This window comes from Populus trichocarpa, chromosome 14 (genome assembly GCF_000002775.5).
Source record: "Populus trichocarpa isolate Nisqually-1 chromosome 14, P.trichocarpa_v4.1, whole genome shotgun sequence".
Classification (NCBI taxonomy): domain Eukaryota; kingdom Viridiplantae; phylum Streptophyta; class Magnoliopsida; order Malpighiales; family Salicaceae; genus Populus; species Populus trichocarpa.
In genome coordinates, this window is record NC_037298.2 from 1681615 (window position 1) to 1738791 (window position 57177).

The 57177-nt window shown below is 34.4% G+C and overlaps 5 protein-coding genes across 6 annotated transcripts; all 5 read left to right on the forward strand.

Moving 5' to 3' along the window:
* The first annotated feature begins 3198 nt into the window (after positions 1-3198).
* Positions 3199-5111, forward strand: LOC18104874 (heat stress transcription factor B-4). Its single transcript, XM_006374855.3, has 2 exons — positions 3199-3800; positions 3924-5111. Exons 1-2 carry the CDS (start codon positions 3552-3554, stop codon positions 4779-4781), a joined length of 1107 nt encoding a protein of 368 aa, XP_006374917.1. The 5' UTR covers positions 3199-3551; the 3' UTR covers positions 4782-5111.
* A 4245-nt stretch (positions 5112-9356) lies between these two features.
* On the forward strand, positions 9357-12986 carry LOC18104875 (protein ROOT INITIATION DEFECTIVE 3). 2 transcript variants are annotated; one of them, XM_052447002.1, is made up of 8 exons: positions 9357-9634; positions 9728-9841; positions 9963-10096; positions 10180-10327; positions 11137-11336; positions 11878-12005; positions 12133-12377; positions 12484-12808. In XM_052447002.1, exons 1-8 carry the CDS (start codon positions 9416-9418, stop codon positions 12571-12573), a joined length of 1278 nt encoding a protein of 425 aa, XP_052302962.1. In that variant the 5' UTR covers positions 9357-9415; the 3' UTR covers positions 12574-12808. The 2 variants fall into 2 exon arrangements, with proteins under 2 accessions (XP_052302962.1, XP_006374918.2); XM_006374856.3 differs by having other exon boundaries at positions 9358-9634; positions 12548-12986.
* Positions 12987-19210: 6224 nt separating this feature from the next.
* Positions 19211-20479, forward strand: LOC18104876 (transcription factor HEC2). Its single transcript, XM_006374857.3, has one exon. The coding sequence runs from the start codon at positions 19480-19482 to the stop codon at positions 20275-20277; it is 798 nt and encodes a 265-aa protein (XP_006374919.2). The 5' UTR covers positions 19211-19479; the 3' UTR covers positions 20278-20479.
* A 9220-nt stretch (positions 20480-29699) lies between these two features.
* On the forward strand, positions 29700-33482 carry LOC18104877 (triacylglycerol lipase OBL1). The gene is made up of 5 exons (XM_024584764.2): positions 29700-30080; positions 30298-30491; positions 30838-30871; positions 32220-32827; positions 32981-33482. Exons 1-5 carry the CDS (start codon positions 29768-29770, stop codon positions 33248-33250), a joined length of 1419 nt encoding a protein of 472 aa, XP_024440532.1. The 5' UTR covers positions 29700-29767; the 3' UTR covers positions 33251-33482.
* A 4583-nt stretch (positions 33483-38065) lies between these two features.
* Positions 38066-41825, forward strand: LOC112324057 (triacylglycerol lipase OBL1). The gene is made up of 5 exons (XM_024584782.2): positions 38066-38445; positions 38663-38856; positions 39203-39236; positions 40588-41195; positions 41350-41825. The coding sequence occupies exons 1-5, from the start codon at positions 38133-38135 to the stop codon at positions 41617-41619; spliced, it is 1419 nt and encodes a 472-aa protein (XP_024440550.1). The 5' UTR covers positions 38066-38132; the 3' UTR covers positions 41620-41825.
* Positions 41826-57177: the final 15352 nt, after the last annotated feature.

Below are 57177 nucleotides of genomic sequence, written 5' to 3' on the forward strand. Positions count from 1 at the left end.
ATTTTATATGGTGTGTTTGGCTTTGTAATAGCTTCTGCGGAAATACTCTTTAAAAAAATTCACATATGGTAACTTTTCTTGATTATATAATTTAAGATGATCAAAAGACAAGTTTAAACAGCAAGAATCACATACCAAGCCGATTTCAGTAACTGATCATCCATCGTATGTAAATTGCAAAAGAGATTATTAGTTTGTGGGAAAAATCTATGGGATCATATTAGGAAATATTCCCAGAAGTATGCATGTAACATGAATAAGGGAATGGAGGGGTGGTAATAAATATATCTTGTATAAGATAAAAACAAAACATGTATCACGAGAATGGCATACACACACACACACACAGAACTATCAAAAATACAAGGACAGTTTCCATGTCAGCCGCTGTAACCTTGCAGAGAGCAGAAGGGTAAAGGTTTGAGCCTGAGAATCAAGAAAAGAAAGATAAGAACACAAACACACAAACAGACACAGAAAGAGAGAGAGAGAGAGAGAGAGAGAGAGAGAGTAGAGTACATGAAATTTCTTAGACTATGTTCTTCTTGGACCAAGGAGAGAATATTTCCCATTTTAATTGAGTATCGGGACTCGAAACTGACATTTCTTCTTAACAATTTCTAGTTAATTTCTTCACAATCTGTGCAAAGAGGGATAAAAATAATTAATACCACATGCAACCTTTCTATTCAATAATATTTGTTCGTGTCACTACTAGCTATTCATCATGTGATAGATTAATTGTTCTGGAACTCGACAACTTGAACTAGGTAATGATCTTTCATGTGACAGAGTTAAATTTCCTTTGGCACCACACATTGGCTGTCATGTTCATGAAGTTTCCTGATTTCTCGATCGTTCCACATTTTGAGTCATTTAAATTGTGTTTGTTTATTACATATTTCTGATATCAACTATAGCAGTGGAAATGATGCTAAAAAAAACTCATGCATTACTTATTTACGAAAAAAATTACCCTTTTATTTTATAGTTTAGTTGTTTTTATATTTTTGAAAATTACAATTTGTATCATAAACTTTGCTGCTGCATTCGTAGCAATTTATATGTTAGTTTTAGCATTAATTGTTCTAAGTTTTATTGCTATATATTACGGTACTTAGGTACTAGATAGAATTTGAAATATTTATTTATTTTACAATATTTCTCATGACATTAGACAAGAAGTAGGATCCTAGCTAGTCAAAAGGGAATAAAATATGAAGGATGTGGGGGGATAAGATGGTGATGGGGAAGGAATGCAAGATGTGTCTTGTTCAGTAAGATTAGATTGAATTTCAAAAACTTTGTGAGGTAGTTAACAATATAAGGCTTGAATTTTCCAAAAAGAATTGTAAAGGGGGAGGGGATTTTACTTGGTGGGGAACAATGACAGTTTAACTTTGTTTTTCCAATAATGAGAATCACAGACATGATCAAGATAATCAGCTGAGTATCTATGTGAAATAATTAGTCTCCATTTTCCTATTGCTTTGCTTGGGACCTCCCTGTGTCCCTACCCTTATTGCCACTCATCATGAAATGAATCCATTTCTCACTTTTATATGTTGGATCCTTCGGTTCCCACTCATTGCTATATATGGTTTTCTTGCAATCTTGTTCATATTTTGACACTTGTAGCTGTAAAACTCGAGCTCCTTTTCCTTTCCTGAATATATTTTTCGTTCATTTTGTGGTACATATAGCCAAGCTCTCGCAGATGTCATTATTTAATCTCAAGGGCATGAATGTTGGTTCTCTCTGTCTGATCTCTAGCTAGCTAGCAAGGGAGGGTGCATATAAAAACAAATATTTCTCGGGCCATTACAAAAAAGAAAGAGAAAAAAAAAGCTGTTGATTTTCCATGGAAACTTTTGGGGCCAATAATTCAATCACCTGAGACACGTCACCAAGGAAGCCGAGCCACGAAAGAGCCAAAGTTGGAGGCTCCAAGCACATATAAAGTACTAGTAATCTACTATACTATAGAAGGCTAAAAGGGGCAGTATAGTATGTACTGAGGGAAAAGAGCCATGAACATAATTGTAAGTTAGTCAGTAAAGGTAGTAGTGGCCAGAGAGCATGTCTATCATGTTATCGATATTGAAGTTTGGAGTATAATGAGAAAGAAAGTGCTCCAAGAGAAGCAATGGAAGAGGAGGGGAAGAAGAAGAAGAAGGAGAAGAAGAAATGTCGTCACCAAGAAACAGGCTTTAAATCCCATCACGTAGATCGATGTATCCTTAACCTCACATATCTTCAGCTAGCTAGCTAGAGTATTAGAAAATGATGGGATTCGAAATTGGAGAGTGTGTTTTTGGGTGTTGGGTTGGTAATATTAAACAACAAAAGGAAAGCTACAAAACGAAAAAGAGACGATCGGTTTGACATGGGGTGAAAATTTGAAACCACCTTCGTCTCCATTTCTTTTCTAATATTTTTATCTGCATCGAATCCTCTCAAATTGTTGATGCCCACAATACCCTTTCAACGATGCTTGTAATATATATAGTTCATATCATCGTTTCTTAGTTATAAAATCTAGTGTCTTGTCAATTTTAAATTTAGTGTGGATGACTTAATTTACTAAAATAATATTATTTTAAATTTTGTTTTTTTTTCCAAAGAATTATAACTTAATTGATTTCCAGATTAACTCGTTAAACACAGGTATTCATGCAATTTGGTTCTTAGGATCTCATCCTCGAATTACTTGCCACTTGACCCATATCTATCAATCAAAAAACTTGAATCCAGATGAAAAGAATAAAATAAACACACACTGTCTATTAGATTGGTTAGAGAAAACTAAAATCTATCGAGCACCTCTTCCTTCCCGTCCACTTGGCCAACTTCTTAGAAATGTGTCTAGTAAGCTCATCAAAAGAAGGTCTATAGCCGAGGCAAAAACCTCAGTTAAATCTACCACAAGACGAGGCAAAAACCTTCAATTAAGGAAATGTACTGTGTAATTAAGTAACACTACCAAAAGAAGGTCTGTTCAAAAAGATCAAGAGATAAAGAATCATGAGACAAGTATGGAATAGTAGTCATGAAGAGTTTGACTATACCATCAATTGCGAGTAGTAAAAATGGAGAGAGAGGGAGGGAAAAGGAGAAGGGAAGGGTGGCATTGTCAATTCAAAAAGGGCAGGCCTGCACCATCCTCCTGTGCCTGATTTTAAGTGGCTGTGCAAGGGATCAATGTCAGAGATAGAGAAAGAGAGGTCACGGGTTTGTCTTGAAAGGCCCTTATTTCACAGTCCTAGACAGACAGACACATATTCTCTCTCACTACACAACCGAGGAGGGAAACAAATTACTATACAATGTCAATTCACCCCCCCTAGTTTTCACTGTATCACACAGCACATAAAAGGTTAAAAACACAAGCTCCTCACCAACATTTTTATCCATACCCTTGCCCAAGTTTTCACATTACCACATCCACTCTCCTCCTTAGTCTCTATCCATCAGAGCCAAAACCCTCACTGTTTTTCTCTTACACATCTCTCTCTTTGTCTCTGAAAAATACAAGTTGCTTTTGATCTCCAATGGCTCTTATGTTGGATAATTGTGAAGGGATATTACTCTCATTGGACTCCCACAAGTCAGTCCCAGCTCCCTTCCTTACCAAAACCTATCAACTGGTAGATGATCCAGCCACTGACCATATAGTTTCTTGGGGTGAAGATGACACTACTTTCGTTGTTTGGAGACCACCTGAGTTTGCTCGTGATCTCCTTCCTAACTATTTCAAGCACAACAACTTCTCTAGCTTTGTCAGGCAACTCAATACATATGTAATAATAACTGAAATCTCGATTGTTATATGTCATGTGCTGAAGAGTTTGTGTCTATGCTTTTGCTTTATTTTTTTGGGGGTAATACTGATTTGGTTTTGTTTTGATTGTTTGGTGCATTAGGGTTTTAGGAAGATTGTACCTGACCGATGGGAGTTTGCTAATGAGTTTTTCAAGAAGGGAGAGAAGCATTTGCTTTGTGAAATCCATAGAAGGAAAACAGCTCAGCCACAAGTAGCTATCAATCAGCACCACCATCATCAGCACCACCCACATTCTCCCTTTGGTGTTAACGGACCCAGTTTCTTTCCCTTTTCAAGCAGAACCAGCATCTCTCCGTCTGATTCAGATGAGCAAGCCAACAACAACTGGTGTGATTCGCCTCCTCTCACTTCACCACCAAGAGGGGTTGCTAGCGCCACAGTTATTGGTGGTGGAGGTGGATATAATAGCTCAGTTTTTGCCTTATCTGAAGATAATGAGAGACTGAGGAGAAGCAACAATATGCTAATGTCTGAGCTTGCACACATGAAAAAGCTTTACAATGATATTATTTACTTTGTCCAAAATCATGTCAAGCCTGTTGCTCCCAGCAATTCCTACTCTTCTTCTTTGCTTCTTTGTGGCCCGGCACCATATGCTACTGCTAATCCTGTTACTTCTAATGGTTCTTTGGCACAAAAGCCTTTAAACCAGCTTCTTGGGTATTATCCTACTACTGCTCCAAACAACCCTAAGCAAGCTCCTCAAGTTCATGTTTTGAACTCTCCAACAACTACTTCGCAGAGCTCTTTGACCTTTCTTGAAGAAGCCAACAACAACGGTTGCAAGACAAAGTTGTTTGGTGTCCCTTTACATTCCAAGAAAAGATTGCACCCAGAGTATGGCTCTAATCCAGGAAATATGGAGACAAACAAGGCTCGTATGGTGTTGGACAAGGATGATTTAGGATTAAACCTCATGCCTCCTTCAAGATGTTAGTATCTTCAAATCCATTCAAAGATCTGAGTTTTTTTGGTTTTTATAATTGATATCTTTACTTAGATTTTCTTGTTTGATTGTCATGTTCTTTTTATAGTCCTAAGAGATTCTGAGATGATAGTAGCTAGCTAGTAGCTAGTGTTGATGATGAAACATGTGTGTGCGTGCGTGTGGGTTTTTGTGACCTTGTATATAACTTTAGTGCCTGGTATTATCTTTGTTCCCCCACAGCCATGAATGCAGGTGGGTTTTGGTTAGAGTGAAGATCAAATCAAATCAAGTTTAAAAAATCACAACTCCATCGTTTCTAAGGAGATGTCTTTTCATTTTGATTGCTTGCAATTTATTGCTCTCTCCTTCCTCTTCTTCTGCTTATCCTCTCTCTGAATTCAACGTCTGTATGTTTCAGTTTCAGTTTCATTAATTAATGCAAGGGAAAGGAGAGTCTGATGGCTTTCCTTTTAGGTTCTTCTGTGAAAAAAAGCTGAAAGGTTTCAGCCTGGCTCATTGACACGCTCTCTCTAGGGCTTTCTCTGATTACTCTCATTAATGTATGATACGTACAACTATGTCTTGCAAAATACTTCCAAAACATTCAAAGGCTGATGGATAGATGGGATAAAAATAAAAGCAAGAAAAAGGCAGCTGAGGACAATATGGTTGTGATCATTCATCTTTTCTCAAAATCTAATTAGCCTTATCATTACAACTATTATCATCGTCCCTATAACTATTCATCAAGGAAGCCATATATAATATGATTAATTTAGAAAAGAAGGTCATCATTTCTCTTTAGATATGGAGGTTATAGTCTCCATTTCTCGTTTATATGAACTGTCAGTACTCAATAAAATTACAAATCAATAGATCGATGCAATGCAGGAAGGAATATGGGGATTAAAAAATAAGAAAAAACAAAAACAAAAAACAAAATGAGCGGCCTATTCGATGAAAGCGAAATGTAAGAGAGACTGACTAAAAATGAGGTTTGAAATGTTTCTATCAAGGCTTCTATATACTTCTTCTGAGGACCAGAAACCTTTGCTTTTTCCTACTTTAAGTATCTGATCAACTTCTCCAAACCTCCCTTTAGAGATCCCATCTTCTCTCTCTTTACAATACATGCATCCCAGTTTTCACTAATTCCAGTACTCCATCTTAATTCTTCAGTAGTCTTCTAGCCATATAACCCCATAAAGATAGAGCCTTGACTGGTAGCTATAAACGAACCCATGCACATTTACTTAAAAACACCATGCCTTTTTATGCTTTTGCTTGTCCAGTATAAAGTTTAACTTCAAAAGTTTGACTACACATTTCTACTGGGTTTTCTCTTTTGCTTTTCTTGGCTTGTTTGTTGCTTGTGTATTTGTCATTAAGGTTATTTAATGTGTAACGCAGAGAAGCTCTGAAGAGACAGAGATGAAAGCATATATGTTAAGAAAGGTCCATTTTATCTAAAGTAGGAATATAGTATTCTAAGAATATCTTTGTCGCGCAATGATTTCGTCTCCTACGGAAAACAAAACCCTAACCCTAGTTTTTTTTCCTTTTTTTTACAAGAAAGTACCCCTACTCCCCTTCTCCAAACCTTTGTCCTTTTTGGGTAGGTATCCCACGTGACATGAAAATTCATGTGCTGCCGTATCATATATAAAATTTGATGATACGCCGGTCTATTCGTATAGAAGGGTGAAAGAAAAAAAAAAAAAGTGGTGGGTGATGGGTCATCCAAAAGTGGATACGGATCATCCAGTAAAGATGCTTTAATGGAAGGTGTTTGTGCTTGTGTCTTGCTTAACATGGACCACCTAACTAAGTGCATGTTTGAATTGAGATAGTTTTTGTGGTTATTAGATTAAAAAAATTATAAATTTTAAAATAAAGTTTTTAGCGAAATCAAAACAAAATTAGTGTGTTAATTAGTTAAATATATAGTTAATATAAAACATAAACTGCAGTGCATCACACCACAAAAATACAGAGTTTAAGAATGTCTTTTTCATGGGAATTCATATCACACGAAGCTTGAGACCTTTTGGATCAGAATTTAAAAAAGCAAAAGAGAGAAGTGTGATTTAAAAAGACTTGTTCTACTTCGTTTAGTCTTTTGATAGCACTTTGTTGACATTTCTTGACCCTTCTTTTTGTACAAACCTTTATGGACAACTACCATATACTAATACTGCTTATACTTTAAGTATTTATAATTTATATAATGCAATGCGGGTGCGTATGATATATATATATATACACAAGGCTGCAAAGCTAGCTAGTTATATCCAGATTGTTTTCCTTTATTTGCCTCAGAGGTTTCCCACGAGATCATACGTACCCTAGCTAGCTACATAGATATTCCTACCTAGTCTAGGTTTGGCTGTCCAAATCTTGTTAACTAGTTACAGTAAGTGTCTACTGAACACTCTTGAGAGTCTTTATGCTTAAATATTACAGGCACCCATGTACATCACCTTCAAACTAACTAGCTGTCAAAATTAGAAGTGGAGAATGCAATGCACTGCCTAGCGCATATTCTCGAGACTGCTTCTGTGCGTGGGAAACTTCTCGTGCATAAACTAGTTGTTTAAAATTACGTAGTGGGGATCTCAAAGTCTGTTTATGCCTGCCTGTGAGTAGAGAAGATAACAGATGTTGCACATGATGTGTTTGCTCACGGGGTGTAAATCAATTCTATATTGATTATTTGTTATACCAAAAGGAGGAAAATCTCTGCTGGGTAACAAAGTCCAGGCTTGTCTAGCTTAAGTTTATATAAATAAAGGGTTAATTTCAGTTTTTTCTACTTAAGTTTATATGGCTGAGCAGCTCCTCTTCCTCTCCTTCTCCTGCCCTCTAAAACTTTATCTTTTTCAAAACAGCCGTTTAATGGTCATCGGTGAGAACCATTGCGGCATCCTCATTCTTTTTTATTCATGTTTTTTTTTTTAATTATTTGGTTTTTTATTGTATATATAGAGAGAGATACAATCTTGAATTTCGACTATATATTTTTCTTGTTTGCTGGGTTTTTTTTCCTTTTATTTAAAAGTCTAATGTTTTTTTTTTCCTAGTTTGACGAAGGAGATTGATACTACTCGAAAGCTTTTGGATCTTTTATCAATACTTTGACATTTTTATTTATTTATTTACGGTGACTCAAATCCATCTATATTTATGTATATAAGATGTAATTAATTTTTATCAGGTAGTCTAAATTTAGAAATTTTAAAGAGTTTTCTTTGTATTTTCAATAATTAAAATGATTGGTTGTTAATTTCTGGGAAGACTATTATACATTAGTGTTGTCAATTTTTTTTTTTTTTAAAATAAGTTATAATTCTATGGATATATTATGAAAATATTTATACATTTATAATTTATTTAGTACAATAAAATTGCTACTTTCTTTTTCAAAATTTTTTATATGGGCAAGTAGTTTATAGTCAATAAATTATTTAATACAATTAACTGTTTGATATTTTATCCATTTAGATATTATTATATCAACTAAATTACTAAAAAAAAAATGGTAAAAAAATTCAATCAAAAAAAGTGTGAGATACTGAAAATTGCATAGCCAGATTATTTAAATTGAATCAATAAAAAAATAATTCATTTAAAAGAAATTACAAATAGGATGTTATTCAAGTACTTGCCATATATATGTTAATTTTAATTGATTGGCAAAAAGCGAATGAATTCGATTTTAAAATCAAATTTAACCTACCCTACCGGCTTCTCCATTGCTCTTTCTCAATCTATTTTATTTTTATCAACACTAATAAGTGGGCTTCATTAACAAGTCTCAAAAATTAAAGAAATTGTTATAAGAATTTTACTTCCAAAAATTTATTTTTGTTGAATTGGCATTGCTCATTCTTCACTTTTTTTTTCTTTTAGTCTTCACGTAAAGTTAATTTCATGTTGATTTATATTTTAGTGTATAGTTATCAAAATATATTTAGAAATTTCACCGGATAAATATGCGACGAGTCACTAGATTAATATAGATAAATTATTTAATTTATATGGATAAATTATAATCCTGAGAGGTGTAACTCAGCTGGTCATGCTCTAGATTTGCTCTTTAAAGGTCACCGGTTCGAATCCCACAAACTTCAGGGTCACTGGAGGCTTACATTGTCGTTAACTTCAGGACCCGTGAAATTAGTCGAGGTGCACACAAACTGACCCGGACACCCACGTTAAAAAAAAAATACGGATAAATTATTTTTATTAAATAATGTTATTTAATTCTTAAAAAAAAACAATTCCTTAAAATTAAACCTAGGTCCCAATCAATTATGTAAGGCCAATTAAATTTTATTATGTCAATATCGTTTTCAATTTAACTTGGGACTAACCTAATGTTATGCCTAATATGTGGTGCAAGGCCCAGGCCTGATTAAATAAAACCTCTAGCTACAGCACCTGGGCCCTATTCGGTCTGAATGAACATACTTATAATTAATAAAGCAATGCAAAACGGGCCTTCTAAATTTGTCTGTCGATTTTGGGCCACTATTTGAAGGCCGAAGCCCAACAAACTAAGCTGGAAGTTCACTCATACCGTTACCAACCTAAAACCCTAACAAAACCACAAGCTTGAGTAATTGTTTTGTAGCATCCTCCTAATGAACACCAAAATGGAAGAGATTGTCATAGCATCCTCCTCAATCGACGGCGGCATAGGTTGTTGGGACCTCCAAACAGGAACCGAACACCTTCGCTATAAATCCTGCGCCTCCCCTCCTCACGGCCTTATTTCAGTTGGCCGCCGCTTCCTCGCCTCTTCCCAGTTACAGGACCCTAAAGCATCTTCAGGCGCCATCCTCTACTGGTCCTGGTCTAGGGTATCTTATTTTATTAATATTCACACGAACTGTTTGATAAAACTCTTCTAAATATGTTTAATCTGATATGTTTTATTTCCATCCATTGATTAGCCTCAGGTGGAGGTTAAGTGCTTTCCTGAGGAGCCAATAAAGCCGCTTGTTGCTAATAGTGAAGGAACTTATCTTGTTGGAGGTGGTTTATCTGGGAATATTTACTTTTGGGAGGTGGGTTTTCTTGCTCTCTCTCTGGTTTTTAATCTTGTTTGTTTGTTTTGACCAGCTAAAATTAGTTGTAGAAGAGTTAATTTGGTTCTGGTGATATTGATTTGTGTCGTGTGGGTTTCAGGTTGCTACAGGTAGATTACTTAAGAAATGGCGTGCCCACTACAGGGCTGTCACTTGCTTGGTTTTTACAGAAGATGATTCTCTTTTGGTTTCTGGTTCTGAGGATGGATCTGTCCGAGTCTGGCCACTTCTCATGTACGCTCTTTTGGTTTTTTATGTGAATGCTTATTTGATGCTCCCAATTATTGAGTATAATTGAGTCTTTCTATATGAGTTAGGATATTTGATGATTATCAAATGGAGCAGGCAAGCCAGCTTTACGAACATAGCTTTCAAGAGCATACTTTGCGCGTCACTGATATAGTAACAGGTTATGGAGGAGGCAATGCAATTATAATTTCAGCTTCCGAGGATCGAACGTGTAAGGTTGATGTGATCTTTGTTGAAAACAAGTATCTTTCCATTTGTTATTCATGTGATTTATAATTTATTTTCATTAACTTGGCTATTTTGATTCATACTTCTATCAATCAATTGGTTGATAAGATGTTTAATTGATCAGGATATAATGAGCTATAAGTGGCTATTTTGGTTTTACTAGTACGCATGTTCCAAGTTTATTTATGGAATCATGTGACATGAGTTATTAATTGTAAGATATGGAAATTTGTTTTGATAACTGAATTCAGTATATAGTGATATCTGATTGCTTAAAAAGGTTATCAGAGGATCCATCCTAGTATCTGTGGTGGGCTGGTGCATTTTAATCAAATTAGATTTTAAACTTTAGTAGTTTTAAATTCTGTACCCGGGAACAGTTTGGGGGAAAATAACATGTTTCTTCAATAAACTTACATCAGGATATACTTTGATGTTTTTATTTGCTGGCATGATTTTTGAGTGACTTGGATCATCCAGTTCCTTCTGCAGAAAGACTCTAATCCTAAATGGGGACTGTATTTTATTTATTTATTTATTTGTTCAAATAAGAAAATTGCATTGCAATTTGATTTATGATCATGCTATTTCTGAACTAAATTCCACATGGTTTTGTCTATTATCTTTTGCTTGGCACTCTATCCTCAGAAACATATTTGGTTCATTGTATGTATTATGATGTAGTTTGTGGAGCCGTGTGGCACTCTTCCAAATTTTTTTAAATGCATGTATTTTGCTTTTAATTTGTTTCATGATATAAGCTAACCTTTTATTCATTTCAATGTGGATTGTGTTAGGTGTGGAGTTTATCTAAGGGGATATTATTAAGAAATATAGTGTTTCCCTCAATAATTGATTCAATTACGTTGGACCCTGGTGAACATGTATTCTATGCTGGTGGCAGAGATGGTAAAATACACATTGCTGCGCTCGGTGCTGATAGCTCATCTATCAAAAGTCATTGGTTGCATATCATTGGTTCATTATCTAGTCACAGGTGTGTGATTTTTCTTAAAGATCCATGTCATAAATGCAGGCAATATTCTAGCATGTACTGTTTTGTGTTACGAAGTTTTCATTGAGCATACCATTACAACCAAGTAACTAGGCCTCTTGCATTTATATTGGTATGTTAATTGAAATTTTAGGTGCTTGATTTATAGTATTTAATTATGTGGTGGAGCAAGGCTAGCCATGGTGATTAGCAGTTTCTCCAATTGCTGTCCTTCATTTTCATGATGACATTTACCAATTCTTGCTTTTGACAAGGGCCTGGATCTTGAGATTGCTAACATGCTATATTTTAGAGACGTTTCTCATTGATCTGCAGATTTAAATTTCACTCCTAGGGAACCTTGTGTATTTTCTTCATAGATTTTAGAGACATTCATAGATTATTTTCAACTCAAAAGACAACAGCTTGGTTTCCTATTCTATTTTGAAGGTTCCTGCATGATCTTTATATGGTAGTAAGCATCATTCATCAGCATTTAAATATTTTCTGTTATCTTTACTTACACATATTTTGTACTGAACAGTAAGAGTGTAACTTGCTTAGCATATAGTACAAATGGAAATGTCTTGCTTTCTGGATCAGAAGATGGCATGATTCGAGTTTGGGACCCAAAAACGCATAACATAGTTCGCGTGTTCAAGCATGCAAAAGGTTTTGTTCTAATTATCTAAACTTCTGCTTGCTTTTTTACATATGGTTTTTGACTTGTTAGTAATTTTTATCCATTCATTCTGTGCCTTCATTTATGTGTCGTGATCTGACATAACATGTATCACAGGTCCTGTAAACAATATCCATGTTCTTAATCGACCAGCTTACTTGAACCCTCGAAGCTTATCAAATGTACAAGCTTCTTCAAGAAGGCATGGATTATCATTACCACCTCCACTCAGTAAATATATCAATACAATGGATGAAAAAGTCATTAGTGCAGCCGTTAATCTCCAGGCTACTTGCAATAACCCTCTAGATGCTTCATGCATCAGCTCTCAAGTGATTAATTGTCAAATCAAAGAACTCCAGGTTCTTAATTGCTCAACAATATTTTTTCTTCACTTTTTTTTATGTAGATCTCTGCACTGAATTTTTTCCATAACTGCTACTGTGATGAATGTTGTTTTGGAAAGAGCTCCCTAATGATGTCTGTCAACAGCGTAGAATTTCTATAACTGATCTACAAATTTTGATTCCAGCAACAAGGTTCAGCTGCTGCAGCTGAAATGGAGGTGGAGAAGCTAAAGCTTGATTGCACGCAATCGATGCAAATGCTTCAGAGGTGGAAGAAAACGTATGACAACTTGCATGAATTTTGCGTGGACGAGCTTTTAGAGGGGGATAATGTGAAAAGTGCAAATTAGATGTCAAAATGAATATTTAAGTATTTCTCTTTGCACGAATGGCTTCAAAGTTTTTGTTGGTGTATTTACCGATAATCCGATGAACCTCCTTTTTAATTCTTTGTTATCATGCCCTTTATTTTTGAAATTTTCATGTGTCGACCATAAAAATATAGCAAGTCATCCTGAAGGTATGGGGGAAACAACGTTAGAGTTTTGGATTATTATTGAGACTTCTGGTAACATTTTTATCTGACAGTTTGAGCTTAAATCATGTTACAGGCATTCCATTGAATCTGGATGAATAATCGCTTCACATTTTTCGTTCTTATCAATTGTGTTAGCAAAGTATGAATCTGAAGTCCTCTTATCCCCCTTAAAGGCTTGGCATGCCTAGAGATGGTCTGCTTAGTGTTTTTTTAGAGCTTGTTTCGGAGAGAGATAGATGTTGTTTTTTAAAATGTTTTTTATTTAAAAATATATTAAAATAATAAAAAATACTAAAAATAGTAATTTGATGTTTAATAAAATTAATTGATTTTAAAAAAAACATGATTAAACCACAATATTAAAACAGTGTTAGCTTTAATTCTCTAGCTCTCTAAATTAATTATCTTTGCTTATTGTATATGAAGTTGATCTTCCTTGTCGCGGGACAAGTATTGCCATAAGGACTGGGTGCACTCATATGAGCTTTGCTCTCAGTTTTGATTCTGTAGCTCTCTAAATTGCAATTATTGTTTAATTGGTGAAAATGAATTTGTATAATAAGCACTCCAAAGCTTTTTAAAACTTTTTAATAGAAATTTTTAGCAAATGTAAAAAGATAGGCAAAATAATAAACCACAGCTCATGCCAGCGTAATAGCTTGGGTGGGTTCAAGTTAAAAGAGTTGACCTGGGTCATCAGTATTTTTTTAATTTTTATCCAAAATAATGATTTGTAGATAAAAATATTTTAAAATAAAATAATGTTATTTATATATAAAAAAAATATTGGATTTTACTTGGGTTTTGATTCGGTTACTTGGATTATGGATTAATTTGATATGACTAATGGGTTTTCGAGCTAATTACATATGCAACCGAGAGTGTTTGTTTTTGAGGTGGAGGTAGAGTTTTGTGTGTGAGACCCACCAAAAAAACTAAAAAAAGCAATAAAAAGTAGCTTTTGTGGTTGAGTTTTGTGCATAAATAAGTTGTATCCAACCTCAAACTCAACCACAAAAGCTAAAACAAACACATCCGTTGGGTCTGATTCATGTTCCATGTATGATTTCTAGATCCACTCATCAAGTGGGCCGGTTCCGTAACAATGTGATCAACCATTAGAAAGGAAGAACTCGGTTCATTTTGATTGACTGTAATTGCACATCTTTACGGCTTTTCCCGTAATCACTTCGCGGGGACACAAACGGGCGTTGTGTGTGGGCCTGGAGACTGGAGACATTAAATCACAAGAAATAAGCACAGAGCCCAAAGAATAAGATTGTGAAGCCCAAGATTTACTATTCAAGGCAAAAATCAGCTTGTGAGCTCATCTGTATTTTCGTGACGCAAACTGCAAACACCCGTAAAGCAAGATTTACATGCGTGAAAGTCTGATCGACGAAACCCTCTTTCGACACGCTTTCATCGAAGGCAAAACTAGCGTGCGCTAGTGAAAATGGGCTCACCAAAAGTTGACGCCAAAGCCAAAACAATCCATGAATGCTAAAGATGCTTTGACTGTTTGATTTGAGCAATTTGGCAATAAGAAAACGATCCAAGTTGGTGTTGAAAATCATGTAGATAGAGAGAGAGAGGGGGGGGGGGTGTGAGTGAGAAAAGCAGGACCATCTTTTATTAAATTAATATCATAAAAAAGCTCATTCTCTTCTCTCACTCACAGCCTGCAGTTCCCGATGAGAGAGGGAGCTAGGGTGGAGAAAGTGGGGGAAGCAAAGAATTATTAAAATATTAGGTTTTGATGTTATTTTAAGGCTGTGTATTCACAGTATGAATGGGACGTGGGGAAGAGAAGATAAGGTGGTGCAACTGTGATAATGCAAAGTGAAAAAAAAAAAAAAAAAAAAACAAAAAAGACCAACCCAACAACAAAATCTCTCTTCCCTGGATTCTTTCTATCCAATTGAACCTCTACTTGCAGAGAGCATGTCTCTTTATTCATGTCTTCTTGAACAATTATTTATTATTTTAGTGAAGAAAGAGAGCTTTAAATTATTCCATATTTTAGTGAGAAACAGAGAGAAAGAGTAGGGTAATTGATCAGCAACCTGGAGTCTGGACAGTGCTTTGAAATCTGCAGGCCGGGGTGGGTGTGACAGAGTGTTTTGTGTTGGTGTTGCAGAAAAGAAAGCAGGCAATACTGAAAATTATAACTGTACCATTGATGACGCCTCAACCCCCATGTATTCCGTTTTGTAACCTCTCCTAACCAATACTATACCACATAGTTATTAAACCCGCTATATGTCTGTCGATACAGATTGATAAGAATTATAGGAAATCAATGTAAGCCGAAATTAATCAAAACATTGTTATCTCGATATCTCTGACCAAAATCGTCCTAGCTTGTCGTTCTGAGTGGTCCTGGCCGTTAACACTTTCAGTAGACCGGCCTGTATGTCTCCTTATCAACGTCTACATCATTTCATAATGTGCTGAAACCGGGTGCGTGAGAGTAGGGCCACCGATTTGGGATCGAAGTGATGATCAGAAGATTTTTAAATTATAAAACAATGATAGAAATTTAGGACGTGAAATGGAAAGTAAATTGTCCTGAGCTAGAAGCAATCAGAAACCTGCCATCATGTTAGAGCAATAAATTTGTTGTCTCCGTTTTATTCTTGATTGCTGCACCCGTAAAAGAGAAAACGAAGAGTTTCATCTTCTTCGATTTTCAGGCTTGTCTTCGTGAATTGACATTTCCCCCCACTATCTATTACACTCCACTGGAATGTGCTTATGTGAAGCAAATTTATCGGTTTAATTTGGGTTAATAGATAAATTTAAATTAATATTATTTCAAGATTTTAAAAAATAATTAAAATAATAATGTTTTAAAAAAACTAAATTAAGTTCTATTCAATTTATTTTGAAATTCAATTTGAATCAGGTCAAGCCGACAGTTCATCAAGTTCACCAACTATTTCGGTTATCCAATATTGATTTGAAAGGATAATTTCCATATTAATTGAAGTGAGAAAAACTCTAATTAAACCTTGAAATATGGATGTATGTCGGCATGGCGCTGCCTCTTTGTAGCTAATTTCACATGTTTTCCTAATCACTAAGAATTAGGTATCTTCCAATCACAATATTTCTTTTTGAAACAAAATTGAGCACTATTTTGTTAAGTAAAACATCATCTTAATTACTCCCCCGCTTTATTTTACTAATCAATGTTAAATTACAACAGAAATGGTACATTTCACATGATGTGTTGTTTATAGTCATATCATTAAGGTCTCATTACACATGGTTTTTTTTTAATATGTAATTAAAGAATGGATTATTTACTCAACTAAGTATTAAAAAAAAGCACCGGCTTCATAGTTTCAGTTTTTAAGACGTGCCCAAATAGAGAAAGAACCGAATAACATAGAAGTATCTTGATGAGATTATAACTAAGTTTTTTTTATTTTAGTTTTTATCACACTTAGGATTTATAGTAATTACAATCGTACTTCTCCTTGTTTTTAATTTAGAAAGCTAAGTAATCTTTTGATTACGTTGTTAATTAACTCCTAACAAAATAGATAACAACTTCAAAAATTAAAACTCAGATTTGATATAAAGATATACTAGAGGTAACATTGTACTTAAAAATAAAAAATATTAGAAAAAAACTTAGATCTAGAAATAACCTTGTATATGAGAATTCTAAGTATGTGAATGACACCATGAAACTAGTTAATCTTCAATAAGTCAATGTATAATCTGTCCCTGTAAAGAATGATTGTTTTGCCACAAACAAATATATATAAAAAAACTCACATTTATTCTTCAACTTGCTACCCAAATTTGCAGGTTAAGAAAAAATAATATATTCTTTTCTAACTAACCCTAATGGATCATTTTTGGATTGCAAACTAATGAGCCTAAATTAGTAATCAACTAGCATAAGTCCAATAATAAAATAATCTCATGAACAATGTCTAATGAGCCATAACAAATCCAAATTAAAAATAATTATTCTACATTAAATAAATAAGTAAAAAAAACAATAATAAAAAACAAAGTCTAAAATTCTTTCATGTAACCCGAATCTCTAATTTTTGTAAATTCTTGGTAGATTTCAATGCTAACTTTAAACACGTCGTTCTCTCTCATCTAGATGAATTACTGGGACTACCATATATGGTTGGAAAACTTGAGATGTCTAGCTCCCAGTTCAACTTGAGTCGCAAGACAATTCTACATGTAGCTTCAAATATGTCTCAAACATTACATGAAGGTCTAGTTTGTCAGATTTTTATAAGATTTGTATAGTAACTTGTACCTTCTGAAATAATATGTTTTTAAATTTCGCTTGATCAGATATACAATTAGAGATATATGCTTGATCTTACAAAACTGATCAGCAGACATTTTAAGGTCAAATTCAAATCTAACTTGGTTTGTATCATCCTCTTCTTTTTTAAAAGGATTTGACATTAAACATGTATCATGAAAAACATTTTCTAAAGTCAATAAATGAGTACCAACCTAAAAATAGATTGAGCACATTGAGAAATTATAGCCATTACCTCTACTAATTTTTTACTACAAGGATTTCTTTGTATGATAAAAAAAAAGACAATAAAAAGGCAATGACTGTAATTATAATGTGAGTAATATAATTAAAAAAAGAAAAGCATAAATGCATTGTTTTTTTTAATTTAAATCTTAAAATTAATATTAAAAAATTATTCTTGCTAGGCTATTCATGTAGAGGGTATATCTACGTCTTTATGGTTGTTTAAAAGATACATTAAAAACCATCTAGGTGGTGGCCCAGTGGTAAAAGTTTGGGACCAAGAGGTTTACTCCCTCTGTGGTCTCAGGTTCGAGCCCTGTGGTTGCTCATATGATGACCACTGGAGGCTTACATGGTCGTTAACTTTAGGACCCGTGGAATTAGTCGAGGTGCGCGCAAACTAGCTCGGACACCCACGTTAAACTAAAAAAAAAAGATACATTCAATCTTGATTTATATATAAATTGATTTACGAACTCATAATAATTAAATAAAAAAAAAAGTAAGGAAAGAAATGGATAACTTAGGGCTTAAAGTTGCCCTCTCATCTTTGTAAAGCTAATTCAACGCCATTATAGAGGTCGTTGGGCAACTCCAGCACATGAAGCTGATGAGGTGGGAGGTTGCAGCAGAACCTGATCCGTCTCGAAAGGCGTTCCCGTTTCAATGAGAGGAGGAGATTAATTTAGGGAGTAGATGTTGTATTATCAGGATAATGCAGTCGGTCTTTCCAAGTGGACCATTGTCACGACGTTTGCACCGATCGCCAATACATCCAACGGCACTGGATATTCTCACCGCCAACTGGGAAGAGTGTCTCATTTAAAGGAGTCTGGTGAGATTTCTGACACCTGTCATGTGAGTGGGGTTTAAGGTTTTTTTTTTATATATATATAATAGTCGAGGATTTAATTTTAATTAATTGGTGCTAGGGTTTTTGAGGAGGAGGAAAGTGAATTTTAAGGCAAAGTTATAATAAGAAGAGAGACCCCAACAGTTCCCACTCAATGTAATGTAATAATATAGTTGTAGTGTGTAGCATAATACTCGTAATCATTCATGCACCCTCAAAAGCACTTATTGTACTCCCTGCTGCAAACAGTTGGTAGATCTGAACCCTTCACAGCAAGGAAAGACCAAACAGTTCAAGTCCCTCCTTTTCAACTTCCTATTTATGGCAAATTAGCTCTTTGTTATTTTTAAGATGGTGTTTGATTTTGCTTTTTAATTTTCTTTTAAAATTATTTTTTATTTAAATAATAAAATTTATTATTTTAGGTGTTTTTAAATGATTTTGATATATTAATATAAAAAATAAAATAAAAAATACATTATTTTAATACATTTTCAATTCAAAAACGCTTTAAAAAAATTAACATGTTGCACCACAATATCAAATCCACTATCCTGACCATCCCAACATATTAATACGTTAAATATTGAAAAGGAAAAGATTTAATAAGAACACAAACTTGGATGGAAAATTTATAATCTTGTCACCCTAGTTCTCTCTTTTTTTATATATTTATCTTATAATGTAAATATTAAAAATTATAACTTAAGTATTATAGAATTCAATATTTATGATCAAATTGTTACATAGATGACGTATTTAATAACGGAGAGAGAGAAAACAAGAAGAAGAAACAAAAGCTCCCCAAATTTGAGATAACAAAGTTGCAAAGAATAATTGAAAAGGAATTATTTACAGAATATATATATATATATATATCGAGCAACTTGTTATATATATTCTTTCACACTGGTTCGATAGTCGGTTCCCGATATCATCACTTTTTTTATTTAATTTTTCACTTTCATTTCTTCTCTCCATACTCTTACATTTCTTCCTTTCTTCACAGCAAATTCTGATAAAACTCATAGTCTTCTCTTTTATCTGTCCCATCCCTCTGTCTCTCATCAGGTTCTCAGTTATCTCCTCAGCCCCCTTAAATAGTTTCTCGTTTTTTTTCTTCCTTTCCCTCAAAGTATTCTCTCTCTCTCTGTCTTTTTTAGGAAAGAGAGTGCTGGTCAATCATATATAAGCCATGGAAATTGACCTGTTAAAGTCTGCAACAGAGGATCAGACGGAGATGATGATGATGATTGACAAGTTTCCTGAGTTCTACGGTGCCTGTAACGATGTTGCTGATCATTTATCCCCAACTGATCAGTTTCTTGCTGCCAGTGTAAGTGATAGCTCCGTCCCGCATTTCAATACTGATAACCCACACATTGCTAACTTACCTCCATTTATGAACCTACCATCCACTCTATCTTTTAATAGCAATAATACCCCAATTCAAGACCAATCCCCGCGAGCTTTCATTTCCAATCCATCTACGTCAAGATGGAGAGGTGTTGGTGAATTACCAGGCACTGCAAATGATTATGCTACACCATCACGAAAGAAGAATTCAATGGCGGCAATGAGGGAGATGATATTTCGAATTGCAGCCATGCAGCCAATTCACATAGACCCTGAGTCAGTGAAGCCACCAAAACGTAGGAACGTGAAGATATCAAAAGATCCACAAAGTGTTGCTGCACGCCATAGAAGAGAAAGGATAAGTGAGAGAATAAGGATACTTCAAAGACTAGTCCCTGGAGGGACTAAAATGGACACTGCCTCTATGTTAGATGAGGCAATTCATTATGTTAAGTTCTTGAAGACCCAAGTGCAGTCACTTGAGAGAGCTCAAGCTAATAGGCCAACAGCAACAACTGGGATTGGATTTCCTGTGGCAATGACTAGTGGAAGTTACCTTCCAGTGGGGAAAGGATGTCACCAACAGCCTGCTCATCATCATCATCATCAAAATGTTCAGCATTATGGAGATGCTTAGCTCATGGGGGCAGTGAGTGAGCTGGATTTATAAATGCATTTTTCTAGTGAACAGTGATGTTAGCTTGTGGGGTTGTAAAGAGCTAGCTTTTATGCATGGCTATTTGTTCTATCTTCAAATCTTTAGGCCCTGCAATCCTTGTTGTGTTGACATCAATAATTAAAATCTCTGAATACGATGCCCAACTGTTCAAAATCTTAGGTGAGAATGTCAATCTTTGTCTTGCGTTCCTTTTTCTCTTAATTTTAAATGTCTTTCCCTTGCATATGCCTAGAGGCCTCCTTATTTTGTGATGATTTCATGGCACTCAAGATCGCGTAATTCTAACAACAGAAAATGAGGGATCTGACGAAATGTGACATTGGTATTAATATTGACACAATTGCTATGATAGTATCTCGCATTGGCGAAGGAACACTTTCACGCAATATATATATATATATATATATATGCTGCTCTATGTGGGAAACTAGGAAAGGAAAATGATAAATGCTGGTGGATGAATGCACTACAGTACTTTTTTGGTCAATATCTTGGAGAAGAGGATACAAGATGATGTAGATGAGACATGTTTCTCTTTTTCTTTTTTTTTATAAAGATAAAAAAAAAATTACTCCAAAATAATTCTAGAGATTCCAAAAAAGTATTGGATAGATTTATTTTATATTATCTTCACCGTTTTCAAATTAAATTTAGGATAGTAATTACTAGCATAAATTTTTCCTTAAACTGGCGGAATATTTCTTATTCTTGGATATATATATATATATATATATAGAGAGAGAGAGAGAGAGAGAGAGAGAGAATGGATTCTTTACAGATAGACCAATTGTTCCCCACTTGGTCGGACATAAGAATATTTACGATTTTATTAATCTAATTTTAGCTATTAATGAATTTCAGCTATTAACGATTTTATTCGTAGTATAGATAGTGTTTGAATGTGGACAAATACAAATAATTATTTTGAATATTTTTTTTATGTTTTTATTTGTTTCTTCTTATCTTTTTTATAATATATTAATTTTATTTTTCTTTAAATGAACTTTCAACTTTTTTGGGTCACCTTTTATTTTATTAATACACTCGTATTATCATAAAAAAAAACAAAAACGTAAGAATTACCAACTTTTTCAGTCATTTCGGGAAACATGGCCCTTGAAAATCTTTGCAACCCACGTTCGACAGTAGTACAATGGGACAATCTTGAAAAGGGAAAGCATATATAATTGATCGAGCACAATTAAATAAATTCAAATTTTGTACAAGCTCGAGGGGCGGTTTCTAAATTTTGAGTCGTAATAGTTGCAAAATATATTTACTCCAACTTCGGCAGATACATATAAAATTATTTATAAATAGATTTAAAGATAGGTTTGGTTATTTATTTCCTCGTATAATTACATTATGAATGAATGAACACTTATTTTGGAGTTAATTTATAATAAATATGACTGTAATTTGAGTGCAGACAAATTGATTCAAAAGCCCTATTTAACCATAGTACCAAAAAACGAATTACTCTAAATTTCTAATATCATATTAAGGATGCAATTAATAATATATTTGTATTGTGTTTGAAACTATTTTTAAAACTATATCTAAAGAAAGAAAAAAACCATAAAAAATATTTTAAAAGATCCAGAAAAAATATAAATTTGATAATTGATTCTTACTCAAATATATTTTTATAAAAGTAATTGAATTGTATTACAAAACATACGGTAAAAATTTATATCATTGTTCGGTATCCAAACTTTTATCTATTCTGTTTATGGATCTGTTTGTTTTTGCGTTTCAAAAGTACTTTTTTAAAAAATTAAAATTATTTTTTTCTTGACTTTAAATTAATAATATTTTGGTGTTTCTAAATCATTTTGATGTGCTGATATCAAAAAATATTTTTAAAAATAAAAAAAATATTATTTTAATACATTTCCGAGTAAAAAACACTTTGAAAAGCACCCGCAACTATACTCTCAAACACTCCCTATATTCTGATCGAAGACTCTAGTCAAGAATTTAACAGGTTCACCTAATTTAATTCAAATCAATGTTTTTTTTGAGATTTTTGTATAAAAATAATATTATTTTATTTTTTAAATAATCGAATTAAATTTTGATAGAATTGATCGGGTTCATCACTGTAGTAAAATCAAGTTTAATAACATTGTTCATATCATGAAATTAAAAAAAAAATAATGAAGATTTTGAGATAAACTGCAGTTAATATTATTTTATTTTTTAAATAATCAAATTAAATTTTGATAGAATTAATCGGGTTCATCACTGTAGTAAAATCAAGTTTAATAGCATTGTTCATATCATGAAAATTTAAAAAAATAATGAAGATTTTGAGATAAACTGCAGTTTAACAATTTGCGTATAGTATAGTTTATTATTATTATTATTATTCGATGAGAGATAGCTTGGTTTAAGAATGAGAAAGCATATTTGTGTTTCATTGGAAATGGCAGCACGAAAATGGAATTCCGTTGTATAAAGCACTGTTATTAAACCCGGCCCGGCCCGGTGGTTGGACCGGTCCGGGTTTAATAAAAGACCGGCTAAACCTGGGAGACCCGGGCGAACCCGGGCGAGACCCGGTTTTTTGTTTTTATAAATGTGGGATTTGAAATCCATTAGTATATATACTCTATATTCCCATGAAAAAAACCATGTTTTTTCAATGTGGAATAAAAAACTTTTTGGTTTAAATACTTCAACTTAAAAGGATAACATAGTATCTTTTCAATATGGGATTTGAAACCCTTATATATATATATATATATATATATATGTTCCCATGAAAAAAGTTATGTTTTTTCAATGTGGAATTTGAAACCCCTTAGTATATATACTCTATATTCCCAAGAAAAAAAACATGTTTTTTCAATGTGGGATAAAAAACTTTTTGGTTTAAATACTTCAACTTAAAAGGATAACATATTATCTTTTCAATGTGGGATTTGAAACCCATTAGTATATATATATACTTTATGTTTCCAAGAAAAAAATTATGTTTTTTCAATGTGGGATAAAAAAATTTTTTAGTTTAAATACTTTAACTTAAAAGCTTAACATAATATCTTTTTAATGTGAGATAAAAAACTTTTTAAAATATTCTTTTAAACTTCATAATATGTATAATCTATATTTACATGGATTTTTTCATATGAAATATTAAAATTTTAATTTTTTTTAATTTTTTCGTGTTAATCCGGGTTAACTCGAGTTGACCCGGGTTGACCCATGAAACCCGAGACCTGACCTTTTGACCGGGTTTAATAACTATGGTATACGGAGAGGAAGAGGGGGATTTTGATTTTTGATCACGGAGGATGCACGAGAAATCCACGTGAAGATCTGACAAAGCGATGGGCTTTATTTTTCAAACGTGGCAAAGATGATGACGTGGTTGTTGACCAACATCTTGACACGTGAAACTCAATCTGCATTACATGGTCAATTTACGTGGACATTTTCTCCTACTTGGCACTCCACGTCTGATTTCCACATTTATTTTGGCTAGATTCTTAGTTCTCAGCTCCTGTTCGAGTTTTAGAAAAGTACAAGCATCCTTGACTGTAACTATTAATTCACCGTTAATCTATTATTTTTATTAAAATAATATTTTTTATTTTTTTAAACTAACCAATTAGATTTATATTAGATTTGATGCATTAATATAATTTTTTATTAAATCAATATTTTTTCTTATTTAACTTAAAACTCGATCTAAATCAAACACCTAATCAAAAATTTCTAAATTAATTGATTGGGTTAGATTAAAATTAACAAATATAATGATATTCAACATTTTTGTGTGGCAAGTTACCTATTATAATGTCTCTTGATTCGGGATAAATAATGGGTCATATATTGAAAGAGTTGATTCTATAATTTTTTTTAAAAAAAATATCATTTTGATTAGAAAAAAAAACAAAAACAACATGTTGAGGGTCGAGTTTTGACCATATCAAACCCATGTCGACTAGATCAACTATTCAACCCAATTTTTTTTACTAGATTAGCCAAGTTTTTTTTTTACTTAACCTAAGCTTATCCAAACTCGAGTTTAACTTAATCCTAAATAGATTAACTGAGTTAGTTTAGATTTTATTATTGGGGTTAGATTTAAAAAAAAGATAGCAAGAGAAGTTAAATTTATTTTTGACTAGCTAGTTTTGAGTTTTAATATGACTAATTTATCTAACGACTTAATTTGTTTTTTTTTTTGGTAAAAAAGAAAAGAAAATATCAATCTTAAGAAATAGCACAAACACCGGGCTAGCAAACACTATCAGCCTTCAAAAAAATTATTGATTTAAGAGAAGAAGTTCATGTCCACAACCCATAATCTTGAATGATCTTAGTTTAACCAAGTAATCCGCTCATTTGATTACCTATCAAAAATAATAATAATAATAATAATAACAACTTAATTTGTCCTTTGTACATATATAGTGAATAGAAAGAATTTAAACATCACTCAAATAAGATCCAAAAACGATTAAGATTTTAAACCCTTATCTGAATATCAATTGACAAGTCACTTTTGTTTTTGTTTTTCTATTTCGATAACAATAACTCGTTTGCAGTACTGCATCAAGGGCAACGCCGGATGAACTATTTTAAAGCAAAGTAACCATCTGACTTGAATGTGATAATCATCCTGACCTGCTGCCCTAATTCTTGTTTTTATCTTGATCCCAAGGAGGAGATTAAATTTAATTACCTCACAACAGATTAGGTCATTCGAGTATCTAAAGACATAGTTATCAAACTCGATTCAGATTATCAGCAGTTATTATCCTCAGAGACGAAGAACTAGCATTCGAATTCTACCGGAACTTTTCTTTGCGCGACCCGTGCCGGAATTGTGGAAACAATTTAACCACAATGCATGTCTGTATTGAAATGGGTCAGTACTGTTGGATAAAAAGAGAAATGCTTATGTTGGCCAAGGCAATGCATGATCCTTTGCCTCCCAGTGTAGGATCGAATGATAGATGTGCTTTTGCCTCAAGGACCATGACCCATCAAAGCTTTTCAAGTTTATACTCCTTACTCCAATCCGAATCCAAATCCAAATCCAATCTAGGAGCTAGATATATATAGAACTTAAATAAAAAACTTAGTTGTAATGATTATATATATGATGGTCAAAGAAGCTATTATGATACCCTTGTGATGGCTGGCACTAAGGTCCCAGCATGCAAATATTTAGGGTTTTCTGCAATAGAGATGGAGGTGCTCCCTGGAGGTGCTCCCTTGTCCTTCAATTTGAGGGCATAGACTCTTACAGTATCCCAAGTGCATTGTACTTCCTCAGACATTTACTATCAACAAAGTATCATCTGAAGAAAATATAATTCTGCACACGGGAACGACAAATTTGAACTCCACGTCATATTATTCAACAATGTATTTTTGTATTAATTACAGAATCGAGCCACAATGATATAGAAGAATATACTGTTGTTTACAAAATCATGGGTAATCCATATTCTGCAGCAGTGGTGAAATGCAAATTTTAAAGATTAGTTCGGAGAATAATCTTGGTACTTTGAGCATTTCATTGTTGAGAAATAATATTATTTTTTAAAAGATAACTATAAGTTTGTTTGATTATTTTTTATTATATTTTATTGGATTATTATTTGGTTACATGCTCTAGATTTAAAATCCATTTGTATAAAGAAATGATTTTTTAAAATTTTCTGATGGCATCAAATTATGGTATAATAAAAAATTTAAGATAATCATTTTTAATTTTATTCTTTTTTTTCTAGTCTTTTTGTTTCTATTGTATTAGATCAGTTCTCCTCCTCTTGTTTCTTTAAATCTATTTTTTTTTTTGTCATGTCCTTATATTTTTCTTTGGTTATTAATTTTATAGCTTTTTCAATATACTCTCGATGATTATATATAAAAAAAATGTTCCAATCTTTTCCATATAATTTAAAATTTCTTGAAATTTCTCCTGTATTTTTTTTTAAGAAGTCTTGTTAAACTTTTAATTAACTACTAAATAACTAACATATATAAAGTTTTTTTTTATATTATTTTTTTCTTAGTTCTCTATCATTTTTTTTTATTTATTAAATCCCCGTGTACATGCTGTAATGTCTCACAAAAACATACAAGAACCTGAGAAAAATAAAAATAAAATTCAAAAAGTAGGTTATTTAGGGGTATAACATCGGAATTTTGAAAACTATATATTAACATTGGGAAATCTTAAACTGCACTATAGAAATGAAATTTACCCTAAAATCGCTTTTATTTGAAGGGGATAAATAAAAGCATTGGAGTAGCCTATCTATAGTCAGGAATAACATGCATGGCATGTAATGTCACCACTGCACTAGCAAAGTTGTATAAGAGGCCCCTGTGATTAACTGGCCCTGATTTACTTTATAGATTCTGTTCGGCAACACTTGCTCTCGTCTTTATACCTCCTGCTTGTTTCCTGACCTCTTGTTTGAAACTTGTATATGTCTCTCCTTGCTCGTGCTAGGATCGAATCTGGTAAAACAAACGGGGGGTGGGGTTGGGAACTAATGTACAACTAAGATGATAGGAGCTGAAATTAATTAATGAGAGAGTCGGGACAAAACAAGCAATGGACCAGCCAAATGAGTAAATGTAAGAAAAACAAAACATTGAAATATGTTGTTGGGTGTTTTGTGGGGGGGCCTCGAGAAGAAGACACTCAAGATCTAAACATTTTAGACTAGTATTCTTTACAATTCCACGCCTTTGTCCCACTTGATAGGTGCCATGCTATTCCCAAACAAATCATGGGAACTTTTGTCCCAATTCTTTTTCTAGAAACAGTAGATCACGATGATTCAATACTCACCGGCTAGCTAGGAAAAGGGAAATTACCATGAATTTCAAAGACCAATTCTGTGTATATGCAAGCTAAGATAGACAGAATCTCACATAATTTGTACGAATGAAATAATAATAAATCGGGTTCATACAATCATTTCTCAGGTTGAGATATATATAAATCATACTTTATAGGTTAAATCATAAGATGTTACTGGTATCGAGATCCAATATCCATGAGCATTAATATATATTAATTAATATGCTGTGTGAAGATTTCTTGAAGGTGGAAACGTGATTCATGTCCCATCATAGAAAATAGAACAAATAACGTGGAATAACACTAAACATGGAAGAAACAGTGTTCCTTATATCCTGTCCTATCTCAAGCTTGTAAGGAGAAAGTGCTACTGATCCAACTCGGGTCACTCACTTTAATCTGGCCCAGAAGAAGAAAATTAAACACGGAATAATATTGGAAAGGATTCGCCAAAAACATTTCTTTCACTACCCACGACTTCAGAGCCCAGATATGGGGTAAGTGGGCAACGGTAATGGTAAATGGCCCATGAAAAAACTGAAGTAGACAATCCAACTCTTTCTCTCAGTTATTGCCGATAAATGCAGCCCAGAAGGGAGCCCATATGCATTTTTCACACCCCAATAGCACGCAAGTTATAATAATCATATTAAGTATTTTGTTTGCACTTTTTTTATATAGAAAGAAAAGAGAGGCTGAACTTAGGATGAATTTAAGAGTGCATATTGTAGGAGATTTTGATTTTTTGAGTCCTGGGAGTCATTATAATTTGAATACTCACTCCTAAAACTTTTTAAAAAAATTCCCTTCCAATAAATAAAAGCATTGTTTATGTGTATGTTAATTTTTTTTTTATCATAAATACATTCGTAGACTCAATATCAAGGTTAGGTTATTATTTTTAAGAGCCAAATCATTGAGGAAACCTCTATTTTAAGATTTTTAATCAATCACGTATTTTTATATAGGTTGAAAAATAAAAATAATAAGATTTAAATTAAAAATGTTATTTTTTCTTAATTGATTCTTTACCATTTGATTATTATTAATTGAGCTATTAACTTACTTGCTATGTGAATATTGATATCACACTTTGGAAGGAAACATAATTATTAAATCTAACTTGTTTAACAAGTTGATTTAAAAAAACTCAAAATTTAAAGTCTAACATGATGTTTATGAATCGATAATAATTTAACTTTTTTTTTTCCAGATCAATACTTAGACCGAGTCTGATTAGTATGCAAAGGACAGACTGGTCAAGCTGATTGATTAGACACGAAAGCACTAATGCACGCACAACTCATTTTTTTAACCATTTACTAATTCTAAACGTGGCCCAGATTGAACTTACTTCAAACTAGAATTTCTATATTAAAATAATACTGTTTTTATTTTATTAAAAGAAAAAAATTAACTTGAATTGACATTTCAACTGGGACATCACTTTAAAACAGAAACCTCGAGGCAAGTTCTTAATGATAAATAAATATATTAAAAGGTATGTGTTAATATAGAATATTGCATAAACAGGAGAAGAATGATGTGATTAGGAAACTTGTATCGATCCCTAGGATTTTATGATTACCATTCCACTAAAGTTACTCCCTTTTTGTAACAAATCAAAGCTTCAATTTATTGCTTTTCCCAATTGCCAATGTGATTTCGCTAAAGTGCAATTCCACGTAATTGCAGAGTCGTGAACTCGGTCGTCGTTCCCATCCATCTTTGAAAGGCGGTGACCATCTGAAAAAATTCAATGGCTTCTCCCCATGCTGATTAGGAAAATTTTGTACAGATTCCCATTTCTTCTAATTAAGCTTAGGACGGAATTTGACATCCAGGCCACGATGACGACCATTGATTATTCAATTTTAAAACTAGACCAGGCTAATTAATTACAAATCACGTGGATGATTGATTTTTAATCTTTCACCTGGTCTTATTCCAAGACAGGAAGCCGTGTTAGCTGTCTTCGTTTTACAAAATGTATGGGAAACTACAGCTTAGTCATCTAGTGTACACATGATTTCAATTAAATTCTTCAAATATAAAATTGAGCAATATTACCCTAAATAAAATTATATATTTTAATCAATATTGTACCAATCAAAAGAGATAAATAACTCTTTTTTATATATATAATTTTTGTCGTGTGATCTCTTACTAATCAAAGAACACAGTCGCAAGTGATAGAAAAGGAAATTATAAAACTTAGTTATTCCTGTCGTTTTTCAACAAAATATCGTTATTTTTTATTTTATTTCCTAGCATGAAATGTTATTATTTGTTGCAACTTGATATTCTGAAGAATTTGGAATAACAGGTTTGTACTGATGTTGGGCATGTGAGAAAAAATACACAAGATTTATGAATTTTGGTAGTAAATTCTTTTGATGGCTGTAAATTAATACGGGACACAATTGAGTAATGTGTGGTAGTTTAGGGTAACTTTGACTAATCTCGAACTCTAGGAACTTAATTGAAACAGAGTATATAGTTGAGGGACGGAATCTTAGTTACTTCACTATATAAACATCGAAGCCTTTAGCTAATTCTGCATCAGACATTGAGATAATCAATTCATCATTTCTTCTTTGCTTCCAAGCCATGGCCAATTGCAATGACGAGCACTTCTGTCAAGATAAGTTGTTGCTCGATCCAAAGGAAGCTAGTTTGAAGGAACTCGTTCTTCTCTTATTCTTCTCTGATGTAAGAAGTAGAAAATTCGTTGACTGCCCCGAAGAGAACCGGCTGAGAGATATTAATCGACGATGGCTAATTTTCATCTCGGTTCTTGTGCAAAAAATCCTTCTTTCTTGCAGGGAACCCTTGGCTCAAACAGGGCATACTGTAGAGTACTGGTTAAATCTTATCTCAAACAACGGTGGCCTTTTCAAGCTCCTGTTGAATTATTTGAAGGGTATGTGCAGCTCCCTTGAATTTTTATTTTTTCGTGGCATAAAATCAGGGAAGAATTAGAGCATAAATCAGTTTACTTGTGCATTGAAAAACGTTTTTGGTCACCTTTTGATCGAATCTATATATGTCCATGCATGAGTGCATGCAGTTACAATCAACCCTTTAATGTATAATATGGGGTTCTAATAGCTAATTAAGAATGGATTGTACTTATGCAGACAAGGTTGTGAGGCCGGATGAATCATCAGCAACGTTCAGATCTGCGGTTGGACATTCTGACTGGAGAGTAGAACTAGACAAGAGTAGCAGACCCGGGGAAATAAAATATAACACTTCCTTGTCTTTGATGGCCGCCAAATTGTCATACGAAAACAAAGCTTTCATCGAAACCATCGTCAAAGATCATTGGAACGTAAGTATCAGCACTAACACCACATGATCACACACACCTTTTTGTTTTTGGTTATAACATGGATCGAGTTACAGAAAACCTAACTGTCTAGCCTAGAGCCCAAAACTTGTTCCATTTTTTTGATTAATTTGTGCTGTTGAAAAAAAAATTATGTGCGCAAACTTGGTACTTTTAATGGAGGCATGTCCCTCAATTACAGTACAATATGTAGAATTAGTTTTGATCATATCTACTAGCTAGCCGTGAAAGAAAAAAGTGCAGCTAGAGAAATTAATGAAAATGTTTCACTGATATCCCATGAGATGTAACGATGGTTGTTTTTCGTTTTCTTTTCACTTTTCTGCAGATGGAGTTCTTGGGTTCCTACGACTACTGGAACGGTAAGAAGCAAGGCTTATACTTTCAATCATAGTTACTCAGCCCGCCCAGGCTAGTAGGTTCATATGATATATAATTTCATTATTTGGAGTATAGTACAAGTTAGTTTATTTTGAATTTGTGGTTAACCTAATTAATTAATCAATCACGTGCTCTCCACTTCATTAAACATAATTGACTTGGTTAATCTAACTAAATTATTATTAAATTCTTGGGTTTGAGTTTATTTAAAAAAAATTAATATTTTTATTTAAAACGGATGTATATTTTATTTTAAAATTGATCGAGCAAACATAGAACTCGTTCTTGGATTGAATCAAACTTCATACTAGATTGATAAGTATGCTTTCAATTAGAAAATTAGAGGTTATCATTTCTCGGAAAGAACACTATATGATAATGTTGTCACAGCTGATATGGAGGTCCGTATGATCTAGGAATTAATATCAAATTTAACACCATCTCTTTGAAATAACTCTTACCTAACCATTATCTAAGTCAATTCACGGCAAGGAAATTTTAGCATGACATTTCAAGGATGAGACAAAACATAAACGTGGATAATATGTTAAAATTTTAAAACGCTGGTCATGTTTTGATTATAGACGAGCAAGATTCAGAATTGAAGTGTTGTTTGTACGTAGGAAGAGAATATATAGAGACACAAAGAAAAGTAAACATGTTGTAAAATCCAAAGCTCTTGAACTTTAAGCAACATCATCAGGTCAGGTCAAGGTATTCTAAAGACAAAAACATAAGGTCAAGGTGATGTAGGCTGCGAGATACACAAGGAAATTAATTGACTGGTGCACTCCATTCATTGAAAAAAGAATACTCCATCTCGTAGGATAGCACGAGAAACCAAACTAGTTTATTTTATTAAAATTGGCCCTTTTAAAATTTAAAGGTAGATTACAATTTAGTTATTTTAATAATTTTATAGGTGGTACGCTTGGTTTTAAATAAAAATCATAAATCCCCCCTGTTGGAAGTTGCTTGTAAATTCTCTAAATTACCCTTTTCAAATGCATTTTTGACTTTGTTTATGCTAGGTGAGATTTTGACTAAAAATAAAGGATAAATTGTCAAGAAAACTAATGAAAGGACTGAAAGCGTTTGCTAGGAATATAGTTGTGCATATATTTGATATTTAATTTGATGTATGGTGTCTTTTAAAAATATTTTTTATTTGAAAATATATCAAAATAATATTTTTTATTTTTTTATTTTTAACATAAATATATTAAAAAAAAATTATTAATTTAATATTTTTTAAAAACAACAATCACATTTCCAACACACAAAATAAAAGGCATATTTGTTTGAACATCTGATTTGAATGCCGCACAGGGTACCAAGAAAGGGCCTCAACGCAAGCATTATTGTTCCAAGATAAGAAGGTTGACCCAACCTTAATTGTGGTGGCTTTCAGAGGGACCAACCCATTTGATGCAGATGACTGGACCACAGATGTGGATCTCTCGTGGTATGACCTTCAAGGCATTGGTAAGCTCCATCGTGGCTTCTTGAAAGCCCTAGGCCTGCAAGAGAATGGCTGGCCCAAAGAAATTGAACAAGACAGTGGTCATTCTTATGCATACTATGAAATTAGACAAATGCTAAGGAACATATTGCTCAAGAATGAGAAGGCAAAATTTATATTAACAGGGCATAGCTTGGGTGGGGCATTGGCTATACTGTTCATGGGAGTGTTAGCATTACACCAGGAGGCTTGGTTGCTTGAGAGATTGGAAGGGGTTTACACGTTTGGACAGCCTAGAGTAGGAGATGGACAATTTGGGGAATTTATGGTAGATAAGTTGAAAAGGTATGAAGTAAGGTACATGAGGCATGTCTACAGTAATGATATAGTGCCTAGATTGCCCTATGATGACAATCTTATTTTATTCAAGCATTTCGGTCCCTGCATCTACTTCAATAGCTTCTACAAAGGAAAGGTCAGTGCTCTCTCGCCCTCTTACTTTACTTGTAAATTCCAACCAGATAATTATTTTCTTGACTCGATTATGTATCAGCAGAACTCAGTATTCAGTAATATTGTTAACAAGTCACTAACACAGTCATGAATGATAACTGTGATCGGGACACAGGTTATGCAAGAAGAGCCGAACAAGAACTACTTCTCTTTGTTGTTGATACTCCCCAAGTACCTCAATGCTCTCTGGGAGCTTATCAGAAGTTTTATAATCCCTTACCTCCATGGCCAGGACTACAGAGAGAGTTGGTTTATGAGACTGCTAAGGATCGCAGGATTGATAGTTCCAGGAATACCAGAACATATTCTTCAAGATTATGATAATTCTACCCGGTTGGGATCCCTTCAACTCAAGGATTCTCAGCAAGAACTTCACCAAGAGTAAGAACCGTTAAAATTACAACACCAGCAACTAACCAAGTCAGCCTTGATTACTGGTTCTTCTGCAGTTTGTTTATTCTTCAATGTTGCTTACTTATTTCTTAAGAGTCTGTTTAGAATTTTATGGCTAAAATAATGAATGTAGCTGTTAGTCTCTATTTTTATGTAACTGTCTTGCTTATATAAAGCAACTCAGTTCTGCAGAATAAATTATCATCTTGTTTCCAGTTCTCCTACTTCTTTCATTTTGTCCAATAAGAACAATCTACGATGTCTTAACACTCTTTTGACACACCATTTCGAGAAACAAACAAACTCTTGGTAGCAATGGATGGACTACGTTACCAGGTGTGTTTATCCTATACGTCCGAGATATGTAATTTCTTTAATATTATTGTTCAATAACCATGGATACAAGGTTTATTTTCAAATATTCTGGAAATTCTGGTCCCTGAATGACCACCAGGGCATTTGCCTTCTATCGAATATTCTGGTCCCTAAATGACCACCAGGGCATAATTATATAGTTGTACTAGTTTATAAATTATTTTTATCAACTACCCTATTTTTTTATAATAAAAAATAGCAATTCATGTCATCCCTCTTGGAAGCATTAAAGCCAACGGTTATCCTATCACAATTGACCTAAATGCATCAATTTTATGACTAGTAGCTTGTGAAAGTGAGCAAGCTAATTTGGCTTTTTTTTTTAATTATTATTTTCTCGATAGAAGCTATTTTTGGCCTTGGTGAAAAGGTAAAAAAAAGCTTCCGTACTCTAGGCTAGAGAAGTGTGTTCCCATATACTCAGCTTCTATAAATAATGCATGCTTCATTTATGAGACTGAGCTAATAAAATCGTGCCTTGTGTTATAAATGATTTGTAATCAAGTCCAGCTTATCTTGAAATTGGAATTAATTATGCAGAGAAAAAAAAAGGTATCCTCATTATGCAGACTCACACATGGACGAAGCTACATTAGAGAAGGGGGACAATTGTCCCCTTAGTTTTTTTTAAACAACTCGCAGTGTTGTAATAAGAACTTTTGTGTGTATCCGAGGTTTTTTTTTCCTCTCTCATCTCTTTTCATCATAATTTATGCATCTTATTTCATGATTTTTTTTTAAAAATATAGTGTTTTTCAACAACAACAAAGTTGAATGTCACATTTCCCAATTGTTATATATAAAAATTATATTGTTTTATCAATTCCTTTTCAAATTATATTGTTTTATAATTTATTAAAAAAATATACTAATTTTCAAAAAATAAAAATCCTCATTTTATCAACATGCTATAATAATCTCTTGAACAAAACCTTTACCAGGACAATAACCCCACATCATCAATAACATTGTCTGCCACAGTCATCACCACCTACCTCCAAATCCAATCAACTGTCAACTTGATAATAGTAATCAATGCAACCTATTATTAGAAAACAAAAAAAAACTATCATTTTATAACTATTAACAACAGGAAAAACTATTATTATTACTATCATAATAAATATCATAATGATCATCATTATTATCAATGAGAAAAGATTTCCCTTCATTTATTAATGTGAAACGAACAACAAGAATAAGGTTAAATTAAGGAATTCCAATCACTCAATTTATAAATAGTGCTAATTTGGAGGAATATATTTTATCATAAACCAAAAAGTTCATAAAACAAAACTCAAATTAAAAAAAAGGCGTAAATGAACAAAAAAATAATAATGATAATAATACCAAGGAGGCCTTCTTTAATCTTGTTTCGGAACCAAATCACCTTAATTAAGAATAAAAAAGAAAAGCATTTAAGGGATACATGCTACAGCGGCTGTAGCAGATAATTGAAAGAAAAGATTTAGTATTAAGAGGATGGGTTTATATTCCATTAAGTAAAATATTAAAAATAAAAAAAAAACCATAAATAAAGCCGAATAATAAAGCTCATATAAAACGAAACAACATAGGTTTGGATGTATCTAATTTCTTAATTAAAAAAAAAGTGACGGTTTAAGTTATTCTCCATTTTCTACTATCAAATATATATAGGTGTGAACTATATCTTAGGGTTGGTGTCCTCGCCGGCAAACTTGGGAAAATCCATCAATGCAGGACGCAGTATGAAGCAGTTGCATGGAGAAGATTTTATGTACATTAATTTCTATTTGATAGTGACGCAGTCAGCATGGATATTACTCCTTATGGGAGTGTCCATTGTAGGAGATTTTGATTTTTTAAGTCCTGAGAGACATTATAATTTGAATACTCACTCCTAAAACTTCAAAAAAAAAATTCAATTCCAATAAATAAAAGCATTATTTATGTGTATGTTAATTTTTTTTTAATTATAGATACATTTGTAAACTCAATTGAAAGTTATGTGTGTTAAAAAATCAATTCAACCTAATAACTTAAGCTGTTAGGTAAGGTCCCAAGATATGATTTATATTATTCTCTAACATGGCCCCTCAAGTGAAAGCCCTTTGCACTTGAAACTTGCACAGACCCACATTACCTTGTACTTGATTTTTATCAAATAAATAGTGGTGGTGAGATTCGAACTTGTGACCACTTGGTCATCAAGACTCTGATACCATGTCAAAAAATCATCTCAACCCAATAACTTAAGCTTTTGGGTTGATATGGTTCTTTGACAATCTCAACCTAATAGTTTAAGCTATTAGGTGAGGTCCCGGATATGATTTATATTATTCTCTAACACATCCCCTCAAGTAAAAACCTTTTGGGCTTAAAACTTGCACAGGTCCACACTACCTTGTGCTTAATTTTTATCACATAAATAGAGATGGTGAGATTCGAACTCGTGACTGCTTGGTCATCAAGGCTCTGATACCATGTCAAAGAACCAGCACAACCTAATAGCTTAAGCTATTAGGTGAGGTCCCATGATATAATTTATATTATTCTATATGTCAAAGAAACAATTCAACCTAAAAGCTTAAGCTATTAGGTAAGGTCCCAAGATATAATTTATATTATTCTCTAACAACATGATCATTTTCAAGAGCCAAACTATTGAGGAAACCCGCTAATTTAAGATTTTTAGTCAATTACAAACCTTTATATGGGTTCAAAAATAAAAACGATAAAATTCAAATTAAATTTTTTTTTTTTATAATTAACTATTTACCACTTGCTTATTATTAATTGAGCTATTAACTTGCTATGTTAACTTGCAAGGAAACATAATTATTAAATCTAACTTATTTAATAAATGGATTTAAAAAACTCAAAATTTAAAGTCTAACATGATGTTTATGAATCGATAATAATTTAACTATTTTTTTTTCCAGATCAATACTTAGACCGAGTCTGATTAGTATGCAAAGGAATGACTATAAACAGATTTGAATTCAAATATTTGAAAGTTTTATATTGAGTTAGAGAATGGGCATGGGCTTATCTGATGGAGGATTAATTATTTGTTTATTTTCAAATCAAAGAAAGTCTTAATCACATCGTAATAGATTATCTAAAATGAGAACACTTATTCGATGATTGACAGACTGGTCAAGCTGATTGATTAGACACGAAAGCACTAATGCACGCACAACTCATTTTTTAACCATTTACTAATTCTAAACGTGGTCCAGATTGAACTTACTTCAAACTAGAATTTCTATATTAAAATAATACTGTTTTTATTTTCTTAAAAGAAAAAAATTAACTTGAATTGACATGTCAACTGGGACATCACTTTAAAACAGAAACCTCGAGGCAAGTTCTTAATCATAAATAAATATATTAAAAGGTATGTGTTAATATAGAATATTGCATAAACAGGAGAAGAAGGCATTGTGATGTGATTAGGAAACTTGTATCGATCCCTAGGATTTTCTGATTACCATTCCAATAAAGTTACTCCCTTTTTTTAACAAATCAAAGCTTCAATTTATTGCTTTTCCCAATTGCCAATGTGATTTCGCAAAAGTGCAATTCCACGTAATTGCAGAGTCGTGAACTCGGTCGTCGTTCCCATCCATCTTTGAAAGGCGGTGACCATCTGAAAAAATTCAATGGCTTCTCCCCATGCTGATTAGGAAGATTTTGTACAGATTCCCATTTCTTCTAATTAAGCTGAGGACGGAATTTGACATCCAGGCCACGATGACGACCATTGATTATTCAATTTTAAAACTAGACCAGGCTAATTAATTACAAATCACGTGGATGATTGATTTTTAATCTTTCACCTGGTCTTATTCCAAGACAGGAAGCCGTGTTAGCTGTCTTCGTTTTACAAAATGTATGGGAAACTACAGCTTAGTCATCTAGTGTACACATGATTTCAATTAAATTCTTCAAATATAAAATTGAGCAATATTACCCTAAATAAAATTATATATTTTAATCAATATTGTACCAATCAAAAGAGATAAATAACTCTTTTTTATATATATAATTTTTGTCGTGTGATCTCTTACTAATCAAAGAACACAGTCGCAAGTGATAGAAAAAGAAATTATAAAACTTAGTTATTCCTGTCGTTTTTCAACAAAATATCGTTATTTTTTTATTTTATTTCCTAGCATGAAATGTTATTATTTGTTGCAACTTGATATTCTGAAGAATTTGGAATAACAGGTTTGTACTGATGTTGGGCATGTGAGAAAAAATACACAAGATTTATGAATTTTGGTAGTAAATTCTTTTGATGGCTGTAAATTAATACGGGACACAATTGAGTAATGTGTGGTAGTTTAGGGTAACTTTGACTAATCTCGAACTCTAAGAACTTAATTGAAACAGAGTATATAGTTGAGGGACGGAATCTTAGTTACTTCACTATATAAACATCGAAGCCTTTAGCTAATTCTGCATCAGACATTGAGATAATCAATTCATCATTTCTTCTTTGCTTCCAAGCCATGGCCAATTGCAATGACGAGCACTTCTGTCAAGATAAGTTGTTGCTCGATCCAAAGGAAGCTAGTTTGAAGGAACTCGTTCTTCTCTTATTCTTCTCTGATGTAAGAAGTAGAAAATTCGTTGACTGCCCCGAAGAGAACCGGCTGAGAGATATTAATCGACGATGGCTAATTTTCATCTCGGTTCTTGTGCAAAAAATCCTTCTTTCTTGCAGGGAACCCTTGGCTCAAACAGGGCATACTGTAGAGTACTGGTTAAATCTTATCTCAAACAACGGTGGCCTTTTCAAGCTCCTGTTGAATTATTTGAAGGGTATGTGCAGCTCCCTTGAATTTTTATTTTTTCGTGGCATAAAATCAGGGAAGAATTAGAGCATAAATCAGTTTACTTGTGCATTGAAAAACGTTTTTGGTCACCTTTTGATCGAATCTATATATGTCCATGCATGAGTGCATGCAGTTACAATCAACCCTTTAATGTATAATATGGGGTTCTAATAGCTAATTAAGAATGGATTGTACTTATGCAGACAAGGTTGTGAGGCCGGATGAATCATCAGCAACGTTCAGATCTGCGGTTGGACATTCTGACTGGAGAGTAGAACTAGACAAGAGTAGCAGACCCGGGGAAATAAAATATAACACTTCCTTGTCTTTGATGGCCGCCAAATTGTCATACGAAAACAAAGCTTTCATCGAAACCATCGTCAAAGATCATTGGAACGTAAGTATCAGCACTAACACCACATGATCACACACACCTTTTTGTTTTTGGTTATAACATGGATCGAGTTACAGAAAACCTAACTGTCTAGCCTAGAGCCCAAAACTTGTTCCATTTTTTTGATTAATTTGTGCTGTTGAAAAAAAATTTATGTGCTCAAACTTGGTACTTTTAATGGAGGCATGTCCCTCAATTACAGTACAATATGTAGAATTAGTTTTGATCATATCTACTAGCTAGCCGTGAAAGAAAAAAGTGCAGCTAGAGAAATTAATGAAAATGTTTCACTGATATCCCATGAGATGTAACGATGGTTGTTTTTCGTTTTCTTTTCACTTTTCTGCAGATGGAGTTCTTGGGTTCCTACGACTACTGGAACGGTAAGAAGCAAGGCTTATACTTTCAATCATAGTTACTCAGCCCGCCCAGGCTAGTAGGTTCATATGATATATAATTTCATTATTTGGAGTATAGTACAAGTTAGTTTATTTTGAATTTGTGGTTAACCTAATTAATTAATCAATCACGTGCTCTCCACTTCATTAAACATAATTGACTTGGTTAATCTAACTAAATTATTATTAAATTCTTGGGTTTGAGTTTATTTAAAAAAAATTAATATTTTTATTTAAAACGGATGTATATTTTATTTTAAAATTGATCGAGCAAACATAGAACTCGTTCTTGGATTGAATCAAACTTCATACTAGATTGATAAGTATGCTTTCAATTAGAAAATTAGAGGTTATCATTTCTCGGAAAGAACACTATATGATAATGTTGTCACAGCTGATATGGAGGTCCGTATGATCTAGGAATTAATATCAAATTTAACACCATCTCTTTGAAATAACTCTTACCTAACCATTATCTAAGTCAATTCACGGCAAGGAAATTTTAGCATGACATTTCAAGGATGAGACAAAACATAAACGTGGATAATATGTTAAAATTTTAAAACGCTGGTCATGTTTTGATTATAGACGAGCAAGATTCAGAATTGAAGTGTTGTTTGTACGTAGGAAGAGAATATATAGAGACACAAAGAAAAGTAAACATGTTGTAAAATCCAAAGCTCTTGAACTTTAAGCAACATCATCAGGTCAGGTCAAGGTATTCTAAAGACAAAAACATAAGGTCAAGGTGATGTAGGCTGCGAGATACACAAGGAAATTAATTGACTGGTGCACTCCATTCATTGAAAAAAGAATACTCCATCTCGTAGGATAGCACGAGAAACCAAACTAGTTTATTTTATTAAAATTGGCCCTTTTAAAATTTAAAGGTAGATTACAATTTAGTTATTTTAATAATTTTATAGGTGGTACGCTTGGTTTTAAATAAAAATCATAAATCCCCCCTGTTGGAAGTTGCTTGTAAATTCTCTAAATTACCCTTTTCAAATGCATTTTTGACTTTGTTTATGCTAGGTGAGATTTTGACTAAAAATAAAGGATAAATTGTCAAGAAAACTAATGAAAGGACTGAAAGCGTTTGCTAGGAATATAGTTGTGCATATATTTGATATTTAATTTGATGTATGGTGTCTTTTAAAAATATTTTTTATTTGAAAATATATCAAAATAATATTTTTTATTTTTTTTTATTTTTAACATAAATATATTAAATTTTTTTTTATTAATTTAATAGTTTTTAAAAACAACAATCACATTTCCAACACACAAAATAAAAGGCATATTTGTTTGAACATCTGATTTGAATGCCGCACAGGGTACCAAGAAAGGGCCTCAACGCAAGCATTATTGTTCCAAGATAAGAAGGTTGACCCAACCTTAATTGTGGTGGCTTTCAGAGGGACCAACCCATTTGATGCAGATGACTGGACCACAGATGTGGATCTCTCGTGGTATGACCTTCAAGGCATTGGTAAGCTCCATCGTGGCTTCATGAAAGCCCTAGGCCTGCAAGAGAATGGCTGGCCCAAAGAAATTGAACAAGGCAGTGGTCATTCTTATGCATACTACAAAATTAGACAAATGCTAAGGGACATATTGCTCAAGAATGAGAAGGCAAAATTTATATTAACAGGGCATAGCTTGGGTGGGGCATTGGCTATACTGTTCGTGGGAGTGTTAGCATTACACCAGGAGGCTTGGTTGCTTGAGAGATTGGAAGGGGTTTACACGTTTGGACAGCCCAGAGTAGGAGATGGACAATTTGGGGAATTTATGGTAGATAAGTTGAAAAGGTATGAAGTAAGGTACATGAGGCATGTCTACAGTAATGACATAGTAACTAGATTGCCCTATGATGACAATCTTCTTTTATTCAAGCATTTCGGTCCCTGCATCTACTTCAATAGCTTCTACAAAGGAAAGGTCAGTGCTCTCTCGCCCTTTTCCTTTACTTGTAAATTCCAACCAGATGATTCTTTTCTTGACTCGATTATGTATCATCAGAACTCAGTATTCAGTAATATTGTTGACAAGTCACTAACACAGTCATCAATGATAATTGTGATTCGCAACACAGGTTATGCAAGAAGAGCCAAACAAGAACTACTTCTCTTTGTTGTTGATACTCCCCAAGTACCTCAATGCTCTCTGGGAGCTTATCAGAAGTTTTATAATCCCTTACCTCCATGGCCAGGACTACAGAGAGAGTTGGTTTATGAGACTGCTAAGGATCGCAGGATTGATAGTTCCCGGAATACCAGAGCATATTCTTCAAGATTATGATAATTCTACCCGGTTGGGATCCCTTCAACTCAAGGATTCTCAGCAAGAACTTCACCAAGAGTAAGAACCGTTAAAATTACAACACCAGCAACTGACCAAGTCAGCCTTGATTATCGGTTCTTCTGCAGTTTGTTTATTCTTCAATGTTGCTTTCTTATTTCTTAAGAGTCTGTTTAGAATTTTATGGCTAAAATAATGAATGTAGCTGTTAGTCTCTATTTTTATGTAACTGTCTTGCTTAAATAAAGCAACTCAGTTCTGCAGAATAAATTATCATTGTTGTAACCCAATTTTGGATCCACCAAGATTTTCTCAAATGTTATTTTATTTCTATTATTATTTATAAAAATCCAAAAAAATTAAGAAAAAGAAAAATTCAAAAATATATTTTTCTCGAGTCAACCGCATCTTTCCATAAGAACCGATTCCACCGGGTCAATACAGGTCAAACCATGTCGGCCAAGTAAAAAATGAGTTTTCGGGTCAAAACCGTCATTTTCGGTCAAAACCGAGTCCACCGAGTCAATACGGGTCAAAACATGTCGACCAGGGTAAAAAATGAGTTTCAAGCCGTTTCGGGTCAAAACCGAGTCCACCGAGTCAATACGGGTCAAACCATGTCGACCAAAGTAAAAAATGAGTTTTCGGGTCAAAACCGTCATTTTCGGTCAAAACCGAGTCCACCGAGTCAATACGGGTCAAACCATGTCGACCAGGGTAAAAATAAGTTTCAGGTCATTTTGGGTCAAAACTGTTATTTTCGGTCATTAAAATTGATTTTTAGCAGTTGAGACAGGCTTTTTCTAATACTGAATTGAGTTTTTAATTTTACCTATATAAATATATATTATTATACATAATAAAAAAAACAAAAATAAAATAAAATAAAATATTTTTGTCAAAGGAGCAGGTGCACCGAAAGCAAGTGATCCATTTTTTTCTTCAAAGCAAATCAGTGGTGATTTGGACATCCTGTGTCATTGGCTATAAATAGCCAGTGACAGTGCGCGAGAGAGGGAGAAGAAAAGAAAAAAAAAAGAAAGAAAAAAAAGAAAAGAGTATCCGGATTACTATTTAAGTTTTTTTACTATTTCTTCATGCGGGTAAGGTATTGATTTTTATTAAAAACAATATGGAAAATACCAAATATATCCTAACCGTTAGATCTAATAGTATTTAGAACTGAACCGTTGATTTAATAGGATACAATAGGGCTGACCACACCAGATTAAAACCCAAACACATCTCAGCCCTCGAAATAATCTAAGCTTTGATCCCGTTGCGCCACGTCATCCGGTGTACCGAGATTTCGGTGCACCGCGTCGCACCCGATCCCACCTCTGTTCATCCGGACCGTCCGATCAACCTGCAGATCAAGCCAATCACAGTCGCACGATCTTTTCATCAGAGATCCAACGGATCACAGGCCTCAGCTGCACCGGTGTACCGTTTCAGCGTTCTCACCGTAGCGTAACCCAGAGCATCTCTTTCCTCTCGCCGGCGACTCCCTCTCTCTCCTCCGATCTCCCATATCCGGCCATCGCAAGCTTCCAAACCACCAAAGAAAGGTCTCTACCCTCATTTAAAGCAAAACCCCGGCTGGTTTCAGCGTTTTCTCCGCCCCATTTGGCCGGAAAAGGGCCGCGATCGTCGGCTGCCACCGAAGCTTCAAGTCGTCGATTCTCGCTCATCAGCCATCAACGACCGTCAAGACCACCACCATAAGAATCCTCGACATCAGATCTACCAGGATCGACCATCGGTTGGCCAGAAATCTCGCCGGAAAATCTCCCCGCCGCCAACAGTAGCCGCGCGTGTGCCACACGCGCCGCCAGTGGCATTTTCGTAATTTTCAGAGAAATTCGAGGGTATTTCAGTATTTTACCTATATAGTGACACTCAAGTAATTTTTTGGGTTTCTGCTGGTATTTTTGATATTTTTTTTCATATATAAATGCTTGTAAATTTTCTTGCATGTTGTAAAAAAATACAAAAACCAAAGTCGACACGTCTCTTTTTTTAAAAGGACCGATGTCAAAAATGTAAATACCAAATATGGCTTTTGTCCATTATTTGTTTGGTAACCCAGACGTAATTCTCCTTTTTAGGGTTGAAACGTCATATTTTAGACAAGTCTCCTAATTTTTAGGGACTGATGTCATTTTTAACGCGTCTCCTATTTTTAGGGACCGACGTTAACCATTTTTAAAAAAAAAACAAATTACCAATAAACCCAAAATATAATGGATTATATCCATTATTTCTTTTGGTAACCTAGACGTAACTCTCCTTTTTAGGGATAAACGTCAATATTTTAGACGAGTCTCCTAATTTTTAGGGACTGATGTCATTTTTAACGTGTCTCCTATTTTTAGGGACCGACGTTAATCATTTAAAAAAGAACTACAAATAAGCCCAAAATATAATCGCATTTTGAATCAAACAAAAAACACACAAGTAAGGGTAACCTTTCTATTGAAAGGATGTTTTAAGGGTGGTGTCTACCTTCCCTTAATCATAACTAACCCCGTACCCGAATCTCTGGGACCAGTGTCTAATTTGGGATTTCTAGTTCCCTCAAATTACTAGATGGCGACTCCAATAAAATCTTTGTTTCCCCCAATTGAGAAAAAACCCTTTTTGTTAAATAAACAAAAAAGCGGGAGCCGTTGCCCGACGTCGTGTATCGACAGAATGGCGACTCCACTGGGGACTTAGGGTTGAGCCAACTGCTTGTGTTTGCTTTTCATTTGCTCTTTCTTATCGCTATTTATTTTTGGGCACTTATTTTATTTGCATTATTTATTTTATGCAATATCTACTGTGATTTTTTTCAATTTTTCATTTCATCACATACATACATATTATTTATTTGTGTATTCACACACTTCACTGTGAACCCATAAAAGCTCTGGACCCGAGCTCGTCCTTTTTAAGATTAGAAAAGAGAGATTCAAGTGGCAAGTGTGACTTATGTCCACTGATGCTCATTTGGACTTTTGCTTGGATTGTAACTCACCCTATGCAACTAGTACTGTGGAGTCTTTCTCCCCTACTCATGTTGTATAAGGTTAAGAGGCCGATTACTTCACGAGTAATTCGGGCAATCTAAGAACCGGAGAATATCTTTAAGGATAGACTAAACTGAGCCAAACCTTATGAGCTAGATCCTATCAAGTAGGATATACCCATTAGGACACGAACAAATGTCAATGCATGAACATACATGTTCATATACATTTCATGTGCTCATTAAATCTCCACCGATCCTTACAGGAAGTGTGAGATGGAAAAATCCATTACCATTGAGGAATTTTTGACCAGATCAGAATTGAGCCAGCATGATGAAGGGGATTGTTTGCCATCAGAATTTAAGTCTCTGTTGCCAGAGCATGTTAAATTAGATGACAGACCACTTGGTACAGGACAACTGCTAGACTGCTGGGAAAAGTTATCCTCTCATGATCAAATCACTTTTCAGAAACAATATGGGGATCTATCACATTTACTGAAAATTAGGGTCCAACATGCTTGTTTTCAGGCCATGATAGGGTTTTGGGATCTAGAATATCAGTGCTTCACATTTGATACTGTGGATATGACTCCTACTATCGAGGAGTATGAATCCCTACTAAATTGTCCCAAGTCAGAAAAGGTGTACTTTTACACACCTATAGAGCATGCACTTTCTAACTTTGCTTGGATTACCCAGACAGACTGTCAACTAGCAAAATCACATGCAACTAAACGAGGAAATAGCCAGGGTTGGTTTTGGAATGAACTAGAAGCCATATTCAAGAGGAGATTACATGATGAAAGCAATGAAATCGTGGTGACCCTTAAAATTAACCCTGCTACAACAATTTTGGCAGAAACTTTCTCATCCTTGAATTATTGTAGAAAAGCTGGAAGGGGTCGTTTAAGATGTTGCTTACAGTTATTGTTTGTCTAGACTGTGAGTCATATGATTGAGGGGAAGATTTCAGGTTTGGTTGGCACCCCATAGCATCTTTATTCTCAGCTGGAGAATTTTGCTGAAAAACACTTGCATGAAGTAGGAAGAACCACATGGGAATCAATGTTTCTAAGTCTAAGAAAATCTCAATTTCATTGAAGGAGTCGATACCCTTACTTCAAATCTTATCTGGCATATTGTGGTGAGTATCCATGGGTCCCGTTGATAGAAGCCTGTTGTTGTATTAGTTATTGTCCTATCATGGTTTTATGACAATTTTGATTTGAGCTGTAACACCCCACCTCACTAGCAAAAAAGTTGTCCGCTTTGGGCCTCCCAATCCACCCATGTCCAGGGCTTCCACCCAGGTCCCCCTGACGGGTTTGTTCTTGGCAGCCACGCATGACCTCAAAACGCGTCTTTCAGAGTAGTGCAGCACACTTACCCTGTCAGATACTGTCCCTTCTAGGCCCCCCGGTCCACCCATTCCTAAGGCTTCCACCTAGGTCCCCCTCAGGGTTTTAAACGCGTCTTACCAGTCAAGATGAGCATGCACTTATAAGGCCCTAGCTCTTGACGTTCGCTTCCGATGTGGGATCTAACATGAGCAGTTTATTCCAAGGACTACCGAACTGGCAACATTTTATGAAGATTTCAAGACCTCAAAGAAATTATTGGAGTCAGTGAAGAAGGCATGGAAACATCATGGTAGGGTTACTTCTGCTAAGAGAGTAGAAGGAAAAACAACTGAAGGATATCCAATAAAAATCAAATTTCTCCCCCAAATCGGTTCAAGTTCCTGTAGGTTTGGAGTCCTCAGTGAGAACTTTCTTAAGAGAATCTGATCTGGTCTATTCCTCGTCATAAGGAAACCTTGAAACAAATAACAAGCATGCATAAAACATATGGCATTTTGCATCCATTTGTGCATTTCATTCATTTATCAAGCATGCACACGGTTGAAACATAAGTTCCCCCACCTGCTGAGGTCTACTCGACTCATAAATCTGTTTGAATAAGTGTTGAGCTTCAAGAATGGAAAGGGAACGTCTGCACAGTCTCTTGCGTGAAACACTACTTGTCCACGTTCCATTGAAGTTGCACCTCTCCTTTTTCGTCATGAACAATGACAGCAATGCCTTCAGTCACAATTAATGACGACAACCCTTGTTCTCGTTCAACTGCACTGATAGTCGTTCAAAGCCTTCACATATTCCAAGAGCACATAATAGCTGCTAGCTTTTTGTTCCTGTTGCATTGACCTTTTTTCCAGACATCTCTATTGTGAACACCATTCCGATCCAGCAGTATCGGATGCTGCTCTGAGAAAAACAAGAGCAGACATTGAAACTTTAACAGAGCAGAATTCCCACTATAGGTGTTTGTTTGTTGCACTGCCAGTGAGGAATCAAAGAGGAAACAAAAGGGTTTTCAGATTCATTAGTTTCTCTTCCAGTTGAGACAAAGCATGATTCCACACGTTGGCAATGGTGGTGTTTGCATATTTCTGTGCGTTACTAAGATCACCTGGCTGTTGGAAAGTTTCTACCAATCCACAAATAACCACAACAATGTTGGAAGATTGACATGATGTTGTGAGGATTGTCGAAAGAATTGAACAAGCTACAAAGAGGGGAATGATTGAAGATTCTGCCAAGGATTCTAGAACAATAATGAGAAATGAATCAAAGGATGACTCTGACGATGGGAAGCCTTAATTATGTGGTCCAACCAGGTCTCACTGTAACATCAATTGCTCAAATGTCTTTGCCACGATTGACATACCTCAACCACTCGAGTTTGTCTACCAGCATCTGTTAGACTCTGGACTTATTGCCCTGACTCCGCCAATTCACCTCCATATTGAGTGCGCCTTTGAGCCCTCATCCCTTAGGTAGTGCGTTTTCTAACCCTACCTCCTTTTGAGTGCGCCTTTGAGCCCTCAACTCCTTTTAAGTGCGCTTTTGAGCCCTCACCTCCATTTTAAGTGCGCTTTGAGCCCTCACCTCCATATTGAGTGCGCCTTTGAGCCCTCATCCCTTAGGTAGTGCGTTTTCTAACCCTACCTCCTTTTGAGTGCGCCTTTGAGCCCTCAACTCCTTTTAAGTGCGCTTTTGAGCCCTCACCTCCATTTTGGGTGCGCTTTTGAGCCCTCATCCCTTTGGTAGTGTGTTTTCTAACCCTACCTCCTTTTGAGTGCGCCTTTAAGCCCTCACCTCCTATTGAGTGCGCCTTTGAGCCCTCATCCCTTAGGTAGTGCGTTTTCTAACCCTACCTCCTTTTGAGTGCGCCTTTGAGCCCTCAACTCTTTTTGAGTGCGCCTTTAAGCCCCTACCTCCATTTTGAGTGCACCTTTGAGCCCTCAACTCCTTTTGAGTGCGCCTTTGAGCCCTCATCCCTTAGTAAAAGATACATGAATATCATTGGGGGATTTTGTGCCATTCAGTTAAACGGTTGCAAGAATTTCAAGAATCAAGTTGAGTTTGTGCAAAATGACGTCATCGGCCATATTGTCACCTCAACATCCTCAGATTGACAAGTGATCGAAATGCTTGGCAAAACACAGATATCACCAGAAAAGCTGATCCAAAAAGAGTGTTAAACTGTCGATCCTTTTTGTTATGAGTTTTGTTATTCTGCATTATATTTTGGGATCACATCTCATCTTTTAACGAAATGTGTCTTTTCTTTGTCCCTTTGTTGTTTTGAAAGCATGAGATGTTTCTTTCAAAGGTTATTTTGACAAAATATTTTGATCAAGCTCCAACATGCGTTTAAGATTAGTCAATCCTGAAGATTAAAATTATGTTGCTTGAATGACTCAATGCTTACTAAAATGACATGAGATGACCAAGAAACTTTTGAGCTCACATATGAAATTGAACCACACACCATGTAGCTACGTTTTAGCAGTATGCATAATGACACGTAGTGGATTCAGTAGTTATGGACTCGTGAATTATGATTCTTACAAGTCTAAATCATTACATTGGATGAGGTCAAAATTTATCGGTTCTAACCGACCTTGCTTGAAATGAGAAAAGGCCATTTTTGTTTCATCCTTTCACAATTCTTGAAATATATATCCCTTGCAGTCCCATTTTGAGCTGATAGAATATTTTTTTTCATAAAAAACCCTGACTAGGATCACACCCCACACTGGGGGCAATGAGAATCTTTTCCTAGAAAAGACGAAGAAAATGTTAGAGTCGATGGATTAAAGGAAAGGCTTAGAACAAAAGTCCAATGATTGAGAAAGGGCTAGAAGAAGAAAGCCAAAGACTGATAAAGACACAACAAATGCCAAAAGTTAACCCGGAAAAAATCAAGTGTGATGTCTTTTGGTGTGTCTATGATAAAGCCTTTACAATCTCCAAAAGATTAGATTGGCTATTCATCAAAGAAAAGTTGGATTTGTGTTATGACCTATGTTAAACAAATTTTGATTTTTGAGATTAACAAGGTTATATGTCACTGTCTCTACAAAGACAACGTGAGGAAAAGAGATTGATGAGTAATTGATGGTGAACCTAGGTTCTTGAAACCCTCAAACACCTTTTGAGCTTGTGAAATTCCTTTCTTTCATAGCCATGAACCATAGCCTACATTACGTGCTTTAGAAAGTCCTTTTTAATCAAGTAAGCAATCTGAACCGATAAATGGCGATCTCAAAACTTGAAGAGTTGTTTCATACAGGTCGTGACTTCATGAATCAAGCTACTGATTATTATGCATGCTGATAAAATTGTTGCTAAGAAAAAGAAACAATCTTTCTTGATAAAGCCTCAAGTTTTGACTCGGGTACCTTGTTTTCTTGAAATTCATAAAAGGTCACCTCATCACAGACAATCAAAAGATATACCTAAAATTAGAGTTTAAAATGGATACAAAGAACCATGGAAAAAGCCATTTTAATCTTACAACGAGTCAATTTTTTTTCTCTCTCAAAAGTACAAGACAAGCAAAGGACTACATTGAATAGCGTGTGTTGGATCTTTAACCAATAAAGCTTGATTTCCAAAAATACTTTCAAAAATTGACATCTCTCTGATTTCATTTCAACAATCATACTTGAATAGACATGACCTTTGAAATGTGAGATTTGATTCCAAAATAAGAAAGATTTTCAAACAAGAAAAACATCGACCAAGTTTGCAAATTCCTGACAGAAATGACATCAATTCTCCTCGACACTCCTGGGGGCAATACAATGGACCTCCGAGAAGGAAAACAAACAGTGTTTAAATCAGCTGGGGGATAGAGATGATCAAATGATGAATCAATGAACTGAGGACAATATGGTTCAAAGAAAGATAATCAGTGAATGAACACATTCATATCAATTAAGGGCAATGATGTTCAAGAACAGTTTATGATCCAGTAAACCCCGACAACAATTGAGAGCAAAGATGTACCTGAAGGACATCTTCATATCTTCATCTTGGTTTATCATCTCCAATATGGCTATGACTATTGAAAGATGTTATCACATGATCGCTTTTGCATGAATGTTGGAAGAATGCACCACACCCACCTAGACTGACCGTGAGACCATCTGATTTGAAGTCAATGTGCACTGCACCACATGAGTATGGGTGATAAAAGCAACATCATTGATGAGGCCGAGACACTTCTTTTCACAATCTGGTTAGATGAGTTGAGAAGAACTTATTGAGAAATAAACTGAGCATACAACGATGAGCTTTTTACTACAAAGTATGAAATGCAGGTCTGAATGACATGACAGTTCCATGAAAGTGGATGACCGCATATACTTGAAGGGTATGTTTCAACTGAAGTCGAGTTCATAACTGATTGACAATCTTGATGGGTGTTGGCACGGTGCGCACAATCAATCAGAGAACAATTCTTGAAAGAATCCAGGAGATGAACGATTTGTTAAACTTCTTAATGATGAATCAAGCAACACTACACTTGGGGGCATTGTCAAGCTTGATAAACAGCGAGAGTAGTAATCATCGCGGACAGCCCAAGATGGGCACTACATTTACAGCTGAGTGGATGGCTAGCACATGAATGAGCCAATGCATCGAAAGAACAAAGAAGGCTTTGGAATGCAAACAAAGCCACCCTATGACGATGAAGCATCAAAGAGGGGGAACCTATATTTTAAAAACAGGTAAGATGCATTGCATATCATCTAACTTCACATGCATTGCATAATTGTTTTGCAGATATTTCACGAAACAAAATTCCCACTGGGATCCAACGAGACTCACATGACTTGAAGTTCTTGTAAATCACATCAAATATGGCAATTCCACAAAAGCAAAATTCATAAATGAAGACAAGAAAGATGGATTTTTATTCATAGAAAAAGGGGTTTACAAGTACAAATGTTAAACAGTGCGAGGACGATCAGGGATATTTTCATCTTGATGGTTAATCATGCCTCGGAACTCCTCGAATTGCTTATGCATGCGCTCCATCTCTTCCTCGAACTCGAGGTGTCGTGTGTTAACATAGTTCCTCCAAAAGTCAACACGTGCATTCAGCTCTTGGTTTCTCCTCTCCAAGTTGTTTCTGTGACGTCTCTCATCACGAAGTCTATTCCTTAAATTCTCGATCTGATGTTGGAGATCAGGAACCTGAGTATTCAACTCAAGTCTTTTGGCATGAAGACGCTCTGCAACGTTCACCAAAGATGAAGTAGCTCTAATACTAAGAGCAAGTGACTGATTCACTGCTTCAATATCGGTCCTGGCTGCCAACATTATTTCATCACGAGGAAGGATCATGTCTCTAGCCACAGCTACAACAATATCTTCATTGTCCATTACAGTATCCTCTATTGTAACTGGACGACCATTCACTTCAAAGGTAGTACGCCAAACTGCAGGCTCTACTGCAGGAACAGGGTTTGGGTTAGCATTGGAAGAAGAGGAAGACATGGTTAAAGCTTCAAAAGTTGAGAACTTTGAGAGTATTGAAAATGCAAGAAGTTGATGATGTCTTTTGCCAAATACTGCGTGATTTATAAGAAATTTACTTCTACCATCACTTTGAACGGCAGAAATCTCAGCCGTACATACAAGACTTCCTTGAGAAGCTTTCCTCATTTTTTGGGATCCACAAATCAAATCCCAACCGTACATACAAGACTTCCTTGAGAAGTTTTCCTCATTTTTTTGGGATCCACAAATCAAATCCCAACCGTACATACAAGACTTCCTTGAGAAGCTTTCCTCATTTTTTGGGATTTACAAATCAGATCTCAACCGTACATACAAGACTTCCTTGAGAAGCTTTCCTCATTTTTTGGGATCCACAAATCAAATCCCAACCGTACATACAAGACTTTCTTGAGAAGATTTCATCATCTCTGAGATTGATTTACAAATCAGATCTCAACCATACAGGTATGACTTCCTTTAGAATTTTTCATCAACCCTGAAGCTCATTGTTGAAATCACTTTCATGTATTTCACAAAAATGTTGAAATCACTTTCATGTATTTCACAGACGGGTCGGTTCACAAAACCATTGCTGAAATCACTTTCATGTATTTCACAAAAACATTGTTGAAATCACTTTCATGTATTTCACAAAAAAAAAAAACCAATGTTGAAATCACTTTCATGTATTTCACAAAACCATTGTTGAAATCACTTTCATGTATTTCACAATGCTAATCTGAAATCACTTTCATGTGTTTCAGAAAACAAATGTTGAAATCACTTTCATGTATTTCACAAAACCATTGTTGAAATCACTTTCATGTATTTCACACAAAAAAAACAATGTTGAAATCACTTTCATGTATTTCACAAAACCATTGTTGAAATCACTTTCATGTGTTTCATAAAACAAATGTTGAAATCACTTTCATGTATTTCACAAAACCATTCTTGAAATCACTTTCATGTATTTCACAAAAAAAAAAAAAAAAAAAAACAAATGTTGAAATTACTTTCATGTATTTCACAACATTAATCTGAAATCACTTTCATGTATTTCACAAGATCAATATTGAAAACACTTTCATGTTTTTCATTTGGGCAGGTCGCTCATAAGAATTAGACCAACTGAAAAATATGTGTATTTTTCAACACTTCCATCGTTTTTCTTTACAAAACTTACTATGCAAAGTCAAAAGAAAATGAATTTTCCAATGCCTTTGCACCGTAAGCATTGTAAAGAGGGGGCAACTGTTGTAACCCAATTTTGGATCCACCAAGATTTTCTCAAATGTTATTTTATTTCTATTATTATTTATAAAAATCCAAAAAAATTAAGAAAAAGAAAAATTCAAAAATATATTTTTCTCGAGTCAACCGCATCTTTCCATAAGAACCGATTCCACCGGGTCAATACAGGTCAAACCATGTCGGCCAAGTAAAAAATGAGTTTTCGGGTCAAAACCGAGTCCACCGAGTCAATACGGGTCAAAACATGTCGACCAGGGTAAAAAATGAGTTTCAAGCCGTTTCGGGTCAAAACCGGGTCCACCGAGTCAATACGGGTCAAACCATGTCGACCAAAGTAAAAAATGAGTTTTCGGGTCAAAACCGTCATTTTCGGTCAAAACCGAGTCCACCGAGTCAATACGGGTCAAACCATGTCGACCAGGGTAAAAATAAGTTTCAGGTCATTTTGGGTCAAAACTGTTATTTTCGGTCATTAAAATTGATTTTTAGCAGTTGAGACAGGCTTTTTCTAATACTGAATTGAGTTTTTAATTTTACCTATATAAATATATATTATTATACATAATAAAAAAAACAAAAATAAAATAAAATAAAATATTTTTGTCAAAGGAGCAGGTGCACCGAAAGCAAGTGATCCATTTTTTTCTTCAAAGCAAATCAGTGGTGATTTGGACATCCTGTGTCATTGGCTATAAATAGCCAGTGACAGTGCGCGAGAGAGGGAGAAGAAAAGAAAAAAAAAGAAAGAAAAAAAAGAAAAGAGTATCCGGATTACTATTTAAGTTTTTTTACTATTTCTTCATGCGGGTAAGGTATTGATTTTTATTAAAAACAATATGGAAAATACCAAATATATCCTAACCGTTAGATCTAATAGTATTTAGAACTGAACCGTTGATTTAATAGGATACAATAGGGCTGACCACACCAGATTAAAACCCAAACACATCTCAGCCCTCGAAATAATCTAAGCTTTGATCCCGTTGCGCCACGTCATCCGGTGTACCGAGATTTCGGTGCACCGCGTCGCACCCGATCCCACCTCTGTTCATCCGGACCGTCCGATCAACCTGCAGATCAAGCCAATCACAGTCGCACGATCTTTTCATCAGAGATCCAACGGATCACAGGCCTCAGCTGCACCGGTGTACCGTTTCAGCGTTCTCACCGTAGCGTAACCCAGAGCATCTCTTTCCTCTCGCCGGCGACTCCCTCTCTCTCCTCCGATCTCCCATATCCGGCCATCGCAAGCTTCCAAACCACCAAAGAAAGGTCTCTACCCTCATTTAAAGCAAAACCCCGGCTGGTTTCAGCGTTTTCTCCGCCCCATTTGGCCGGAAAAGGGCCGCGATCGTCGGCTGCCACCGAAGCTTCAAGTCGTCGATTCTCGCTCATCAGCCATCAACGACCGTCAAGACCACCACCATAAGAATCCTCGACATCAGATCTACCAGGATCGACCATCGGTTGGCCAGAAATCTCGCCGGAAAATCTCCCCGCCGCCAACAGTAGCCGCGCGTGTGCCACACGCGCCGCCAGTGGCATTTTCGTAATTTTCAGAGAAATTCGAGGGTATTTCAGTATTTTACCTATATAGTGACACTCAAGTAATTTTTTGGGTTTCTGCTGGTATTTTTGATATTTTTTTTCATATATAAATGCTTGTAAATTTTCTTGCATGTTGTAAAAAAATACAAAAACCAAAGTCGACACGTCTCTTTTTTTAAAAGGACCGATGTCAAAAATGTAAATACCAAATATGGCTTATGTCCATTATTTGTTTGGTAACCCAGACGTAATTCTCCTTTTTAGGGTTGAAACGTCATATTTTAGACAAGTCTCCTAATTTTTAGGGACTGATGTCATTTTTAACGCGTCTCCTATTTTTAGGGACCGACGTTAACCATTTTTTTAAAAAAAACAAATTACCAATAAACCCAAAATATAATGGATTATATCCATTATTTCTTTTGGTAACCTAGACGTAACTCTCCTTTTTAGGGATAAACGTCAATATTTTAGACGAGTCTTCTAATTTTTAGGGACTGATGTCATTTTTAACGTGTCTCCTATTTTTAGGGACCGACGTTAATCATTTAAAAAAGAACTACAAATAAGCCCAAAATATAATCGCATTTTGAATCAAACAAAAAACACACAAGTAAGGGTAACCTTTCTATTGAAAGGATGTTTTAAGGGTGGTGTCTACCTTCCCTTAATCATAACTAACCCCGTACCCGAATCTCTGGGACCAGTGTCTAATTTGGGATTTCTAGTTCCCTCAAATTACTAGATGGCGACTCCAATAAAATCTTTGTTTCCCCCAATTGAGAAAAAACCCTTTTTGTTAAATAAACAAAAAAGCGGGAGCCGTTGCCCGACGTCGTGTATCGACAATCATCTTGTTTCTTGTTCTCCTACTTCTTTCATTTTGTCCAACAAGAACAATCTACGATGTCTTAACACTCTTGTGACATACCATTTCGAGAAACAAACAAACTCTTAGTAGCAATGGATGGACTACGTTACCAGGTGTGTTTATCCTATACGTCCGAGATATGTAATTTCTTCAATATTATTGTTCAATAACCATGGATACAAGGTTTATTTTCAAATATTCTGGAAATTCTGGTTCCTAAATGATCACCAGGGCATTTGCCTTTTATCGAACATTGTGGTCCCTAAATGACCACCAGGGCATAATTATATAGTTGTACTAGTTTATAAATTATTTTTATCAACTACCCTATTTTTTTATAATAAAAAATGGCAATTCATGGCATCCCTCTTGGAAGCATTAAAGCCAACGGTTATCCTATCACAATTGACATAAATGCATCAATTTTATGTCTAGTAGCTTGTGAAAGTGAGCAAGCTAATTTGTTTTTTTTTTTAATTATTATTTTCTTGATAGAAGCTATTTTTGGCCTTGGTGAAAAGGTAAAAAAAAGATTCTGTGCTCCAGGCCAGAGAAGTGTATTCCTATATACTCAGCTTCTATAAATAATGCATGCTTCATTTATGAGATTTAGCTAATAAAATCGTACCTTGTGTTATAAATGATTTGCAAACAAGTACAGCTTATATGGAAGCATATCATTAAAAAGATTTTGATGTAAGAAATTTAATAACACTAAAAAAAGTTATCAATATAACCTGAACGAGTTATATTTGTTATTTAAAAATAACAGGTAACTCATTTTTTTCCGATAACAAGTGTGCCTTGTTCAAATCATCGTTAGTGATTTTTGTTAATATTATTATATTTATCTTATCAAGATTTTTTTTATAGAACTAGCGGTGTTGTAATAAGAACTTTAATGTATATCCAAGGTTTTTTTTTTTTTTCTCTCTCATCTCTTTTCATCATAATTTATACATTTTATTTCATGATTTTTTTTTAAAATATAGCATTTTTTTGACAACAACAAAGTTGAATGTCGCATTTTCCAATTGTTATATATAAAAATTATGTTGTTTTATCAATTCCTTTTTAAATTATATTTTTTTATAATTTATTTTAAAAAAATATACTAATTTTCAAAAAATAAAAATCCTCATTTTATCATAATGTTGTAATAATCTCTTGAACAAAACCTTTACCAGGACAATAACCCCACCTCATCAATAACATTGTCTGCCACAATCATCACCACCTACCCACCAATGCAATCAACTGTCAACATGATAATAATAATCAATGCAACCTATTATAAAAAAAAAAATCATGTTATAATTATTGTCAACAAAAAAAACTATTATTATTAATATCACCATAAATATAATAATAATCATCAATCAATGAGAAAATATTTCCCTTCATTTATTAACGTGAAATAAACAACAAGAGTAAGGTTAAAGGAATTCCAATTACTCAATTAATTATAAATAGTGCTAATTTGGAGGAATATATTTTATCATAAACCAAAACCAAAAGGTTCAGAAAACAAAACTCAAATTAAAAAAAGACGTAAATAAACAAAAAAAAAAGTAATGATAATAATACCAAGAATCGAGGCCTTCTTCGATCATTAAAAAATATTAAAAAAATATTAATTTAGATTTTATTTTTTATGTATTTTTTAATTGTTTTGACACCGGTATTAAAAATAAATTTTAAAAAATATAAAAATATATTATTTTAATTTATTTCTAAATAAAAAATATTTTTAAAAACAATCACTAATATCATCTTAATTTTATTTCTAGTTAAAAAATCACTTTTAAAAAAAAGTAAAAGTTGTGTCAAGCATACCCTGAATAAATAATCGAGGACATGAATCACAAACTTCCTAACTCTTTCAAGCAAACCGTCAAACACCCTATGCACAAAGAAAGTCGGAGTTGCCTCTGAGCATTTGCGATCCATGCCATTTAAGCCACCTTAGCCACACAACCAACAAGCTCTTGTTCATGATAATAGCAAAGGTATAGAAGCCACCTACAAGATCAATTCTTCACTTATTTCTTTAAGAACACCAACGCATGAGTGCAGGGT

What these genes read in the sequence shown, in the direction of transcription:
- LOC18104874 (XM_006374855.3), top strand. Translation starts at nt 3,552, where the DNA reads ATGGCTCTTATGTTGGATAATTGTGAAGGGATATTACTCTCATTGGAC. An exon ending in TCAGGCAACTCAATACATAT is followed by an intron (nt 3,801 to 3,923) that starts GTAATAATAACT and finishes TTGGTGCATTAG; the next exon opens with GGTTTTAGGAAGATTGTACC.
- LOC18104875 (XM_006374856.3), top strand. Translation starts at nt 9,416, where the DNA reads ATGAACACCAAAATGGAAGAGATTGTCATAGCATCCTCCTCAATCGAC. An exon ending in GGAATATTTACTTTTGGGAG is followed by an intron (nt 9,842 to 9,962) that starts GTGGGTTTTCTT and finishes TGTGGGTTTCAG; the next exon opens with GTTGCTACAGGTAGATTACT. An exon ending in CCGAGGATCGAACGTGTAAG is followed by an intron (nt 10,328 to 11,136) that starts GTTGATGTGATC and finishes GGATTGTGTTAG; the next exon opens with GTGTGGAGTTTATCTAAGGG.
- LOC18104876 (XM_006374857.3), top strand. Translation starts at nt 19,480, where the DNA reads ATGGAAATTGACCTGTTAAAGTCTGCAACAGAGGATCAGACGGAGATG.
- LOC18104877 (XM_024584764.2), top strand. Translation starts at nt 29,768, where the DNA reads ATGGCCAATTGCAATGACGAGCACTTCTGTCAAGATAAGTTGTTGCTC. An exon ending in TCGTCAAAGATCATTGGAAC is followed by an intron (nt 30,492 to 30,837) that starts GTAAGTATCAGC and finishes ACTTTTCTGCAG; the next exon opens with ATGGAGTTCTTGGGTTCCTA. An exon ending in ATAGCTTCTACAAAGGAAAG is followed by an intron (nt 32,828 to 32,980) that starts GTCAGTGCTCTC and finishes ATCGGGACACAG; the next exon opens with GTTATGCAAGAAGAGCCGAA.
- LOC112324057 (XM_024584782.2), top strand. Translation starts at nt 38,133, where the DNA reads ATGGCCAATTGCAATGACGAGCACTTCTGTCAAGATAAGTTGTTGCTC. An exon ending in CCTGTTGAATTATTTGAAGG is followed by an intron (nt 38,446 to 38,662) that starts GTATGTGCAGCT and finishes GTACTTATGCAG; the next exon opens with ACAAGGTTGTGAGGCCGGAT. An exon ending in TTCCTACGACTACTGGAACG is followed by an intron (nt 39,237 to 40,587) that starts GTAAGAAGCAAG and finishes AATGCCGCACAG; the next exon opens with GGTACCAAGAAAGGGCCTCA.